Source organism: Erythrolamprus reginae, chromosome 1 (genome assembly GCF_031021105.1).
Source record: "Erythrolamprus reginae isolate rEryReg1 chromosome 1, rEryReg1.hap1, whole genome shotgun sequence".
Classification (NCBI taxonomy): domain Eukaryota; kingdom Metazoa; phylum Chordata; class Lepidosauria; order Squamata; family Dipsadidae; genus Erythrolamprus; species Erythrolamprus reginae.
Window position 1 is genome coordinate 284,027,666 of NC_091950.1, and position 60,948 is coordinate 284,088,613.

Below are 60,948 nucleotides of genomic sequence, written 5' to 3' on the forward strand. Positions count from 1 at the left end.
ATAACCCTGTTTATATTCCTTTATTTAATATTAATATCAAAATGCAATCATAATATTTTAAGTTAATTTATATGTAAGTTATTGTGAAATTAATAAATTATTTTTATGGTACTGGTATGCATGGTTTTATGTTTTCTGCAAAATCTCTCCTCACTTGTCTTTCTGAAATCAATAATTTAGTTATGCCAAGAATTAAACCGTAGTAATATATTAATTCATAAAATGAAAAATGGCCAGGTTAAATAAGAACGAGAGTTTTAAAAAATGGGTTGAGAGGTTTTATATTGGGATTTAATAGTGGGTTGTTTTAATAGAATAGTGATATTTATTTATTTAGCAAATCTTCTCAGAACTCTCAGCCTTGTGGTTATTAGAGTTACAATAGTAACATGTGAAAAGGAGAAACACAAATTTCCATGTTTTAGACATATTACAAATATATTTGACTAACGATCACAATTGAGCCCAAACTTTTTGTTAAGCAAGGGAATACCTTACCAATAGATGTAAAATCTTAGCCTTAGAAAATTCATATGCATGAAAGAATAGCAGATACACGTTTAAAGGGTTTGAGTTTAGAGAATACATTTATATCACAGTATATTTTATGAAAGATTTACAATAGATTTTGAGGTAGAATGTTAACTCATTGTGAAATGAATTTTGTCCCATTTTATGAGATTTCTTGCTACAGTTGTTAAATGAATGACTGCAGTTGTTAAATTAGTAATGGGGCTGTTCAATATTAATAATAAAGTAATAAAACTAATAAAACTATTATTAAAAAAAGGCTGTTCAGTGAATCTGGTTTCCCCGTTCACTTAGCTTGTGAGGAGGTTGCAAAAGATGATCATATAACCCTAGGAGACTGCAACCATCGTAAGTACATGCCAGTTGCCAAGTAACCAAATTTTTATCGATGGGGATGCTGCAACAGTCTTAAGTGTGAAAAACCAGTCACTTTTTCAGTGCCGTTGTCACTTTGAACAGTCACCAAATGAATGGTTGTAAGTTGAAGACTACCTGTAAACTCTACGAACTGCCCTTTAATTAGTCTGATTTTTAATCTTAACCTGTTAAACTTAAATGTTCAATCCTGCAAGCTCCTAAAATAAATCCACTTCAATTCAAACATGAGCATAGGACTTTAGACCAAATTAGCAACTTTTACATTCAATGATGCTTAATTTTCTCCAGTGCTGTGGAAATTTTTAATGATGTCATCTTTATTCGTCTGTACAGTATTAGTTCCACATGATAACATTTCAGAGGGAGCGCATTGGATTGCATGGGTATTTCCTTTGCATAGACATGCATAAACATATACAGTAGGTCTATTCGACAAGAGCTGGGCAGTGTTTCTGACGAGAAGGGAAAACAGTGTTTGAGGAGCGTGTGAGGTCATGAACTTAGCATCTGCATCTGTTTTTCAGAGCAGATGCAGCTTTTCCCACAATCATTGTGACTGCCCTCCACAGGTGAAATATGACCCTGGAAGAGAGATACTGCAAGCAAATGCTATACAGCAATGATGCCAAGCCTTTTTTGGTACGCATGCGGGGGCCATGCTTATGCATGCCTGCACCCATAATTCCATGCACACCGCACGCATGTCCGCCAGTTTTTCACTCTCCCAAGCTTCAGAGCCTTTCTATGAGCCTGGGGAGGGCGAAAATGGCCTTCCCCACCCCTTTGGAGGCTGAAAATAGACTATTTCCTGATTCCCAGTGGGCCCATAAATGAACTGCCCGCTGCGCACCAGACCTGAGCTTGGGTGCCCACCCAAATGGCTTTGTGTGCCACTTATTCCATAGGTTCACCATCACGGCTATAGAGAGACACACCTTTCAGAACTTCTATTTTGCCTTCAAATCTGAGATGTTGCAAAATGTAGTATTGTTTCCTTCCTTTAGCGGTGAGATTAATGGATAAATAAATACATTCTACCTGAAAGTAAATATCACTATTCCAAGATATCAATTAGTTTTATTTTTATACTTAGCATACCAAAAAGGGAAATAAAACATATACTACACATAAGAGAAATCAGTCAGGCCAGTTTTAACATATCAGGCTGTGGTCATGCAGAGTAATATTGATCAATCTTTCTACTATACTTATAGGCAGTTTCTTAAAAGTCAGCAGTGGATGTTGTACATATAATTGATCCAGGAATGACATATAGGTAGTCCTCAACTTACAATAGTTCATTTAATGACCGAAGTTACAACAACAGTGGAAAAAAAGTGATTTATGACCATTTGTCACATGACCATTGCGGCATTCTCAGGTCATGTGATCAAAATTCAGACACTTGGCAACTGATCCTTTTTATGTCAGTTGTAATGTCCCATGATCATGTAATCGCCTTTTGTAGCCTTCTGACAAGGAAAGTCAACCAGAAAGCCGGATTCAATGTGTTATTAACTGCAGTTTTGTGTTATTCACTATAACAACTGAGGCAAGAAAAATCATAAAATGAGGCAAAACTCACTCAACAAATATCTTGCTTAGCAACAGAACATTTGGGCTTAATTCTGATGAATTAAGGACTGCCTATACTGGGCTCACCTTGTATTTCCAATATTAAACAATAATCTTTTTTTCTTGATAATTCTGCTGGTCATTATAGGGATACAGTCAACTTTTGTTCAAATGTATATGCACATATTTAAATGTCACTGTCTGTATATCATCATTTACTGTCTGCTGCCCTGCTCCTGCCATTTTTTGCTAACAACAAAGACTGAATCTCAGCATAAAAAAAATAATTTTAGCTATTGATCCTTTGCAGCAAAAATAAAGAAATCCCTTCTCAGTTTACTCCATCCTAAAATGACAAAATAATGGGTAAAATATATTTGAGAAGGTTTTTTCAATACTCACGTAGGAAGAAAAATCTGTTCGGGTTCCAAGCTGGGGGAAAAGTGCTAGAAATAAAATGGAGGCTGATTGGAAAGAAGGACTCTTGTTTATTGATGAACAGAACCAACAATAGTTCTGGGACAGCTGACAAAATGGGATTGCAATAGGTGGGCTTTTATGCATTCTTGGGTTTTTGTGTTTGAAATACTCCAGAGGGTTGTGCTATCTAGTGAGCTATTCTAGTGGTGGTGGGTTAATTCTATTATGGCCCAAATATCATATCCTGTTCTTAATCCCATCAACTGGATTCAAAGGTATTTTGTTTGTTTGTTAGCCCAGTCTTTCTTAATGGCCCAGTTTTTCTTAATGGACACAAACATCAATCTCTAAAGACTTCAGACATCTACTGGAGATTGCAGTGGGGGGGGGGGTTTGCTTTCTGTCTTTGTTAGGATTTTTTTTCTCCATTTTTCTTTGAGGAAATATAATATTCTGTCTCTTTTAATATTCCCTAAAATATTTCATTCTCTTGTGGGTGAACTTCTTACACTCGTCACTATGACAATATGCAACGTTTATACAATAGCCCAAATTTTGATTTATGAAGATTTCTCTGTGTTTATTAAATTAAAATCTATTAACCAGACACAAGGACAGTTTCCCCCCATCAATCAACACAGACTGGAAACCTTTGCATTTCATTTGGAAACCTAGAACCCAAAGTATGGAGGAAGAATGGAGAGGCATTTAAAGCAAGATGCTTGAAGTCTAGTGTTTCCACAGTCTGTGTTGATTTGGGAGCTATGTCATCTGTTGGTATTGATCCACTGTGCTTTATTAAGTCAAGAGTCAATGCAGCCGTCTACCAGGAGATTTTGGAGCACTTCATGCTTCCTTCTGCAGCCGAGCTTTATGGGGATGCTAACTTCAATTTTCCAGCAGGACATGGCACCTGGTCACATTGCCAAAAGCACCAAAACCTGGTTCAATGACCATAGGATTACCATGCTTGATTGGCCAACAAACTCGCCTGAGCTAAACCCCATAGAGAATCTATGGGGCATTGGCAAGAGAAAGATGAGAGGCATGAGACCGAACAATGCAGAAGAGCTGAATGTCGCTATTGAAGCATCCTGGTCTTCCATAACACCTCAGCAATGCCACAGGCTGATAGCGTCCATGCCACGCCACATTGAGGCAGTAATTGCTGCAAAAGGGGCCCAAACCAAGTTGTGAGTACCTCTGCATGCTTATACTTTTCAGAGATCTGATATTGTTCTAGATACAATCCTTGTTTTATTGATTGCATGTAATAGATGCTTGGAACAAACTTCCAGCAGACATGGTTGGTAAATCCACAGTAACTGAATTTAAACATGCCTGGGATAAACATATCTATCCTAAGATAAAATACAGGAAGTAGTATAAGGGCAATCTAGATGGACCATGAGGTCTTTTTCTGCCGTCAATCTTCTATGTTTCTATAATATTCTAATTTTCTGAGATGGAGGATTTGGGATTTTCATGAGCTGTACCCCATAATCATCACAATTATGACAAACCATGGCTTGAACTATCTTGCCTTGCATGTCTCTCTCATATATTACATTTTACCTTTCAAGTTGCATTACTGAAATAAATGAACTTTTGCACGATATTCTAATTTTTCAATTTGTACTACCGTATGATTTACGGTATGTTGATTGCTTGTTTGATATCCATGATTTCCAGTAAGTGCTGCATCTATGTTTTATGACAAATGTATTTTTACAATGACTATGCTAATGATCTATCACTATTGTTGTACATACCCTGAGACCTTATGCACAGGGATACAAATTGCATGTGTGTCTAATTACACTTGGCCAATAAAGAATTCTAACTATACAGTAATTCACTACTTATTATTTTAATTATTTCCTTCTGTTTAATTACTTCGTTCCATTCAGGATGGGCTACGCAATTAAGGAACCCCAAAGCCTGAAATATACACATTTGTAGGTTTTTTTAAAAAAATGAGTTTGACTTCTTGCAAACACATTCTCCCTGCTCCCTTCAAAACCAGCCACAGACAAGTGATAGGCTCCTATGGGTATGGTCAGGTACGCAGAACCTATAGAAAAATTTGGAATTTTTTTCTTTTTTCCAATTCTGGGCACTGGGTGTTTTTCCTATCGCAGTAAATGAGGTTGAATGTGTATACTTTTAGAATAGCTGTGTGCAGGTGTGTGTGAACAGTTTATATAGTAGACAATGTATATTTTTGTGTGCTTGTTGTAATATATATGTATACATATGGCATAGATACATAGAATTAAATAGTATATTTTGGATGTTCAGTAATAGTAAAGAAAGAAATTGTATCTCTTTGAGGCAAGGAGAGGAGAGGCATCCTAACCCTAACTTGAGTTATGTCAAGTTGGCCACGTTTAAGCCAGTCACATGACCTTTACGCCACCCCGTCACATGATCATAAAACCAGTCACCTGGCCGGCAAGCCACACTACAAAATAAGCCAGGCTCAGGTAGTAAAAACTTTTGCAGCCCTTCACTGCCAGACCCTTCAAGAAAGCAGAAGGGTGCAGGTCGGTCGGTTGGTCGGTCTGTCTATCTGTCTGTCTGTCTAACCTACCTACCTACCTACCTACCTATATCTATCTCCATCCATCCATCCACCCACCCATCTGTCAAACATGTATAGGATAGTAGTAGTTTGCATAAACGTAAGTAAAAACTAATGATAAAAGAAGAGGGTAGGACAGGGACGGTAGACACAACGGTGCGCTTATGCACCATTTTTGTTCCTTCGTATAACCACTTTCCTTCGTAACAGCGAACGCCGCCGATACTTCTTCCCCCCACGTCAATCAAAACTACCAAACTTAAAAGCGCGAGCCCTATAGGGCGGGTGGTGCGCAAGGCCGTTTGCCCCCCAGGAAACAGCTCGCGCTTGCTCTACCGGCGCGCGCCTGCGCACTCTCCCCACCCCGCCTCTCCACCCGGGACGGCTTTTCACAGCAGGCCGAACCCGGAAGCGCTTTAAAGCTCACTCGGTCTTGTGTTTCCCTCCCTGCTCTGTCCCGGGAAGAAGCGGAGGATCGTGTCGGCCTCCCGCCTCTGATCGCTGCGGGAAGATGCTGAACGTGCCTGCTCAGTCTTTTCCTGCCCCCGACTCACAGCAGCGGGTGGCCCTGGCGGGACGCAGCAAGGTACGGGGCTGGGTGGCAGCGGCGGCTTTGGAGTCTCTCCTACCTGGCGGGGCTGCTCTGTCTCGCGTCCCACGAGAGACTCGGGGTTGTGTGGGTATCGGGTGGATTTGCGGAGAAACGACATGGGGAAAGAGGGCTGTTTGCATTGGAAATCACCAGGTGGCGCGATTTGTAGCGGGGGGAGGGGGACGACGCACCTGTTTTAATTTCTGCCTATCATGGAGAAATAATCCAACGGGGGAAAAAGTTTTATATATACAAATCTAATAAATTATTATTATTATGAAATTTATATACTGTACTCATATTGGCTTCTTAATGGTGTGTCCTTTTTGTGGGTCACAGAGATCTAAAATATCCCCCTTGCTTAATCAGTCATTTGCAAAACAGAAAGAAGTTCCTGTATTTAGACTTATTTTGGAACACATTTTAAAATAGAATAGAATTCTTTATTGACCAAGTGTGATTGGACACACAAGGAATTTGTCTTTGGTGCCTATGCTCTCAGTGGACCTTAAAGAAATAGATAGATTTGTCAAGAATTATGGGGTACAACACTTAATGATTGTCATAAGGGTCAAATAAGCAATGAGGAAATAATCAATATTAATAAAAATCTTAAGGATTACTGTGTATGTTGGTGTTCTGCAAATCCTGATTTACAAAAATAATATCTAGTTGTCTTTCTTAGATGCTTTCTAATTTTCCCCCCACGTGCCTAGATTTGATATTCAGGGATCAAATTAAAAGTGAGGTGGAGGAAGAGGAAAAGCAGATTTTGGAAGTGCTGGAGAAGTAATATGATTATGTGCCATCATTTTTTGGGGGGAATGTTAGAAGATGAGCTTTAAAGATGCTCCTTATTAATATGGACTATGGATTTTGTGATTGTGAAACCGGGAAGCCAAGTGGTGGATCTGATTTGCCTGTAAACGTCTGGCAAGTGGAATAGCTGAGAACATAAAGGTTGTAAGTAGTTTGATAACTCTAGCAATTTTTCAGCTGCTTCCATTGCCCAGAAACTAATGGAGGAGCTCATGTGGCACCTAGTCAGGATGCAGTTGTGATAGAGATGCCCACATTGCATAAAGATCATGAAATGTGTGAAGCCACTTCTGGGAAAATAGAGTCAAATAACCATTTCCTTTTTTTTAACATTGAGCCTTTAATATTTCTGGGCCTACTCTTTCTTACTCAATTTTTGCTCCTTGTGTAATATCTTGAAAAATTGAATTGATGTTGCAATTTACTGTGTGTGTTAATTACTAGATGAATATCTGTGCTGTGAGCTTTGCAACATTGCAGTAAATTCACAGTTGCTTTCTATGGAAACTTGAGGTAGTGTATGTAGTGCTTCCTCTGCTTTGATTAAATAATTTCCAGTGTTGTTAGAAAAAAATAGATTGTCATATATAGATAAATGATATGGAATGTATACTTTATAAACAACTACTTAATTAAGGATAATCAGAATTGCAGAAAAAACAATTGCTGCCAATCTGCCTTCCATTGAGGACCTGTATACTGCACGAGTCAAAAAGAGGGCGGGTAAAATATTTACTGACCCCTCGCATCCTGGACACAAATTGTTTCAACTCCTACCCTCAAAACGTAGCTACAGAGTACTGCACACCAAGACGTCATCACTCTACTAAACAAATAATTCCCTCAAAACTGTCAGACTTTCTACTAAATCTGCACTTCTATTCTACTAGTTTTTCTCATAATTCCTATCACCCATTTCCTCCCATGTTGACTGTATGACTGTAACTTGTTGCGTATATCCTAAGATTTTTATTAATATTGCTTCTTCATTGCTTATTTGATCCCTATGACAATCATTAAGTGTTGTATCACATGATTCTTGACAAATGTATATTTTATTTTATGTACGTTGAGAGCATATGCACCAAGACAAATTCCTTGTGTGTCCAATCACACTTGGCCAATAAAAATTCTATTCTATTCTATTAATCTTTCCACCATAATAACCTAGATCAGTGTTTCCCAGCCTTGGCAACTTGAAGATATTTGGACTTCAACTCCCAGAATTCCCCACCCAGCGAATGAATGCTGGCTGGGAATTCTGGGAGTTGAAGTCCAAATATCTTCCAAGTTGACAAGGTTGGGAAACACTGACCTAGATGTCCTTCTGAAGTCTACTCTGTGCTTTTGTATATAGATTTGGATTCATTATGTACAATTGGGTGACAAATTAGAAGGAAGGAGAAATTGTATTTACTGTATAAATATAGAGTGGAAAGATCTGGACTGATATTTATAAAATAATTGTGAATCACAAAGGAATATCTGGTGTGCTTATCAGCAGTGAAATGGCCACAATGGAAACATGGCACCATGTTCTTTAGAGTGGAAGTAGCTGTGAAAATCTGGCAACAGATCATTACTCGTGGTGACATTTAGTGCCAGTGGATTTTTTTTTTAAAAAGCTGCCTGGTCTGTCACATGTTGTCCAAGTATGCTATGTCTATTTTATTCATTTTGTTAATGTTCTTTATTTTCCTCTTTTCTGTTTTTAGGTACCTTTGAAATCAGGTCGAAGTCTTATGGACTGGATACGGTTAACCAAAAGTGGAAAAGATCTAACTGGTCTAAAAGGAAGATTATTAGAAGTTACTGAAGAAGAGCTTATGAAACATAACAAAAGAGATGACTGTTGGATATGTATTAGAGGTGGGTTGTTCTGTTACCAATTCTAATACAGTTTGTTTTTCTACTGTATCTTGCTAACTAATAATAGGGGCATGTTACTAAAAAATAATAATATTAGGAATAGAAGCTTTTTAAACAGGTATAATGAGCTGATAGACTTTAACTTGGATTAAGAGCTCAATCTCTCTGAGATTGCATTCTGGGGAATGTAGTAGGCGATTACACTCTGGGTAATGTAGTCCATGATATGGACATCTGTGTGTTCTTATTGGCCATTGAGCTATACTTCTGCTACTGGGCAATTGTGCCATGCAGACCAGCAGTCACTTTAAGTTTAACAAAGGATCATGCAGCAGCCAGAAAATGATGGAAAATAAATCTCTTTTCACCTACATGTAATGGAACAGATTATGAATATCCTGAAGAATCTCGTCTTGAATATGTAAGTCTATGATATGAAGATACCAGACAATAAACGTAATCTGCATGATTTCCCATTTGCATGGAGTTTTTATCTATCTGAGAAAAGCAACTCTGCTTGGACCAGAATATACAATATCTTGTGTTTTATGCATAGCTAATAAAACATCCTAGCATTTGCTGCAGAATCCTCTTAAATATTCTTTGCAAGACTTAGTTCTGTGTTTAGAAGTATTCACAAGATCTACTTTGTAGGGTTGTGCGTACTTTTCCAATGATTTCTTAAAAGATTTAAGCCTTTGTGAGTGTGGAGCCCCAAACAACTCAATTTGGGACAGATCTGTGCTAGCCTGTCCACACAATAATGTTGCTTTGAGAATTGTATTTTTAATAAATTTATTTTTTTAAAGAAACTGATTTTTCAAGCTCTTGCGGAAGCTTGAAAAAAGGGAACCGCTTTAATGAAAAAAGAGATGTGGTCATGGACATCCTGTTTTTTTTACTAACCATAGGGTTTTTTTTTGCTCCTTTGGAATTCCTTGTCTGAGAAACTGAATTTAGTATATGTATTGTTGGTTTTGACGCTTCAGTTCTTACCTTTTTGGCTGGCTGGCTTGAATCATATATCATTTAATGCCCTATAAAATATAAAACATAAATGTAATGGGATAAATGATAGGATCATTTAGATTTGTGCAGAATATGCAATCAAAATGATCTCTGAATTACTGGATCATTTGCACCACTGATAACAGTATAATTAAGATACACAAACAAGGCTACACCTAGTGTATTGCCATGATGAAAAAACTGTTGCTGAAGCTGTATGATGAAGTACTGTATCATAGATAGATATCAACATACACTGAACATTTTTTTTCACCTGATGCAGTTGCTTCGTATAACTCGGTGGTAGCAATCCGTGCAAATATAACCTGTGCTAAAGTAGTTAATTGTACTGTACATCTTTAAGTAAAAAAACCTCACTGTCTTCGCATTAACTCACTTAATTTAAACTGCACTGTGTTTGAGGAGATTTCCTTTAATTTTGTCCATTTTTGACTACCTCAAGGATGGTTTTTAACGTGTAGTCAAGAAACTTTTAATTATATTCCTGCTAATATTAGTGAAGCGTAGTGTTGCCTCAGCTGGCTGATTCCTGTTTTGCTTTCCAAACAACAAATTCACTCAAGCTGTTCTCTGTGTGGGGTCACCCCAGATAGCACTTGTGACTTCGAAACAGCATTACTTAATAAAACGGAATATGTAGCACTGGCTGTGTCTGTAGTGTACCAGCACTTGCTTCTCGCCCTCACTGTAACATTAACGCTGTTGCGTGTAATTTAGCAAAAACAATTAATGCTACTTCTTTAGCTGTTTCAGCAATTAACAATGAGCTGAAAGATTTGAGAAAACCTATTTTACAAAACCATGCTGCTATTGATTATTTGCTTTTGCATCAACATTTAGGTTGTGAAAGTTTTGATGGAATGTGTGGCTTCAATCTTTCAGATGAGTCACAAACTATCCAGCCCCAATTCAATATTTTAAACAATTTGACCTTTGATTTGAAAATAATAATAATAATAATAATAATAATAATAATAATTATTATTATTATTATTATTATTATTATTAATTAGATTTGTATGCCGCCCCTCTCCGGACACTCGGGGTGGCTCACAACAGCAATAACAGCACAAATCCAATAGTTAAAAACGATTTAAAACCCTTAATTTAAAAACAATCATACATCTCAAACAAACCATACATAAAACGGAAACGACCCAGGGGAATCAATTTCCCCATGCCCGATGGGAGAGGTGGGTTTTAAGGAGTTTGCAAAAGGCAAGGAGAGTGGGGTCAATCCTAATCTCCGGGGGGGGGAGTTGATTCCAGAGGGTTGGGGCCGCCACAGAGAAGGCTCTTCCCCTGGGTCCCACCAGATGACATTGTTTGGTCGACGGGACCCAGAGAAGGCCAACTCTGTGGGACCTAACTGGTGGCTGGGATTCGTGCAGCAGAAGGCGGTCTTGATACTTTAGAATCTTGGTGGGAAAGCCTTGGGGCTTGCTTATCCACAGATTTATTGGGAAGTGTCCTATGTTTTTTAGTCATTATTTGTGTTATTTTGTTAGGTGAGTGCTTCTTTGTTCAGTGTCTTTCTTCCCTTTTCAACACATGTGTCACAGCTTTTCACCCCAAATCCCCTCCCACATTGCTTCAGGGTCAGGTTTATGCCCTGTACAAGCATTTGCAGGAATATTTTTCTCCTGATTGTTAACCCCTCTTATGACAATGTATTATCAAACAAAATTAAAAAGATTGAGATGGAGGCCACGTGAAGGTTGGGTGCGGCAAACTGCCTAACTCTAATGGGTCTCCCATGCCTACATGATCTCACCCAGTTCACATAGCCAGGATGATTTAGGACATTATCCGGAATGCAATCACTCTGCTAAACAAATAATTCCCTCAACACTGTCAAACTATTTGTTTAAGTCTGCACTATTATTACTACTAGTTTTTTCTCATCATTTCTATCACCCATTTCCTCCAACTTATGACTGTAGGACTGTAACTTGTTGCTTGCATCCTTAAGATTTTTATTAATATTGATTGTTTCTTCATTGCTTATTTGACCCCTATGACCATCATTAATTGTTGTACCTCATGATTCTTGACAAATCTATATTTTTCTTTTATGTATACTGAGAACATATGCACCAAAGACAAATTCCTTGTGGTGTCCAATCACACTTGGCCAATAAAAAAGAATAATTCTGTTGTACGTGATCTCATCTAGGTTATATCAACAGGATGCTTTTAAGGATTGATGGGAAGAATTCACCAATAAAAAATGCTGTTACTTTTTTCCACCTTTTGCTGCTTGGAAATCTGTATAAAAAGCAATAAACATTGCAAAGTCAGTCAGACTTCTTAGCATCCGGCAATGACTGCTCTCTAACTCCATCAATCAGTAAACTATGTTTTGATCTTTAACCAACATAAAATAAAAATGTATTAAAACTATTATTCTATCTATCTATTTACCAGTTTCTCCCTCTCCCTATCCATCCAGCCATCCAGCCATCCAGCCATCCTCTATCTATCGTACCTAATCACACACGCAAGCTATTTCATGGTTGTGAAATAGTTTTTATACACTCATTATGAAATTACTATAGAACTGAAAGCTATAAAAATGTAAAGCTTTATGATTAAAATTATAAAATTCAAATTAAATTATATCAAGTATATTTATTATAAAACAGGCAGTCCTCTCTTTTAGGAATTATTGTTTCATTCCTCTTTGGTAGAGAAATGTCTGCATATGGTTATCAAGTGAACATGCTTCATTCATTCATTCATTCATTCATTCATTCATTCATTCATTCAAGTTTTTATGCCGTTCTTCATATAGGTGACAACTTGGTTTTTCTTGAACAGGCAGGGACATAAGATACATTAATACACTCTGATCCTTTGTGATGAAGGAGGTGATAAAATTCATTTGTTAGCACAGAAAAGTAAATAAAGTTGACCTTGGAGATAATATATAATGTTAATGTAAACCATTTTATATGCAATATAAATATTTTGCACTAGATGGCATGCCTAGTACGAATAACAAAAAATGCAAAACTATATAACCATAATCTATAATATTTATGTCATTCTAGGAAATGGGAATATTTTGCCAATTTATCTTCCACCATTGATTTCTGACTCAGTTCATTAGGAGATGATTCTATTTTTTTCTTTCTTTCATGTGCTGTATTACATTGTTCCATTTTACTGTGTACTTTACGCAGAACCCAGCGATCACTTACAAATGAAGCATGGCTTAATGTTTTGACAACTCTTTTTAGAATGAGCATTTCTTTATGCCATTCAATTCAGCTAACACAACCAACAAAATATAACCAGCTTTTTGTTTCAGTCTATGTTCAAAATAAACATGACATTTTATACCACCTTTACTTTATACCTCCTCATTTAACTGGCATTTTTAAATCATTGTTTACTTTCTAGGGCTTGTATATAACGTAACGCCGTATATGGAATATCACCCTGGTGGAGAAGATGAGTTAATGAAAGCTGCAGGAACTGATGGCACAGATTTATTTGATCAGGTAGCAACAGAGTGTAGTTGGTGTTCAATTTCTAAAAATGTTGTGCTGCACACTAAGGAGTCTTGTTCCAGGAAGAAAAAACCTGCTCTTTTGTAATGTATCTCATTAAAACATTGCATTTTAAGAGATAATAGTTTATTATATAAACTCAAAGCATTACAAAGGAGATGGTCTATCTATCTGCCTGCCTGCCTGCCTGCCTGCCTCCTTCCCTCCCTCCCTCCCTCCCTCCTTCCTTCCTTCCTTCTCACCTCTCTCTTTTTCTCTCTCTCTCTCCCTCCCTCCCTCCCTTTCTCCAGATGTACAGATACATAAATAAATTTGCCTTACCTAGAAATTCATCTCAGATTAAAGTGAACTTTGTGAACTGAAGTTCTCTTTAAAAATATAAAATAAGATGCACAACCTAGTTATGGTTATTTTTGAATTACATATTTAGAGTTCACCTGTGGAGGGATGTCATTATTCCTCTCCTCACCAATTCCTGCTATGTAATTATTGTGTAGAATAGGAAATGTTATATATAGCTCAAAAATTACAGGTAGTCCTCAACTTATAATTGATTGTTTACCGATTGTTCAAAATTACAGCATACCCTTGAAAAGCTATCTATGATCCAGTTTCAAAGTTAAGACTGCCATAAGCCATCCTTCCCATTCTCAGTCACATGATCACATTTTGGGTGCTTGGCATTCCATTTGTAGCATCCTGCACTCATGTATCTGCAATTTTTGATGTATGTGTGGTTTTTTTTTGGGGGGGGGGGCAGTTTCTGGCAAAACATAACCAATGGGTATACAGTAATGGATTTGCTTAACAACCATGGTGTCACTTAACAACTCTGCAAAAAATAAAAGTTGTAAACTTAGGTCTGGTCGTGTGGTGACTCGCTTAATGACCACAATGACCGTAATTCTGGGCTCAATTACAATTTTAAGTTGAAGACTGCCTGTATATTTGTTTTTGTTCACTTAGCAACTTGTTTATTAGTGTTGCTTAATTTATGGGATTTAGAACATTTTCATGGTTATTTAAAAGTATGTTATTATCAAGTACAGTATGTTAGATGTCAAATATAAGCAAATATTTTTCCTTGCAGGTTCATCGCTGGGTCAATTACGAATCAATGCTGAAAGAATGCTTGGTTGGAAGAATAGCCTTGAAGCCTGCAGCTTCTATAAAAGGTATACAGTACACTCCTATTCCATAAGATGTGCTCAGTTTCAGTGACCTTAGTCAAAAATTATTGCCGTGGTCTTGTATAACATGTCTCAACAGCAGTAGCACCTGGCTGACTTTATCTGGGCTTAGAAACTAAGTTTGCTATTAGGGAGCTTTAAATATATAGAATAGATGGTAAATGGAAACAATATTCTGGAAATAGACAGTGGTAAGCCTTCTTCTGTGCTGTTGCCAGGAAAATAGTTTAGATTTTTTTATGGAGTTATTAGGAGATGAACTTGAGGGTGTTTTTATCCTTGGACTATATAGAGGTTATCAGGATGCCTATCTCTATGACAAAGATTGAAGGTGTTAACTTTAAATACGAGACTCAATGTCAATGAACTCTCAAAGATGTTATTTAGAAGTGTGTGATTTCTACTTTATAGTGGATTTAAAGAAAAATACTGGCCAGCAATATATAGTAATTTGTGTTCAAAGTATTGTTGCTATTAACCACAGGGTAATCAAAGAATTGGCATAAAATTGCCAGTGCTTCATTGAGAAAAATACGGCTACGAAATAATTATGTGTACATTAACCTCAATTTCTGCAACGTATTACTATTTTGCTGTATTTCATATTTCAATATTCCTAAGAAAGCTATTCAGAATATTTCATGTTTGTAAACTGATTTGTTTCCGATACTCAATTTGTGTATTTTGCATTCCACTAGGATATTTACATTTTTAATTAGAGAACACTAAATAAAAATCGAACATGTATTTTAAAACAGAAAACAATAATAAAAGGGCAATTAAACATGTCAGAGATTTTTAAAAGTTTGGGTTTTTTTGGCTGTTTAGAATGGAGAACGGTGGTGGATGTTGTTAGGGATAAAATGCTATGGTATGACCATAACCTTTGGAAAAATATCTATTTCTTCAGTCATAATTTATCTTTACACAAAATATTATACATGGGTTCGTGTATATGAACTTGATTATTCCTAGGGAGAATATAGAAAGCCAACAAATCGCCATGTCTGTGACTTTTTATGCAGTAGCTGTGAAATGACCTTTTGCTAGATCATTACTACTACATGATGTACATTATGCTGATAAAGAACTGAGTTGTGGCTACATTACCTCGATTGGTTGGTATAGGTTGTTCTGTCGGGCTCTCTGGTAGAATCCTCCCAAAAATTCACAGGTACAAATTTCAGACACACACACGTTTGAAAATTCAAAACAATGTTCTTTATAATGAAAATTCACTTAAATTCACTTTTGGTATAGCAAAGAGCACTCGTCTCCAACCAAACTGGTAATTGGTACAAGTCCCTTATCAGTTCTGTGATACTTAGCTTGCAGCTGTGAGGCAATTCACAGTCCTTCTTCTTTCACAAAGTGAAATACACTTTCCTCTGGTTTAGTTTCAGAGCGGGGGAAAATAAAAAGCACATAAAAAGTCAAAGTCAGTAAAGCAGTCACGAAACACATAGATCAGATAATCCTCCACAATGGCCAAACCCACAGGCTGCTATTTATAGCAGCCTCACTAATTACCACAGCCCCACCCAACCACAGGTGGCCTCATTTTCTTTGATAATAATATCTCAGTTGTTGCTGCCTATGCATCGCTCTCCGCATGCGTGGCTGTATCATTAACTCTTGTTCTGAATCCAAGGAGGAGCTAGATAATTGATCTCCTTCTGAGCTGTCTGGAACACTCTCCTCCTCCCTGTCACTCATGTCTTCTTGGTCAGAAGAGCCTTCATCATCAGATTCCACCGGAGGGCAAAACAGGCCTGCAGCATGTGGATGTCTCCCCCACATCCACAGTCCTTGGGGCAGGAGCTGGGCCAGAGCTAACCACAACATAGGTTAGCAAAGAAAAACAAAAGAAAGACTGCCCAATGCAGATACGTATGGGCACTTGGTTCCAAGGTACTTTGTGAATCAATATCAACTTACTTAGTAATCCTATATAGTTCCATAGACCTGAAGCATACATTCATGTGTGGTGCGACCGAATCCATGCTTTACTAACAGCTGACTTCAAATTAATTCCTTAACCCCTGATTTTGTTAAAGAGTGGATGGTTCTGAAATATTTCTTCCTGCAGATGTGTATGTTCAACCTGGAGCATTTGAACTCCACAGAAGAGGATTTTGCTGGCTTAGAAATATTTAATGTTTCATAATTACATAGCATCTTGAAATTTCACAATGTGAAATTATGAACATTTTCCACCACCCCAGACCCAGTAATCAGAAAAACATGTGTTTGAAGTTGATACTTATCCTGTGATCATATTGTTGACATCTTTGTCTTCTTCTTTAAAACTGATTATATAATCGATTTAGAGAAATTTCTTGAACACTGGTTTTTGCTGTTGCTGGGTAGCTTATGCTCTCTGGACAATGCAGAATCGATATTTGACCTAGCAGAATAATGACTTAATTGCATCAGAATCATGATTGAGTGTTGGTAAACATTAACAACAGCACAAACAGCTTATAAAACAAGCCAATTTTTCCCAATTTTTAGATGATTAAAAATAAGATTCAGGACTAGGTTTCCTAGACAATTAATTGAGTTGTGAGTGATTATAGTTGTTGTGGGGGTGGGTGGGTGGGTTTGCAGTTGTTGGCTGCTTTTCCTTTTAATTGTTTCACTCTACATCTGGTCCTTTTTCCAAAGCAGTGTGTGCAGGACATAATCTGTTCCTTTGGATGATAGTAATATCATTAGGAGGAATTATAGTGCATTCCATGCTAGTCAGCTGCACACTAGTGTCAAAATTTAACAGTGTTTTAAAAGGTGTGTTTTATGTTGAGAGTTCATAGCTTCTGACACTCATGGATTGTAACGAGGTTTGTAGAGTGTCTATTAGTTTTTCTTAGTTTTTTAATAATATTTTTCTTTATTTACTTATTGGTACAGTAATAGAAAGTATTTTTTTAAAAGCTGCAGTTTAATAATAATAATAATAATAATAATAATAAATCTAATAAGTAAGTTTAAATAAAATAGAGTGTTTTGGTGACATAACACTTTTATTACTTTACAGTTCCCTCTGATATAAAAAAATTGCATTTCATTTTATTCAAGAGATGGAAGAACTCTATGAAAACCAACATCATCAGCGTAGATATGGTTGAACATTTTGATTCTAGTTTTGCATATTTTATTTATTTATTTATTTGATTTTTATGCCGCCCTTCTCCTTAGACTCAGGGCGGCTTACAACATGTTAGCAATAGCACTTTTTTAACAGAGCCAGCATATTGCCCCCACAATCAGGGTCCTCATTTTACCCACCTCGGAAGGATGGAAGGCTGAGTCAATCTTGAGCCAGTGATGAGATTTGAACTGCTGACCTGCAGATCTACAGTCAGCTTCAGTGTCCTGCAGTACAGCACTCTACCTGCTGGGCCACCCCGGCTCATTTTGGGAGGAGATATTAAAAGAGTTAAATTAGTGTGATTAGAGTATTTGTTTGAAGATAATTCAAATAACAAGGCTTTGTAATGCTGCAATCCCTCTCAGAGCCACTGATTTTCTATATCCGTGAGGGTGAACCTATGGCATGTGTCCCACAGGTGGCACGTAAAGCCATATCTCTCCAGTACGGGAGGCATTGCATGTGCACGCTGGGCAGCTGATTTTCAGTTGGCCATGTCCCCACTCCCAGAAGTTTCCACGTGGCCTGTTTTGAGGTAAGAAAAAGGCTCGCGTGGAGGCTCTGGGAGGGCATTTTTGGACTCCGAGGGCCTCTGAGGGATGGGGGAGGCTGTTTTTGCCATCCCCAGCCTCCAGAAAGCCTCTGGAGGCTGAAGAAGGTGAAAACAGGCCCTGGAGGCTGAAGATAGTGAAAACAGGCTCCATCCCACCAATAGTTGAGAAATGGGCCATTTCCAGCCTCCAGAGGATCTCTGGTGAGAGGGGAAGGCTGTTTTGCCCTCCACAGGCCCCTAGAAAGCCTCTGGACCATGGGGAGAGCAAAAAACGGGCCTTCCAGACTAGAAGTCATGAAATGGGCTTTTTCTGTTCTCCGGAGGGCCTCCAGGAGGTGGGGAAGTCAGTTTTTTGCCTCTCCGGGGTTCCTAGAAATCCCCTGGAGCCTGGGGAGGGCAAAAAACAGGTCTAGCGGGCCCATCATGTCATCAAAAGAGGGGGGAGCACTGGAGGGGGGCAAATGTGCATGGACCGGGGGGGCATATTTAATTAGTGTGTGGGCACGTATGTACGCAACCCCCACCCCCTGCGCTTGCCCAACTTTTGGTACACAACAGCAAAAAGGTTACCCATCCCTGTTTTACATGTTGAGAAGTCCGTATGTTTTGATTTCATCTTCTCTGAAAGGGGCTCATGTCATGGCTCATTTTTGCACCTCTGTTCTATTGATACTTCTTGTGATATTACCACAGTGCGACAAACTGTCTACGAGCAATCATCTTAGACAGTGTTTCCGCACCTTCATAGATACCATCTAAGGGCTTAGAGTAAATCATTTTCCATTACTGAAACATAAAACGTTTGTGCAGTTTGGCTATTCATGATTTTGTATCTTCCAGTAAATGTGTGCTTGTCGGTTGCTAAATGACATCCTACACATTAGAGCGTAATACTTTTAATGGATACAAACACTACTCACATTTCATGCACTTAAAATTATTGCAGTTGTAAAAGAAATATCTCCATGTAGTTGGAAGTAGCTTCCTCTTCAGTTTAGTGCTTACATTTATTAGAGCTGATATTTTGCATGGTTAATGCATTATTTAAGTCTTGGTTATTTTTTCTTGAATAAAGCTTTTGGCTTTTTTTTGCCCAAATTTGCACACCAAGTATCATGAGAGGTTTTCTCTTTTGTGGTCACTACAGTGTTTTTTTGCATACTTTACAGAAATTTGTCGCCCTGTAATTGAAGAAAACAGGACCTTGAATGGTAAGTGTGATAATATCCACCATTTCCCCCCCATACAATATAGAAAAGGAAAACATGTATTCATCTATGGAGCAGCAAAATCTTGCACTACACTGGATTTCCTACTGAAATTTCACACCATTTGTCTCCAGTTCACTATTGTAATCGTTTCTACCAACTGGGCCGCAATATTCCATAGGTGTGGCAATGAATAACAAAAGGGGCTCAAATTACATTTAAAAGCCTCAGACAACTTGAGAAAGGAAGGAAGGAAGGGAGGGAGGGAGAGAGAGAAAGAGAGAGAAAAAAGAAAGAAAGACAGAAAGAAAGAAAGCCTCATGCTTCATAGTAAATAAATGCTTTGCATTGGTAGTCGGGTTTATTTTACCCCTTTTTTCTTATAGTTTATGCCATGTCTAAAAATAATAGTGTTGGGAAAAAGAGAAGAGAATAAGAATGTACTGTTCTGATTTGGGTTTTTTTGGCCTTTTTACAGAAAGTCTGATTTTCTCTTGTTTTTTACTTCCAACTCTTATACTACCTTACTTGAATATTATATAGCAGAGTTTATTTAAAGCACAGCTTTCTCCTCCTCCAACCTGTCCTAAAAATGGGAGAACACTAATACATAGTGTTTATGAATTTATACATGCTTATTTATGAATTTGAGAGTGTGGTTGAATGCAATTGTGCCCAAAATTTCTGTTGTTAAGTGAGACATTTAAGAGAATTTTGCATCGTTTTAGGGCTGTTCCTGCCACAGTTGTTAAGTGAATCACTGCGATTGATAAGTTAGCAATACAGTTAAGTGAATGTGGCTTCTCCTTTGCTTGTCCAGAGGTCGCAAAATTGGGTCACGTAGCCCCAAGGCACAGCAGTAGTGATAAATACGGACCAGTTGCCAAGCATTTGAATTTGGATCACATGATCATGGGAATGTTGCATAGGTCGTAACTGAAAAGCAGTCATAAGTCACATTTGTCAGGGCCATTGTCACTTTGAACAGTCACTAAATGAACTGTTGGAAGTTGAGGGTTACCTGTAGAAGAACCTTCTAGTTTGGGCTTTCTTTGGAATTCTAGTTGGCTTGGTGATGAATTGATACTAGATCTTTCTCAGTTAAGAGTATATCTGGTAAACAGAAAACCTTTTTTGTCTCTCTTTATAATTTATAATCCTGCTTTGTGGTGAAGTTGAGAAGATAAAACAAGGATCACTTCGCTCCTGAGAGGGAAAAACATTTCTTGAGCAAACTGAAGAACACCACAGAGTGTTAGATTTGGAAGTATTCTAGCCTTTCCTAGTCAGGAATACTTTCAAATCTAAGGCTCTGTGGTGTTCTTCGGTGCTTCACTTCTGAAGCACTTTCCCATCAATTAAAGCCTTCTAAAAAACAACTGAATTTATAAAAAAAAAATCACTGCATTATATGAAACAGTATTTTTGAGAGATGAAAATAGGTATTTTAGATCAGAAAATTGTAGCACTGAATCCCTTAATTATTGATTCACACAAAACAAGGATGACTCAGCTTGAAATATATATAACAGAATGAGAAACTTGGGGTTTTTTTAAAAAAAAAATAGACATTCAGGAGAATATTACAGGGCCCAATTTATAGAAATTTAGGGTTTTTAAACATTCCTTATAATACTGAGCAAAATGGGCTTATGGAGAAATAGAAGTCTTTTTTTAACTAAAGCAGGAACAAATATAAGCCAGAAATTGAAAGTGAGAGTAAGATAGGCTGCATCTATATTTATTTATTTATTTATTTATTTATTTATTTATTTATTTATTGGATTTGTATGCCGCCCCTCTCCGGAGACTCGGGGCGGCTAACAGCAACAATAAAGCAGTGTACAATAGTAGTCTGATGTTAGAAACAATTAAAAACCCATTAATATAAAAAACCAAACATACATACATACATACCATGCATACCATACATACCATGCAAATTTGATACCTAAATCAATAAAATAAATAAAAAAGAACTTATTGTACAGACATTTATTTCTATTCAGTATAAACTCCCAGTCCTATATTGTGAGATTTTTGAGATTTATAATATGGGTTTATATATATTCATCTAACTGGGGTCTTAGCAAGTGGAACTTTAGAAAGAAATATTTTTAAAAAGATGATTATAGCTGCCTACACAGACAGTTTAGAAGCAGACGTTATTCAGTAAAATTCATTTAGGAACAAAACAAAGATGGAGCAATTTATTTTTCTTTCTCCAATGATTCTTGTGGCTTATGAAGTTGGACAGAGGCTTATTAGTTTAGAATCATTTAAAGAAAAGAAGCTATAGTCAGTAATGGGTTCCAGCTGGTACAGGCCACTCTATAGAATGGTAGCGAGCTTCATACACAGCTCCATGTGACCGGCAGGCGGGTGGCCACACCTGGGCGAAATTTGGCTTCTGCGCATATGCATGAAGCCAAATCTTACACAAGGATGCTCGCACGTGTGAGATTTTGCCAATTTTTGGTGGTTTTTTTGCTTCCGCACATGCGCAGAATCAAAGAAATCACCAAAAATTGGCAAAACCTCACATGCGCATCCTCACACAAGATTTGACTTCCTGCACATGCGTAGAAGCTGAATCTTGCACCAACATGTGCACACCCCTCTGCCAAATGCGCCCGCACCAGTAAGTGGTAGTGCCATTGACTGGGAACCCTTGCCTGGCAATAGTGTTGAACTATTTAGTATTTTTCTAGAGAGCCACTCTGGCTTCGTGTAGGTGAGGAGTAAATCACTACAGTACAATTTTTGGAATTTTGTGTTTGGTTTTTTTTTCTACTTTCCTTTTTTCATTGTATTTTCCTTTGGTTTTAAAAATCATCTTTTAGTTTTTTTTTTTTTTTTGTTATTGTTTATGCTTCATTTTCAGTTATTTTAAACATTTATTACAAGTAATGTAATTGTTTTTGCCCTTGGCTTATGACTTTAATAACTGCTTAATGTGCATTTTTGACATATTTTATTTCTTTTCTGCAATGCAAAATGTCTTAGATGTCCTTCTAAGAGGAAACAGATGTTCTCTAAATTAGGCAATTTAATACCTAGCATTGTATTTATTTTACAAGAAACTCATTCTTTCCCAAGAGAAAGATCTTTTACGTAAGACATATATTCATATTGATAGAAATTCAAAATTTAATCAGGCATCAGCATTTCTAAGGAAACCAAGAATAAGTGGTTTCAAATAATTTTTTAAAAAATTATTTATTAAATAGTTTATAACTTTATTTACTTGTTTATATTGATTTATCATAGACCATCCAATTGTTTTACAAAGTATTGTTAAATATCTTTTAATTAGATTAGATAATTAGTGACTGGAAATTCAAAGCATGTTTTAAATCCTTTGCTAAACCATTACCTCTGTTCTAGCTAAATTATATTCCTGAGCATGGAAAGGACTGCGTTCATGCATATCAAAGTTTAATTTGATGATTCTGTGCATGGAAAAGAAGTGCACTGAATCAGAGAAACAAAGCTCAGATCCCAAGTTTTGTTTCTTTGGTCTATTGCTCTTTCTTCCATGTGCAGAAGAGAATAGCACTGGGCCAGAGAGGAAGGAAATTTTGGATTCCTTCCAAAGGAAGGAATCTAATACGAAGGAGTTTCCTTCCTCTCTGCGTACTAGTCTTTCTATCATTCAGTAATATTTCTGGCTAGAAACCTAGCAAACACAATGTTTCTGAACTGGAGAAAGGTTGGAAAGAAACTTGGATAATATGGGATGCAAGCTCCTTTTCTCCAGGGCAGTGCTGGAGTTCTCTTCTGTGCATGGAGGTGAGGAGGGGAAAAACGCCAGTGTTGGGCTGAAGCAAAAAGCTTGCATCCTGACATCCAGACTTCCTTTCTGTAGCGCAGTGCTATAATTTCGTTCTGTGCATGGAGAGTGGGTGGAAACCTCCATGCTGGACTGGAGGAAAAAATTCTTGGATCTTCATGATAGCAATAGCATTCAGAGCTATATACCCCTCCACAGTGCTTTATAGCCCACTCTAAGTGGTTTACAGAGAATAAGCCTATTGCCCCCAACAATCTGGGTCCTCATTTTACTGACCTTGGAAGGATGGAAGGCTGAGTCATCTTTGAGCCTACTGAGATTCGACCTGCCAAACTGCTGGCAGCTGGTGATCAGCAGAAGTAGCTTGCACTACTGCACTCTAGGCACTGCACCACCGAGGCTCTTATAATCCAGGTTTTATTTCTCTAACCCACTGCAGGAATCATTTCCTCCTATGCACAGAATGGAGGCAAATCCTTTACCAGGCAACAGCATTTTGAAAATTTCCCTGCAGGCTTCCCCATTGACTTTCTGGGAAAGCCAGCAGAGAAATTCTTCATTATGCCAAAATAACAATAACAACAAGAACAGTGTGATGCTTCGGAGACATTGTAAGAAGGGGAGAAATGGTTTATGTTAGTATCCTATAAAGAAGTTGTTTCATTATTACAATGTACAATATTTGGTTCTAGTAAAAATAATTCATTAAAATTTGTTAATAATAACAATACTAACATTAATAACATGTCAAAAGCAAGGTAAACTGTTACCTTTATCATCTTTCATCTACATAATAGTTTAAACTTAGGTTTGTTTGTTTGTTTGTCTGTTTGTAATCTTCCTTTTGATGAAGTGGTGCATCATAGGGCATCAGTTTTTGAACCAAGCTACCTCAAATAAACGCAGTGGCTCAGTGGCTAAGACACTGAGCTTGTCAATCATAAAGTTTGGCGGTTCGAATCCCAAGCGCCATGTAACAGAGTAAGCTCCCATGTCTTGTCCCAGCTTCTGCCAACGTAGCAGTTCGAAAGCATGTAAAATGCAAGTAGAACAATAGGGACCACATTGTTGGGAAGGTAACAGCATTCCATGCCTTCGGAATTCAGTCATGGAATTCCACGGAATTGTCATCAAACTGTTCTGTGTCTTCGGCTTAGAAACGGAGATGAGCACCACCCCCTAGAGTCAGGAATGACTAGCATGTATGTGCGAAGGAAACCTTTACCTCAAATGGTCTTCAAGAATGTATTCAAAATCCCATTCTCTCATTCATTACATGTGTTGGCTTGAATTTGGAAAAGTTGTGACCACTTCAATGAGCTATGTTGCTGTGGTTGGCCACAGTCACATGATTGTTATTTCCCCAAGTCAGTGGGGAAGCTGTTATCAATCCCATCGATAATCTTCTTTAAAAATTTTATAATTGTTTTTCTGCTTTGTTATTTCTTATCCAGGGTTGTTGCTTTAGACCAGCTGTTTCAACAACACATTTGTGTTCAATAGAATTTGATAATTTTTCTTTGGTGCCAATTTATGGTTCTTTGGATTTTTATAATCTAGATCTGATAGTCTTATTAAAAAGAAAAATATGTAAACGTTGTTTAAGACACGGAGAAGCCTTTAAGAATAAATCTTTATTTGACACACACAATCCAATGCACCATGATAATGTTGGCTCACCACCACCACCATTAAAGTCAGGCAAAACTAAATAGATTTATGTAAGGAAATCCAAGATGTTGAAATAATTTTAAAAGTTATATTTAGTTGATTATCATAGAATCATTACCAAGTACTGTGTCTTTTTGTGTGTATTGGAACTACTGCTCTTTTTACCCCTCCACTCAAGTGAGTTTGTGCAAGCACAAATAAGTGCTGTTGTATACAGTGATCCCCTGAGTTTCGCGATCTCGATCTTTGCGAAATGCTATATCGCGATTTTTTCACCCGATGACGTCACTCCCTTCCTTTCTCATCTTTCTTTCTCTCTCTCTTTCTCTATCTTGCTTCTTCCTCTCTCACACTCTCTTCCTCCCTCTCTCATCTCTTTCTTTCCTTCTCTCTCTTTCTCTATCTCTCCCCCTCTTGCTCTCGAGCGGCGGGCGGCACCCAGGGAAGGTTCCTTCGGCCGCCCAGCAGCTGATCTGCTCGGCAGCGCAGTAGCAGCGAGGAGCCGAAGATGGGGTTTCCCCTTTGCGTGGGCAACGGGGAAACCCCATCTTCGGCTCCTCGCTGCTACTGCGCTGCCGAGCAGATCAGCTGCTGGGCGGCCGAAGGAACCTTCCCTGGGTCTTCAACTCCCAGAGTGGCGGACAAGCGGCGGCCGGACAAGCGGCAGACAAGCAGGTGGACAAGAAAAGCGGCGGCCGGACAAGCGGACAAGCGGCGGACAAGCTGAAAAGCGGCGGACAAGCGGCGGACAAGCTGAAAAGCGGCGGACAAGCGGGCAGGCAGGCGGCTCCTCAGCTGCTGGGTCTTCCCAGGTGCGGAAGTAAAAACACCATCTGCGCATGCGCGGCCATGGAAAAAGGGGCGTGCATGCGCAGATGGTGTTTTTACTTCCGCACCACTACATCCCGAAAAATCGATTATTGCGAGGGGTCTTGGAACGGAACCCTTGCGATAATCGGGGGATCACTGTATAGTCAAAGCTGCTTTTTAAGGATGTGTAAGTTCTTTTAAGGGTCAGGGTTAGTGAGAATTGCTTGTCAACCTTGTAAGTGATTTCTTCTGACGTTTCTGAATATGCATCTGCTGTACATATTTAAAGTTTTATTTACAAATTGACAGCATACAACAGCATACAACAGCATACAACATAATTGATATACAAGTATTCATGTTTCATCTGATATAAAAAGAAATTACATGCCAAGGTTTTTCCGTTTCATGTGGCTTTTAAAAAAGTGACCTGCAAGGCAATATTTTCCTCATTTCTGTAGTTCTGGATATTTTTGTGCCTGAAAAGGACAAGACATTTTAATGGGCCATCATAATAAATTTAAATAATAGTTTAGTATAAAATGGTCTGCTTCTTATGCTAGGATTGCGTAACCAAATATTTATCTTAAACAGACAAATTTGAAACTGGACCTTTTGAATTATTTCTAGTAGCCATCTCCATCAGCTTTTATGATCATTCAAACGAAATAATGTCACAAAATTAATGGTATTTTTCATCTAGTCCTTTGTTCATGAAAATCAGGAACATTTTCTTCTCATTGTTTTTCCTGATGTCCTGAGAAGTACCGTAGATCAGGCTGATAAATCCTAATGCTAGAATAATGTTAACCATTGTGCATTACTATACTTCTTATATTTTGCAGGTGTACGTCCGGAAAAAAAAGTTTTGGATGACTATTCCAAAGAAATAGTTCCCAGGTATTGTCATATTTCAGCATTAATTGGGATTGTATTTAAGGAAGGACTGAATGAAAATATATTTGAAATATATTATATAAATCATATAATAATTGAAATAAATCAGTCAGTATTGTAGAGACTAATTTTTTTACATTTTAACATAACACTCATGCCCTCATCACCTCAAGGTTCGACTACTGTAATGCTCTCTACATGGGGCTACCTTTGAAAAGTGTTCGGAAACTTCAGATCGTGCAGAATGCAGCTGCGAGAGCAGTCATGGGCATCCCTAGGTATGCCCATGTTACTCCAACACTCCGCAGTCTGCATTGGTTGCCGATCAATTTTTGGTTATGGCCTTTAAAGCCCTTCATGGCATTGGACCAGAATATCTCTGAGACTGCCTTCTGCCGCACGAATCCCAGCGACTGATTAGGTCCCACAGAGTTGGCCTTCTCCGGGTCCCGTTGACTAAACAATGTCGTTTGGCGGGCCCCAGGGGAAGAGCCTTCTCTGTGGCGGCCCCGACTCTCTGGAACCAGCTCCCCCCAGAGATTAGAACTGCCCCCACCCTCCTTGCCTTTCGTAAACTCCTTAAAACCCACCTTTGTCGTCAGACATGGGGGAACTGAAATATCTCCCCTGGGCCTATACAATTTATTAATGGTATGCTTGTATGTATGTCTGCTTAATAATGGGTTTTTTAAAATATCTTAAATTATAAATTATTAGATTTGTCATGAACTGTTTTTATTGTGTTGTGAGCCGCCCCGAGTCTACGGAAAGGGGCGGCATACAAATCTAATAAATAAACAATTAACTAACTAACTAACTAACTAACTAACTAACTAACTAACTAAGTAACCAACCTTGTTCTCAAAGTCTGATCTGCTAGTGCTTGGGTGGGAGATTGCCCAGGGCTATAGAATAGATTAAGAGATCAGAAGAAAACAAAGCATCAAGAATCTATTTTGCATTTTGTCAAGAAAGCTGCATGAGTATTTCCCTGAAGTCTCTTGAAGGATATTTTTTTAAATTAGAAAAATAGAGTTTGAATGTTAGTAGGTGGCTCAGGATGGCAAAAATTATTATTATTTGCTAGAACATTGGTCACTAACTGTCCGGGGAACACTGGTGGTCTGCGAGAAAATTTTGGTGCCCTGCACAATAATTATTTGCATTTTTTATATTGCACTAAGTACTATTTATCTTTTTTAAAAAAATCATGTTAATGGCCATCGGATTGAAAATTGTGAATTTAGTGGTCCCTGAGGTCTGAAAGTTTGGTGACCCATGTGCTAGAACACAGAAGCTTTCCACTGCTTTATGGTTATACTGTACCTCAAAAAATGAATAAATATTTGGTTCTTCTGTCCAGAGTTGTTTGGAAGCCAATGGGTCAAAGCCAGTATGCCAGATAAATCAATCTAAGGATAAAAACTGAGCAATGGTAGCCCATTGTTTTAGATGCTGCAGAATAATTATGATACTAATAGCATGTTCAAGGTTTACTGGTCAGTTTTAATGACACCAGTATTTCTTCTAGCACTTAGCTGTTTCAGACAATCAACTGAATATGGATGGTTTCAAGCTATTGTCTAGGTCTGGGATTAAGTCTCACAATTGGCTCTGATGCAAGTAACATTTTAGAGTTTGGTTCTCTGAGACAAAGTGTGAATCAGTTGTATTGATTCAGAATTATCAAGACAAATCTACTAGTTGCGACAAGTCACATAATAAGAGTGAAGGTTCATTCTGTGAGCTTGTGGGTTGATTTCTGAATGTTTCATTGCCAGTAACATCTTTAGGGGATGTCAGTGTTGTTCTTTTTATAAGAGCTTCAGGTGTAGGTATGTCATGCGGGGGTCTTGTGATGGGTCAGCTGTGAGTCATCAGTAAGTCTTGTGCTGGGTCTGGTGATAAAGGAGATTACATCAGGTCAGAGTCATTGGTGGGGGAGTTGTGTGAGTTGGCTAAAGATCGGTGCTGATGGGCTGTGTGATTGATTTGGATTCTGAGGGGGTTGTAGGTCAATGTGTATGTTGATGAAATTGCTTGTGGAGTACTAGGCTTTGATGAACTCATGAGTATCGCAGGTGGTAGTGGGGCCAATGATTTTTGTGTGGTTTCAATTGAACCGGTGTCGTTTGGTGTTGGTGTGGGTAGACATTAAGGATTTGGAATCATGGTATTTGACTGTCAGCTGTTGGTCGATGTTACTTTGCCTGGAATTGAAATGTTTGGAAGCCAACCCACAAGCTCAGAGAACAAACTTTCACCCTCATCCTACACCCGAGCTAAAGATATTCGCCACTATTGCAAAGTCACATAATGTTGATTTGGGAGAGAATTAATTCTCTACCTATTGAACTTTATTTTTAGCTCCCTAAATGGATAGTAAAATGTAATAGCAGTATCAATATCCTATTTGTTTATCAGAATTCTTGTGATGTTTTCCTTCAGTTTAAGGAAGCCTAAAATTATTCCTATGACAATCCCATAATTAAATAATATTTAATATAATACGCATGAAGAAAAATCCCTGCGGAGGCACATATTTTTGTTTAAACACAAATTTGCAATTTTTCCAATTTATTTCAGTTATGACTGGTTCCAGACAGAAGATTCAGTCACTGTGGTAATATACACTAAACAAAAGGTAAATAAATTCATTTGCTAGAAAAGATTTGCAATATTGTAATCCTGTCTTTTTTCAGTATAGGCTTCACCTTTGTTTCTTTTCTAGCTGTTATTTTAAAATGTTTAAATGTATCTTACTTAATTTCTTGAGAATTCTTTCTATCTAGCCACACACACACACACACACACACACACACTCATCCACCCACCCACCCATCCATCCATTTACCTATCTACATCTATCTATCTATCTATCTATCTATCTATCTATCTATCTATCTATCTATCTATCTATCTATCTATCTACCTATGTACCTACCTACCTACCTACCTACCTATCCATTCATCCACCCACCCATCCATCCATCTACCTATCTACATCTATCTATCTATCTATCTATCTATCTATCTATCTATCTATCTATCTATCTATCTATCTATCTATCTACGTACCTACCTACCTACCTACCTACCTATCCATTCATCCACCCACCCACCCACCTATCTACCTATCTACCTACCTACCTATCCATTCATCCATCCACCCATCCATCCATCTACCTATCTACATCTATCTATCTACCTACCTACCTACCTACCTACCTACCTACCTACCTACCTACCTATCTATCTACCTACCTACCTACCTACCTATCCATTCATCCACCCACCCACCCACCCACCCATCCATCCATCCATCCACCTACCTACCTACCTACCTACCTATCTACCTACCTACCTATCCATTCATCCACCCACCCATCCATCCATCTACCTATCTACATCTATCTACCTACCTACCTACCTATCTATCTATCTATCTATCTATCTATCTATCTATATATCTATATATCTACCTACGTACCTACCTACCTACCTATCCATTCATCCACCTACCCACCCACCCATCCATCTACCTACCTACCTACCTACCTACCCACCTACCTACCTACCCACCTACCTACCTACCTACCTATCCATTCATCCACCCATCCATCCATCTATCTATCTACATCTATCTACATCTATCTACATCTATCTACATCTATCTACATCTATCTACATCTATCTACATCTATCTATCTATCTATCTATCTATCTATCTATCTATCTATCTATCTATCTATCTATCTATCTATCTATCAACCACCTATCTTGCTCAGACATGTATTTTTGCTGTCTCATGTGTTCAAAGTTTTCTTCTACACCATTATAGAAGTCTAACCCTTCTCCTACTACAGTAAAAATCACCTTTCTGTGATTTTAAATTATCTTCTGAATCTAAACCTAAATGGTTAAATGAACCAACTTGCCTCATCTTCCCTTACTTCTTGATGCTTCTTATTACTTTGTAAAATACCATTGATTGTGTCTAGTGGTAATAATATACAACATTGTTGTAACAACTGTCTGTACCCTATCCCAATTTTCCATCCCTTTGAAAGGATATGAATTCTGAATCCGTGATAGCAGATGTTCAAGAACGTATATTAAGAGGAGAAATAATTGTGAAACATTTCTCCTACCTTATACATATTGGTAAGCTCATGATTGACGTATTAATTTAGTTCACACTTTATCAATAAATACATGGATTAGACTGCATTAACATAATAATACACGTTTGGCTGATGCCAATATTATGTGCATTTGTCAGCTTTTGTATATGGTGAAAGCTGCATTTATATCATGTGGATCCAATCATGTGAAATACGCTACACCATGTGATAGAAGAAAAAGTGTTTATTCTTGGAGCTTTTTTTCTTTGCACTTGTTCCTGCTTTTGAGCAAGATGTTTAAAAAGCATCTAAACCAAGTGAAAAGTGAGATTGTTACAAAATTTCAGATTTCTCAATACTGAATTTCAGTAACTGGGATCAAATGGAAAAGGCATTAGGCACATCTAATGAATAGAAATCTAGGAAGCATCAAAATACTAAGATGTATTGTTTGCGGTAGGTCAGAAATGTCTTCTATAAGAAGCAGAAATTCTCTGAATATTATGTTCAAGGGTTTCAAGTCTATCTTAAAGAAACCATGGATTTAATTAGGAATACAGCATATCTGATTTACTACTGGGTTATCCATTCCTTTTCCCAGGAAAATTAAAGTTTCAGATATGCTCACGTATTGCTCAAGTTCAGTGATTTGATGCTACATGAAAACCTCTGGTTTGCATATATTTTATCAAAGCTCTTTATTGCACATGAGTGGTTGCTCCAAATTTGTTTTTTCCAGGTTAGTGCAAGCCTGTTTTACATGCAAAAACAGTTTTGGAACTATTACATACCGTGGGAAGAGAGGAAAAGACCACAAATCTAAGGCTCTTTCATGTAGTAATGGAATTGTGCCAAATAGCTCATTGTGTAAGTTTTCATCGTACAGACTTCCATAAACTAAATTTACACCATGATCCATGTTTAAGCAGTTTCACATTTTCTTTTTATCTTAGTGCTTAACAGACTTTATAACTAATAATCTTATGTAAATTAAAGACTTTCTTTAACCAAATTATATGGATCTGTTTCAGAACTGAGTTACGAAGTTTATGAAGATATAATAGGTAAGTAAGTCCATTACTTTGTAGTTCAAACATGTCATCCCCCCCTTATCTTATTAACATACCTTAGGAGCTGATGTAATATGAATACTCAATTTTTTTAAAAATAATACTGTGTTCAGTTCTGGAGACCTCACCTACAAAAAGATATTGACAAAATTGAACGGGTCCAAAGACGGGCTACTAGAATGGTGGAAGGTCTTAAGCATAAAACGTATCAGGAAAGACTTAATGAACTCAATCTGTATAGTTTGGAGGACAGAAGGAAAAGGGGGGACATGATCAAAACATTTAAATATGTTAAAGGGTTAAATAAGGTCCAGGAGGGAAGTGTTTTTAATAGGAAAGTGAACACAAGAACAAGGGGACACAATCTGAAGTTAGTTGGGGGAAAGATCAAAAGCAACGTGAGAAAATATTATTTCACTGAAAGAGTAGTAGATCCTTGGAACAAAATACAAGGGCAGACTAAATGGATCATGAGGTCTTTTTCTGCCACCAGTCTTCTATGTTTCTCTGTTAATTAGAGAGTAGAAAGAGCAAAAAAAAAAAAAAAATAGAAGGAAAGCCGGAACAAAGGATTTATTGAAAACTTTCAAAGAATAAAACTAAATAAGGAATTTGCAAAATGTTAAAGCATAAATAAATTTCACTATTCTTACAAATATACTGGAGTAGATATAATTGTACAACAGTTCCACATTCCATAACTAGTTCTAGAATCAGATGAGAGGTGTTTTTTCCCAATCTTTTTCCTTTAGTTTAAAAGATCACAAAAATAGTGCCAGAATACAGTAGTCCCTCGCTATACCGCGCTTCACCTACTGCGGCTTCACGTCATCGCGGGTTTCTGAGGAAGCCGATCGGCAGATTTAAACAGCCCGCCGAACTCGATCGGCAGGTTTTTCAAACAAAATAAATATCTAAAATTGTAAATACTGTATTTAAATATTGTATCTAAAATAAATACTTTGTGGGGAGGGTTTATAAACACTTAAAACAATGAAAACTTACCAAACAATTACAATATAAATACTTAAATAAGTACTATCAGTCGATAAATTCCCTATCGCGGATTTCACCTATCGCGGCCAGGTCTGGAACGTAACACCAGCGATAGGTGAGCGACTACTGTACACAAGAATAACAGTATCATCAGGCATTGACGATGTTGCCTACTTTGATAATGAAAAGTCTGCAAGAAAAGCTCAGAGAGCACCAAGGACCAACAGTAACAAAATCTAATCTAAGCTAAACCAACTGGATGACCCTCAATCAGTCATTTTCTCTAGGCTATAAAAAGGAGGCAAAGGAAAAACATTTCTGAAAAACCTTGCAAGGATTAGTCTAGGTCAGGGGTAGGCAAAGTTGGCTCTTCTATGACTTCTGGACTTCCACTCCCAGAATTCCTGAGGTAGCATGATTGGCTCAGGAATTCTGGGAGTTGAAGTCCACAAGTCATAGAAGAGCCAACTTTGCCTTCCTCTGGTCTGGGTAATCACCAGGAGTCAACATGTACTCAAAGGTGCGCACATCTCCCAATTCATTTAGTGACCATCCAGCATTACAACATCACTGAAAAAAGTAACTTGTGGCCATTTTTCACACTTACGGCCGTTACAGCATCCCGAAGGCCAGGTGAACAAAGTTCAGGCAACTGACTGGCATTTATGACTTTTGTAAGTATCTGGGATCATGTAAATCAGCGTTTCCCAACCGGTGTGCCGTGGCACACTAGTGTGCCGCGAGACACAGGCAGGTGTGCCGCCAAGCTCCCCGCCCGATCTGTCCCCTCTCCTCCGCCGCCGCCCCCTGCCTTGGGGTGCGACTTCTCTCGCGGCGGCGGCTGCAGCTTCAGCTCCTCGGGACGAAAGCGCTCCCAGCCCTCTCTCGCAGCCCCCTGGCTGGGAGTGCTTTCGCTGCGAGAGAGGGCTTTCTCCATTCGTTTCGGGAATGCACGCCCCGCCCCTCTCTCGCGCGCGCCGCTCCCCTTTTCTCTCAGCCCTCCCTGGCTTCGCTTCTCAATCCCTCCCTCCTTCCATCTTTCCTTCCCCTCAGCCGTTCTGTCTGGGGGTCTCCTGCTCTTCCCTTCCCCGCCTCCCAGGCTTTGCCTTTGCCACCCCCACCCTTTTTTGGTTGACAAGGAGTCCTTTGCCGCATCCCGCAGTTCGTACTCGGCTCGAGGCCGCTTTCCCTGGCTGCGCTCGGAAACGACAGGGCGCTGCTCTTTCTCTCTCTCACTCTCTCCCGTGAGGCAGGGGAAGGGGAAAAAAAAGCAAAAAAACCCCTTCTTGCAGCGTGCCCGCGCTCGTCCTTTCAGCAGCGAGGGAGGGAAGTCAGAGGGCGAGGGAGCGAGCGAGCGCTCTTGTCCTCGGTGCCCTCTGCAACCTGCCTTTCTTCTTCTTTGCCCCCGCTGAGGGACGGAGAGAAAGATAGAAAGGAAAGAGGGAGGGAGAGATAGAAAGGAAAGAGGGAGGGAGAGATAGGAAGAAAAGAGATAGAAAGGAAAGAGGGAGGGAGGAAAGAGGGAGGGAGAGATAGAAAGGAAAGAGGGAGGGAGAGATAGAAAGGAAATAGGGAGGGAGACAGAGAGAGAGAGATAGGGAGACATAGCAAGAGAGAGAGAAAAAAAGAAAGAGATAGCAAGAGAGAGAGAAAGAGATAGCAAGAGAGAGAGAGAGAGAGACAAAGAGATAGCAAGAGACACAGAGAGAGAGAGAGAGAGAGAGACATAGCAAGAGAGACAGAAAGAGAGCGAAAGAGAGAGAATGAAAGAGAGATAGCAAGAGAGGCAGAGAGAGAGCAAGGGAGAGAGAAAGACATAGAGGGAAGGAAGGAGGGAGAGAGAAAGAGAGCAAAAAAGAGAGGAAGAAAGAAAGAAAGAGGGATGGAGAGAGAGAAAGAAGGGAAGGAAGGAAGAGAGAGAAAGAGGGAGGGAGAAATAGAGTGAAATTGAGGAAGAGATTTTTTTTTGTCCAAACTTTTCTTTAGGCCCCCCCCCGTCCCCCCCCCCCCCGTCCCCCCGTTCAGTGTTCCCCAGGATTTTGAAAATATGAATAATGTGCCGCGGCTCAAAAAAGGTTGGGAAACACTGATGTAAATGACCACATTTTTACGATCTTCTGAAAAGCAAATTCAATGGGGAAAATCCAGATTCACTTAACAACCTTGTTACTAACTTAACAACTGCAGTGATCCACTTAACAACTGTGGCAAGATGGGCCAAACTCACTTAACAAATACTTCACTTAAGTAACAGAAGTGTGGTCAGTTGTGGTTGTGAGTTGAGGGCTACCTACCACATGTACCCCTTTAAGAAACTGAATGAAATTGCCCTCCAACAGCATCTGATAGATAGCAATGTGTAAACATTCCATTACCTGTGCAAAACGTTGTAGGTGTATTGCTATAGAACAATACTATGTATATTTTTAGTACAGATTTCTGAAAAAGTGGGGAAAATGGAACTTGTCTTGAAGAAGAAAGAAAATTTGTCCTGGAAAAAAATTGGGCAGCCTCTAAAGAAACATAATTCTTTCGTCAAATGTACAGATAGAGGTAATACATTTTATCATTCTGCTCAAGAGTTCATTTCTGCACACATCCTCTTAATTTTAGGGTCTAACAGAAATTCCTGTTCCCATTCCATATATCAGTGAAGAAATATAGAGCTGACCTTCAGGAAAGGTGGAGCAAGGCATTAAGGTGGGACACGCAGAAAAGATTACATAGTCCTGAGAAAGAGGAGTCCATGAGAAAAAACATAAAACAATCCCACCTTAAGTGTGTTTAGCATTGGATGGGACAGAATAAGCTTTGGGCAGCCTTTTCAGATTCTATTACTGAATCTTAGCTACAATTAAGATCATAGTTGGTTTTGACCTAGCCTCTCTCTGCGTGATCTGAATTGATACCTACAAAGGACATTCCAATTTTAGGAGATGCTTTTTGGTGGACTTGTACGTAACCGTGTATGCTGTGTAGCTCAGAACTTCATCTGTATGAGCAACTGCAGGCAGTTTAGATAATAGCAGATCCCATTAATAAGCAAGATGTCTGTCAAATTTGTGATTTTGCTTTGGCTGGAAGCAGAATGATAAGAGTTAGGGAATAGAGAGTGTCTTTAATATTGATGAACGCTCTAACCTCTGAAGATATAAGGAGGTGCCTCTAAAACAAAATGAATAGTGATAGTCCCCTGATTGTGCTTGGATTGCTGTCTATCTTCTGTTCACCCTTTTGTTGAAGCATTGATTGATTATCATTAGCCTGATACACATATTTCCCAATAAATTTTCAGGAGAGTCTGGATGAAAAAGTAATGTAAATTAGGATTAGACTATTGTGGGTCTCACTGTGACACTTTTATTTATTGATTTATTGATTTATTGATTTATTGAATTTGATTGATTGATTGATTGATATGCCGCCCCTCTCCGAAAACTCGGGGCGGCTAACAGCAATCAATTTTGTTCGCTACTCGGATAAAAAGTGGCTTCTATCTGCTACACCGACATAGCATCAATTTGTAATGATGTATCTTTGCATCATCGTGTCTGTGGTTGATTTGTTTTACACTGTAAGACTTGAATATGCAGACCACACTTTTTGGCTTAGAAATGTACTTTGAATCTATATCTCAAGAAATTAAATATATTGGCATTATTAAAACTTTTGATAAGCAGAATACAACACTTGTTTGAGGCACAGCATTACAGTGACTTAGATTCTGTTTTTGTGTTTCTAAGGTTTGTATTACAGGAAATGCAAGCTATTGTCAAAGACAAATGTCACCCATGATACCAGACTGTTCTGTGTAGAATTACCACTAGGAACCCATCTACAAGTGCCAGTGGGACACCATCTTTACCTCAAACAAACTATTACAGGTAATGGGGTTAAAATCTTACCTCGCTTTTAGAAGTTTTTCGCTGTTGTGAACCGCTCCGAGTCTTCGGAGAGGAGCGGTATACAAATCTAATAAATAATACAAATGTAATAAATAATAATTTTTTGGTCTTAATTCTGATTTTCAAGGAATGCACAAGTAATCCATTCTTTTTCTAAGGGAAAAACATATATCTTATACATTGCATCATACAGTAGCGTTTATTTGCTCGTCTATTTGATGATAATGCAGTATTATAAGATATTTTCTGCAATCCAGTGATTTTGACACATTTAATATACAGTATTTTGGGGGGTATAAGACGCACCTTTCCCCCCCTCCCCAAAAGAGGGTGAAAATGTTGGTGTGTCTCATACACTGAATACAGCCATTTTTGGCCTCCAGAAGCCCCACCCCCATGTCTCATTTTTGCACACACAAAAAATGGGCCCATTTTTCGCAAAAACAGGGCGTGCAGAGAGTGATCCTGAGGGCCAGGAAGGACAAAAAACATTTTCTTACTTACTTACCTCTTTGAAATCTTATTCACTGGTGTATCTTATAGTCTGAAAAATACGGTAAATATATTTCAAATACTTGGTGTTGATCTTTGGCATGGCATAAATGGGTCTCCTATGGGGCCGCACTACTGACACTCCTTGACCAAAAGTAGTAACATGGATTGGCTAGGACAGCGATGGCGAACCTATGGCACAGGTGACACATGGAGCCATATCTGCTGGCACCCGAGCCATTGCCCTAGGTCAGCTCCAGTGTGCATGTGTGTGCCGGGCAGCTGATTTTTAGCTCGCACAGAGGCTCTGGGAGGGTGTTTTTGGCTTCCAGAGAGCCTCCAGAGGGGATGGGGGGAAGACATTTTTAACGTCCCCCAGCTACAGGGAAGACTCTGGAGCCTAGAGAGGGTGAAACACAAGCCTACTGGATCCACCAGAAGTTGGGAAAAGGCCGCTTGTCTCCCCCAGAGGGCATCCGGGGGACAGAGGATGCTGTTTTCACCCTCCCCAGGCATTGAATTATGAGTGTGGGCACTTGTGCATGCATGAAAACACACACGCTCACATGTTTGGCACCAGAGAAAAAAAAAGGTCACCATCACTGGGCTAGGAAGAGTAGAGACAAATGATGTACAAAGCAGGTTGACAGTAAATGTGATAGAAGAAATATTGAAATGAAACAAAATAATATAACATTTAAGAGATAGTTTATAGCATGATCCTTCATTATTCATGAATGCCATATTTAATACATGTTTTTCATTATTAACCTAGATATTAATAATGTTCATTCTTAATATTTATACCTTCTTTCTCTAAAGCTGATATTAATAATAATGCTTATTATTATGGAATATTTTTTTGCACTGTCTTTCTTTAGGTACAGAGATAGTCAAGCCTTACACACCAGTATTACCTTGCTTGGTATCACCATTCAAAATCCCCTCTTCCAACGATAAGGCACAAATATTTTTTATGATTAAAATTTATCCCGGGGGACTTTTTACACCGGTGCTTGACACTTTGCAAATAGGTAAGACACATGTTTTTCTTCCTGTCTCAGAACATTTCAAAAAATCTATTATTTTTTTTCTTTTAAAAAAAAAAAATATTTTCAAAATATATGATGCATTTTTTAAAAGAATAGTATTGTGTAGACTGCAAATTGCCCAATTTCATTTGTTCCATTATTTTCTGTAGAATATCTGCAATGATGCTAACTTGTATCTCTCATAGGGAACAGAATTATGATTTTTGAATCCTCTAACATTTATTTCTCCATTTTTTAACAGGAGACTATATTTCTTTGAGTAATCATGAAGGTATTTTAAAAAAATCACAACTGGAAGATGTAGAAGATTTGTTTTTATTGGCAGGAGGCACAGGATTCACACCAATGGTTAAACTGCTCAATTATGCTTTGAGTCATAGTGCTACCCTCAGGTATCTTTCTGTTCTAAGACCTACCATAAAAGTTTCCTGTTCACTTGAGGATCCAAAGCCTTTTCTTTTTATTGCTTCAAATAAAGTACAGTGGTACCTCTACTTACGAACTTAATTCGTTCTGTGACCAGGTTCTTAAGTAGAAAAGTTTGTAAGAAGAAGTGATTTTTCCCATAGGAATCAATGTAAAAGCAAATAATGCATGTGATTGGGGAAACCACAGGGAGGGTGGAGGCCCTGTTTCCTCTCAGGAGATTCCTAGAGAGGCTTCTCCCCGCCTTTTCTGGCCTTGTTTCCTCCCAGGAGATTTCTAGAGAGGCCCCACGGAGGCTTCTCCCTGCCTTTTCCGGCACTGTTTCCTCCCAGGAGATTCCTAGAGAGGTCCCGCAGAGGCTTCTCCATGCCTTTTCCGGCCCTGTTTCCTCCCAGGAGATTCCTAGAGAGGCCCCATGGAGGCTTCTCCTTGCCTTTTCCGGCACTGTTTCCTCTCAGGAGATTCCTATACAGGCCCCACAGGGGCTTCTCCCCGCCTTTTCCGGCCCTGTTTCCTCCCAGGAGATTCCTAGAGAGGCCCCACGGAGACTTCTCTCTGCCTTTTCCGGTTACAGTTTTGGAGGCTCAGGTTTGGTTCTTTAGAAGAGGCAAAAAAAAAATCTTGAACACCCGGTTCTTATCTAGAAACGTTCATCAGTAGAGGTGTTTGTAGGTAGAGGTACCACTGTATCATATTTTTTGGAGTATAGGACCACCCATTTCTCCCCCCCCCCCGCAAAGAGCCTGAAAATTTGGGTGCATCTTATACTCTGAATATAGCTTTGTTGAAGCTTTTTTTCCCAGCAGTAATGAGGTGCTAACGATTGTCCCAGCTCTTCCGGCTTGCAGTCTTTTTTCATTGCTGCTCCCTTAGAAGAAAGTTTTTTAAAGCCTTACCCAGGGAATAAAATAATGTGCTGATGCTGACCAGACTAAGGAGGTTAGCCAGATGAATACCTGGTAGGCAGATTTCTCCCCCTATTTTCCTCCCACAAAACTAAGGTGCATCTTATACTCCGAAAAATACGATATACTATTCATATAACTGATGAGTGACCAACTTCGTAATAATGATTACCAGAATATACTTTTACATGCCAGTTGTTTGATCTGTAGATATTCCTCCTGTTTCCCAAGCTCATTGGCACATATCATTACCAACAGCATTAGATGCCTCCCTCATTCCATCAACAAGATCTTTTAAATTCCTTGTAAAGACAAAATTCTTTACACAGTGTACAAAGTGTAACTTCATTACGACCACTGACGATTTGCTCCTCTTCGGCGTTGCCAGTGTGCCCTTCGAGGCTGTCGTGGGGGTGTGCGTGTCCGACGGGAGTGCGTGCACCCACTAGCATGAGATTCAGCTGTGCATGCGCAGCAAGTGAAATCTTGTGTGTGGACGCTCACGCAAGCGAAATTTTGGCGATTTTCGCCAATATTTTTGCTTATGCACATGCAAAAGAGCAAAAAAAAATAATGAAAATTTCCCAAATCTTGCTCGCATGAGTGTCCACATACACTTGCTGTGCATGCACAGAAGCCAAATCTCACATGGGGGCGCCCTTGCATGCATCGGGTTCACACAGCTGAGTGCGCATCCCGGATTTCCCTTCCAGGACAGCGCACTGGATAGCGTAACCTGGAACCCATAACTGATTACGACCTATTCGGTTTTTATTTTATTATTTGTATGCCTGAACCAAGTTGGCACCATGTTTAACCACTGCATGCAATAAATAGTGAGCGGCACAGTATAACAAAGACTGTATCTAGGAATGCACATACGGGTAATACCAGATGCAGAGCCACTGGAAAGTGACTAGGCAAGGCATTTTCCTAATAAAGTGGCAACTTCTCACACAACTTATTTTATGGTTATAAAACTTGACAAACTAGTCCCTTGGCATGGATGTCCTTGGCAGAAGTCAACATACCTTTTTGTTGTCTTCACAGGGAGCATTGCCTGTAAATATTTCCCTTTAATAAATCTTGTGCTGATCATGTTGGCTTTCACCTACTTTTTATGTGTATAAAAAGTAATCTAATACATATAACAATCTATTTTATCCAGCAGTGCCCCCTTGAGGGCATCTGGGGAAAATGCCCTTCCTTCCTTCCTTCCTTCCTTCCTTCCTTCCTTCCTTCCTTCCTTCCTTCCTTCCTCCCTCCCTCCCTCCCTCCCTCCCTCCCTCCCTCCCTCCCTCCCTATTAGTGACACAGTGATTGTAGTCTTGAGAAATTATTTTTGTATCTATACCATCTCTAATGTTTTTTGGCTAGAATAGCAACCTTCCTAGCATAGCTGAAAATCACATCATAAACATCATAAAAGCATGTTAGCCCTTGGCCCGGATACCTCTCTTTAAGGCAATCAAATTGCTGAAATAAAAACATGAAATGACTTTCATCTAATTTCATTGCCTTTCTTGACTCCTTATAGCTCTGGACTAAACCTGGTCTCCACTTTCTTAAATACAGACTTCCCATATTTAATAATATTGGAGGAATAATGAAAAAGTGATGCCTACTTCTATTTTTAAAAGGCTAGAATATATAGTTGCAAACCCCATGAAATGAGAAAACAGCTGGGAAGGATTAATTTGTCCTCCCTTGAAGAAAGAGAACAAAGAGAGGTGGGGAAGATTGTCCCAGTGGATAGATGGGACATCCTTTTCCTCAGTAAGATGTTCTCCCAAAGTACCATTTACAGTGATCCCTCGATTTTCGCGGGGGTTGCGATCCCAGACTGCCCGCGAAAGTCGAATTTCTGCAAAGTAGAGATGCGGAAGTAAAAACACCATTTTTGGCTATGGACAGCCAAAAACTACCCCCGCGCACCCTTTTCCAAGGCTGCGCAAGGAGCCGGACTTGAAGTTGGGGGCGGGGAGCGACGAAAGTGCGGAGGCCGGCAAAGATTGTTTTGAATGTTGGCCACCTCCGTCCCCCTCGCCGCTACCCCCTGCCCGCCCGATCCGCCCCTCTCACCGGCTTTCTTAGGGCACGGGTCCTCCTGCAGCAGCGCTGGTGGCTACGGCTTCTCGTCCTCCTCATTTGGCCGCTCGCCGCTCTGAGCGCTTTGAGAATGCCTGCCCCGCCCCTCTCGCAGTCCCTTAGCTGAGAGCGCTTTTGTCCCAGCTGTCAGCGAGGGGGCTGCAGGAGAGGGCAGGCGTTCTCACAGAGAGAGAGCAACAGACAGAGCGAGATAGAAAGAGAGAGAGTGAGAGAGAGAGAGAGAGCAAGAGGGGGGAGAGTGGAAGGTAGAGAGAGAGAGAAATGATAGAAAAAAGGGGAGGAAAAAAAAATGAGAAAATGATTGAAGCAGAGAATGACAGGAAAGAGAGAAAGAGAGAGAAGTGACTCTTGGTGATGATGTATGACGTCATCGGGTGGGAAAAACCGTGGTATAGAAAAAAAGCCGTGGAGTATTTTTTAATTAATTTTTTTTAAAACCGTGGTACAGCCGTTTCGCGAAGTTTGAACCCATGAAAATCGAGGGATCATTGTATACGGGATGCTGTATTGTTCAAGTGGGCAGAAGCGCTGTGAGCTAAGAAAGGGCAAACAGAAAGCTGGAACCATCACACTGTACTATTTTTTGTGTTTCAGAGACCTGCTACTAGAGTTGAATAAGTGGATTAGCTAAAGGCATTCTGGGAATTCTTACTGAGGTGTTCAGGGTTATGTTTTTCAAAGAATACTATTTGTTTTTAAAAGCTGAACATTAAATATTAAAATATCCTCTTAAGGGCAGTAAAAATGATGTTCTTCAACAAAACGGAAGATGATATACTTTGGAAAAGTCAGCTGGAGCAATTAGCCCTTGAGGACACGAGGTAATTAATAATTTCCAAAAACTGATGTATTCAATGAGTTTATTTTTTAATCCTGATACATTGAAGCCCTGTCTGCTGTTCACGATGTAAGAATGTTGAGCTTACAAATGTAAGCCTGACATTTAACCAGGGGCTTCTTTTGGGGAAGAATCTGTGGAGTTGGAAGGGGACCAGTCAGGCTGCCAAATCTGAGCTCCTGCCCCAATCACAAATCCAATTAAAGAATCCATGTTAAATGGCCATCCACACAGTGAATGGAAGGTTCTGTCTCTCTTGGTATTTTGTTCTACCATCAAACTTTATTTTTCCATGCCCTGGCCTCTAAAATAATGGAAACACAATAGTAAATATTATTTTTTAATTATTCCTGAACTTTGTGACCACATTTTATGCCCTTTTGATATTTCTAACAATACAATATTTTTATTCATTTATTAAATTTGTTTGCTGCCCATCTCGCCACAAGCTGTATTATATATATGCTGATACATATATAAGCATTGATACAATACAACACGTAAGCTAATAGCTATGGTGTTCTGGGATTGTTTATATATATTCTGATCTAAATAAGTGAATTGGCAATGTTGGATAAGGGTAAGGCCAATAAGACCGGATGACACCCTCTCATGTATGCAAAAGTAACAAGTTATACTTTTATGCTCTTAAGAACTGAATGTCTATATAAAACGTAAAAGTAGAACCTCCTACTTGAGAGCAAATTTAATTATTTCCACGTCTAAAAATAGACAGCTAGAATATTTGAAAATGATTTAGTACTTCATATAAACAGTTGTCCTAGCACATTATTTTAATAATCAACTTTTCAAGGGGCATCCAGACCCTTAGTGACCTGTCATTCACTCTGATTGGCTCAAGGAAGAGAATACATTTCTATGGAGATTCTCAATCATCCAGAAATCCCAAAAGTGCTTTTTCAAGAGGCAGCTGGACTTCCTTGTTTTTCTTTAAAGACGTTTCGCTTCTCACTCAAGAAGCTTCTTTTCCTCTTGAAAAAGCAACTTTGGAACAAGGAGGAGAATAGGATGTAATTTCCTCCTGTTCATTGGTCCTTTTGATGTCCCTAAAATCTACTTCAGATTATAGACTCTTCTAGAACAATGTAACAATGTGAGGAGAAAAACTATTTGCCTTTAGGTAGTGATCTCAGCCCCTCGGGCCGATGGAAGGTCAACTCTGGATCCAACTTGTTGCATTATTGTGCCAGAGTATAAAGCAGAAGTATCCAGGATAAGTATGCTGACTCATTTTCTCACTGGAAATACAGACAGTCCTTACTTACAAAGTTGCTCTAAGTGCTTATGATCTTACTTCAGCATTTCTTTGGTTTTACGGACCTGTGAAGGACCAGATTATCTCAGGGACCGCCTTCTGCTGCACGAATCCCAGCGACCAGTTAGGTCCCACAGAGTGGGTCTTCTCCGGGTCCTGTCAACTAAACAATGCCGCTTGGTGGGACCCAGGGGAAGAGCCTTCTCTGTGGCGGCCCCGGCCCTCTGGAACCAGCTCCCCCCAGAGATTAGAATTGCCCCCACCCTCCTTGCCTTTCGTAAGCTACTTAAAACCCACCTCTGCCACCAGGCATGGGAGAATTGAGATACCCTTTCCCCCTAGGCCTTTACAATTTTATGCATGGTATGTCTCTATGTATGTTTGGTTTTTTATTATAATGGGTTTTAATTGTTTTTAGTATTGGATTATTGTTATACGCTGTCTTATTATTGCTGTTAGCTGCCCCGAGTCTCCAGAGAGGGGTGGCATACAAATCAAATAAATAGATAGGTAGATAGGTAGATAGATAGATAGATAGATAGATAATAAATAATAAATAATATAAATAAATAAATAATAAATAAATAAATAAATCATTAATAAATAGGACTGGTAGTACTTTTTCATCGCCATCTTAATTGTTGATGGCCACTGTGCAAGGCAGTTGCTAACAGAGAACTACCTTTTTGTTCTGCATGAATTGGTATTTACATGAGGATGACGGAATGCATCCGAATTTCTAAGCATTTGAAATGTGCATTTTAAACATTGGTGTCTTTAATTACTGTTTCTCAGGTTTGACATTCAGTTTGTTCTCTCCGAGCCAAACAAAGAATGGCCAGGCAAACAAGGAAGAATCTCCCTCTCTCTACTTTTTGAATTTTTGAAAAGGAGTAAACAGGATTCTAAAATATTTACATGCATTTGTGGTCCATTGCCATTTATGGAACAAGGATTGCAGTAAGTGAAATGGGAGCAGGATATAAATATTCTTCAACTGCATATTTTGTACATTGCTTATTTTAAATACTTGAAACATTCACTCTCATGCTTTACGTGAAATGGTTTCAGCATAAGTAGGGAAGAGTTATTGAAACGGATGTCCATGTGCCGCCTCTATGTTGATTGAGGCAGGCGGGATTCCCTTGAGTACCATTTGTTGGGGGTCAGGGGAAAGGAAGGGTCTTGCCTTCTCTTTCTGTTCAAGATCCCCATGGACAATTGGTGGGCCACTGTGTGACACAGAATGCTGGACTCAATGGGCTTTGTGCCTGATTCAGCATGGCTCTTCTTATGTTCTTATGTGTACATTAAATAAATGGACAAATTTGTGTCACAATTTGCTTAAGCTCCTGTTTGAATCTTTGTGGGTTCAATTACATTTGTGCATATTTTAACTCAGGTTATTTAAGCAGTTAACCTCCATACCGGTGTACATATGAGCATATGATTTTTGCTAATTGCTATTGCTTAAGCCCTGGCTCATTGGACAAACCATCTTTTGCAACTCAGAACCCTTAGTTTGACTGTCCAGACTGATTTACATTTACATTTATCACCATGAATCAGTAATTAAGTCTAATATTTAAGGGATCTATTTAGAAGCAATTTTCAATAACACTTGGCACCACTAAATTAATATAGGACTCAAAATACTGTTCTAGTGAAGTGTTTTTTAAAGAACTACATTTGTAGTTCCCATTGAACTTTGATTTAGTTTTCAATCATGGAACAAGTCAAATAAAAACTTTAAACAAAAATAATCTAGTAAATGTGACAAATGAATGTCCTCTTCTTCATTCCATACATTAAGAATTGACATGCCTTTTAATAATCTTACAGCTTGTGAGGAAATAAAACTGACTTTTACATTCTTTTTTCACACGAACCAGATTGGGATTAACTTTTCATTTAATACATTTTGTTTCAGATTTTTGCAAACTCTTGGACATTTGGGTAATGATGTACATTGTTTTACCACATAACGAAAAGAGAACATTGAAACTCCTGTACATGTGTATTTCATCATCATATTTATTATTTTCATTTGAAGTTGAGCAAGAAAATATGCATGAATAATGCTCATTTTAATATAAGTACTTGAATTCCGTATTCTCAGTCAAGAAATAATTTTATATTTTGCTTATTTGTAATTATATTTATCTTTGCTACAATGTGAACTGAAATATTTTAGATAATTTTAGGTCATTTTATATGCATTGAGCAGAATGAACTCTAACCTCCGTCCAGTAAGGTTTAGTAGCATTCCTTTGCACTGATAAGCACCAGATACCTTTTCTTAAGTTATAATTTTGTTACTGTAAAACACCCTACTGGCAATATATTAGAAAAGTGCATATAAAATGGTTAACTCAGGAAAAAAAATGATTACAATATAATCCTATTAATATGTGTTACAAATGTTAGCTTTGTGTTCTTACTCACAATACATAAATTTTATATAATGAATTACTTTTTGTGTTAAGAGTAATAAATCAAGGAAATGTTACATTAAAAGGAAAGTATTGTATTATTTTAGGATTCTGTATTGACTTTAAGAGAGTAAGAATTTCTTGACATCCCATATTCTGGAAGGATGGCTTCCTGAAGATAGGTAGTCTTCAAAAGACAGTCTTCCAGATAAAAATGGAGGAACTTATTTTTAAATTGTTTACTCTTGAAATCTTGATCAGGAAACTATTATTGTTAGTTTGCTTGTTTGTTTGTTAGATTTATATCCCCCTTTCCTCTAGAAGCTTAAGGCAATATCTACAATGTTTCCCTCTTCTATTTTTCTACAACCACCACTCTGCAAATGACTGAAATTGGATACTACTAACCTACAATATCTTGCTTCTATTTTAGCATTTTGACGACATTGGCCTTCTTTTCTGAAATACATTTACGATTGTTTTGTATCAAAGTATGGAAAAATGTATAACAGGGTCAAGAAAATATCAATTCTAATGCTGTAATTAAAAAAATTGGAAATATCTAGTAATAAAACTTAGCAACAGTAAGATGGGCAAATTTAGGCCTGTACCACAATGATTCTGTAGCTGTATTTCTCAAAAGGAACCAGTTTGTACTGAATTCCAATTCAAGGTTCTTCCTTCCACTTAAGATCCCACTTTATCTACATTGTTTCCCTCCTCTCTGGAGGGAGAAACCTGGGATATGTTTCAAGTTGTTTTTCCTTTCTTGACTGAAAATAGGAAGAAAATCCAAAGGTGTTTTTTTTTTCTAGATTGTACTACATTTTCTAAATTATACATTTGGTCTTTTTTCTATTGTCAGAGAAAATATATTAATATGAAAAGGGTCTCACAAGATTAAGGGTCCTGAACAAATTACAAAATAATTGGCTTCGTATATAGATGATCAAAGTCCAATTGTATTGTCACCGTTCAGTGTGAGGTTAACTCCAGCTGTAACATCACAGACCGGGATTTCCCAAACTTTGAGGTCCCTTGGAGAGGTGCAAACAGAATCCAGAGGAAGTGTGAAGCACTTTTTAGCTGCATTGTTACAATAAATTCAGCTTTGTCAAAGTTCAGTGTATTGTTTTCATTTTTCATTTGTAATCATTTTGGAGTTTGGATTTCTAGATGATTTGTTACCATTAGGTTTACACTCAAGCAGATCTGGGAATTTTATGACTCTTGGGCCACATCTGGCTCTGTTTGGAACCCATATCGCATCTCAGACATTAACACTCTTGAAAATGTCCAAAGATACTTCAGAAGAGCCCTTCACTCCTCCACTCGAAATAGAATACCCTACGAGACTAGACTTTCAATCCTGGGCCTAGAAAGTCTAGAACTAAGACGCCTTAAACAAGATCTAAGTATTGCCCACAAGATCATATGCTGCAACGTCCTGCCTGTCGGCGACTACTTCAGCTTCAGCCACAACAACACAAGAGCACACAGCAGATTTAAACTTAATATTAACCGCTTCAAACTTGACTGTAAAAAATATGACTTCAGTAACCGAGTTGTCGAAACGTGGAACTCATTACCGGACTCCATAGTGTCATCTCCAAACCCCCAACAATTTACCTTTAGATTATCTACGGTTGACCTATCCAGATTCCTAAGAGGTCAGTAAGGGGCGAGTTCAAGTGCACTAGAGTGCCTTCCGTCCCCTGTCCTATTGCTCTCCTATATCTCCTATGCCTTTCTTCTATTCTTATATCTCTTCTTCTATTCTTTCATTGATATGTTCTATTACTATACCTTCTTTTCTATTATTTCTTAGATATATTTTACTATGAGTATCTCCTCTATAACCTTCATCATGTATTTTACTATGTGTATATTGATATACAGTGATCCCTCGATTTGCGCGTTCTCGATTAGCGCGAAACGCTGCAACGCGGTTTTTCAAAAAATATCAAATTAAAAAATAAGTCCGCGTTTTTTTCCTACACCACGGTTTTTCCCGCCCGATGACGTCATACTGATTGCTGATTGGCCAAAATCTCGACCAATCGTTGCAAACGCAAAAAAAAGCTTTGCAACTGTTGGAACTTGTTCAGACTTGTTGGAAGATGCCTCCTAAACGTTGCACACGGAGTGGAGGCGGCGACGCTAAAAAGACCAGGAGGATACTCACAATTAAAGAGAAAATTGACATTTTGGACATGCTGAAAGGGGGACGCTCTTATGCAGATGTTGGTCGGCAGTATGGGATCAACGAATCGAGTGTGCGAAGGAAGGAGGGAAGGAAGGAGGGAGAGAAGGGAAGGAGGGAGGGAAGGAGGGAGGGTTGCCATTGCCATTGCCGCCAGCGCTGCCCTGTGGGTAGCGGCGAGGAGCCCGGAAAAATCACCATTGCATTGCCAGCCTCCGAACTTGCGTCGCTCCACCTTCTGCGCATGTGCGGCCATGGAACAAAGGGCGCGCATGCGCAGATGGTGTTTTTACTTCCGCATCCAGTATAACGCGGAAATCGGTTAGCGCGGGAGGTCTTGGAACGTAACCCCCGCGCTAACCGAGGGATCACTGTATACCCACTAAAACCCTCATTGTGTATTGGACAAAATAAATAAATAAATTGGAAGTAAGATAAAATATAAATATACATGCAGCAGTGGGCAGAAGATGAAGCTGTGTGTGCTATTTAGTCAGCTGGTGAGAGAATTTTTTTCTGCATCTGCGGCACAAGAGCAGCAGCTGGGTTAAAGTGAGGCCATGATCCTACGTCCCTGAGTATATGGGCGCTGGTAGCAGAATTAATTTCAGGACATATTTTCAGCCCTCCACAATTGTTTTTGCTTTTGAAAATTAATTGCCCACCCCTTCGGGGCGGCTCACAACAATAACAAAGACAATGTAAGAACAAATCTAATAATTTAAAAAACACTAAAAAACCCATTATTAAAAGCAAGCATACACACAAACATACCATGTATAAACTGTATAGGTCCGGGGGAGATGCCTCAGTTTCCCCATGCCTGACAGCAGAGATGGGTCTTAAGAACTTTACGAAAGGCAAGGAGAGTGAGGGCAGTTCTGATCTCCGGGGAGAGCTGGTTCCAGAGGGTCGGGGCCGCCACAGAGAAGGCTCTTCTCCTGGATCTCGCCAAACGACATTGTTTAGTCGACGGGACCCGGAGAAGGCCAACTCTGTGGGACCTTATTGGTCGCTGGGATTCATGCGGCAGAAGACGGTCCCGGAGATACATTATAATATATTATACTTTGTATAAATTAAAATACAAAGAAGGAAAGAAAATAAGAAATTAAGGGAGGGAAAAGGAACGTGTATATGTGTGTGAGATACAAGTGGGAAGAGAAAAAAAGGGGTCAAAACGGTCCCTACAACATCTGTGCCTCACTCTTATCATTGATAGAAAATGGTAATAGTTAAACACATTAATAATCTGACTTGAGAGAGACCAAGACATCTTTTAAGAAACGTCACAGTTTGCTCCAGAGGGGGGAAAAAGTCACAGTCAAACAAGATGTCCACACAAAAATGTAATAGAAAATTAATGAAAAAAAAGTTGTGTGTTTTCAAGGAGACGTTGATTGCAAAAAAGATTAGTAATATCTTTAAAATTTGTGTAGCCTTGTTAACTCCGCTTATCTAAAAAGGGAATTCTTTGACCTTATTTTTGAGAAAACTAATTGGATACAAAGGTTTCCGATACAAAGAATGGGACATCCAGGGATGGTGGTAAAATTTTACTAATTCTCAGCAATGTATGTATGTATGTATGTATGTATGTATTCATTCATTCATTCATTCATTCATTCATTCATTCCATTCATTCTATTCATTCCATTTATTCATCCATTTTTATGTATGTATGTATGTATGTATGTATGTATGTATGTATGTATGTATATATGTATTTATATAATAGCTGCCCTTCTGACGGACTCAGGTGGCTTATAAAAATAAATAAATAAATAAATAAATACTGATATTTATTATATAAAATAAATATAAATTATACTGATATTAAAGCAAATGCAAAAAAAATCATGTTATTACTTGACAATTAAAATAGCAATGCTGTGGGCACCAATGAATAGGACATTTTTGATTGCAATATTATCAGTTTAGAAAATGCAGCTAACTTTAATAGAAAATATATTTAAGGCACTTTTTATACATCATAATTGTTGAATTTAACTCACACGGTATTCTGATAACACACAAAAGCTGTAGAATGACTTTAGATTAGTTCATGAACTTTAAGTGTGGTTACCAAAATAGCCCTTTACATTCAGGATTGGGTACCTGATTCTGAAAATTAGGAACAAGATGAAAACAATAGCTTTATGCTTGTGCCTTGCTGGTAGAAATCTTGCATTCCCCCTACTACCCCAACATCAACATATATTATCACTGCATCATTGCCAACATAGATCGTTTTTTCCCCGTTGGAGAGTATAAGCGCAAACTTGATCTGGAGTCTCTTGTTGTCATAGTAACATAGACAAGTGGAGCAAACCACTGGAAAATTACCTGCCTCTTCTGGAATTAAAACGGATGTGGATACAATTTCTCCTTCAGTGGTATAGGAAAATCAATGTGAGACCACTACTTAGGAAAAAAGATGTATAACACAGTATTGTGCAGTGCAGGGGGAATAAGCTTGCACGTACTATTTTTTTAATTCATATAATTTTCAAGATTGCATTTCCTTTTCCCTCCATCTTAAATAGTAGTATTTTAAAGTGATGTCTTGCAACTGCAGAAGGGTATTGAAATCTGCAAAATTCCATGAGACATTTAAAAGAATAGAAAATTGGATTTGGATCAGTTCTGGGTGCCTCATTATATACTAACCATGTTAGCCAAAGCAACAATATATACTGTATTATACTGGAACTATCACTGAAAGTTTCTGTAACTCCCTCCTTATTTATTCAGTTTATATGCTGAATACATACTGCTCAAAAAAATAAAGGGAACACTCAAATAACACATCCTAGATCTGAATGAATGAAATATTCTCATTGAATACTTTGTTCTGTACAAAGTTGAATGTGCACAACAGCATGTGAAATTGATTGTCAATCAGTGTTGCTTCCTAAGTGGATAGTTCGATTTCACGGAAGTTTGATTTACTTGGAGTTATATTGTGTTGTTTAAGTGTCCCCTTTATTTTTTTTGAGCAGTGTATATTGAGGGAAGGATGGCTGGAAAAGTGTGGTTTTAAAACTGGAGGAAGTAAGATCTGTAATCTGTACTACGTTGACCCTTCACATCCTGGACATAAATTGTTTCAATGCCTACCCTCAAGACGATGCTATAGAACACTGCACACCAAGACAACTAGACACAAGAACAGTTTCCCCCCCAAAATGCCATCACTCTGCTAGACAAATAATTCCCTCACCAATGTCAAACTTCACTAAGGCTGCATTACTAGTAGTTGTCTTATCATTCCAATCACCCATCTCCCACTTATGACTGTATGACTGTAACTGGTTGCTTATATCCTTATTTATTTATATTATATTGATTGTTTCCTGATTGCTTATTTGACCCCAGTGGCAATTATTAAGTGTTCTACTTCATGATTCTTGACAAATGTATCTTTTATGTACACTGAGAGCACATGCACCAATGACAAATTCCTTGTGTGTCCAATCACACTTGGCCAATAAAGAATTCTATTCTATTCTATTGATGACACTACTGATAGCAGGGAATGCAAATGACCCACAAGCTCCAATAATTAAAATCAAACATTGGTGGAAAAAAGATTTAAGATTAAATGTAAAGAAGCCCAAAAATAATGACAATAAATATGACCACCAGCCTTTGAAATGAAGCTACTGAAGTGACAGATAGCTTCTGCCTGCTAGGATTGGCAGGCAAGAAATCAAGTCATAAACTGGCACAAAATGCTGTGATGTGTCTCTACCCACAAAGTTTAGAATTGCCTGAACAATGTTTATTTCTGTGACCCCAAAAACAGGACTTTGAAAAAGTATGATAGAGAATCAGGCTTTTTTTTTACTGGGGTTGGTAAAGACTCCAGAAACTGATAAGGAAAAAAAAATCACAGAATAAAAGCAATCCAGAATTCTCCCTCGAGGCAACCCCCCCCCCCCCAGGCTCAAAGTATTATAATAATATAAATAATATAATATAATATATAATAATACAATATACTGCTCAAAAAAATAAAGGGAATACTCAACACATCCTAAATCTGAATGAATGAAATATTCTCATTGAACATTTCATTAGCACAACTATTCCATTTGCACAACAGCATGTGAAATTGATTGCCGATCAGTATTGCTTCCTAAGTGGACAGTTTGATTTCACACAAGTTTGATTTACTTGGAGTTATATTCTGTTGTTTAAGTGTATAATTAAGATAACATAACATAATATAACATATAATTATTATTATTTATTCGATTTGTATGCCGCCCCTCTCCGAAGACTAGTGTAGTGTAGTACTGTATAGTAGAGTACAGTACAGTACAGTATAGTATAGTATAGTATAGTATAGTATAATTTAATGTACTGTATTTCTATGCCACCCGGCTCCTGAAGGACTCTGGGTGGCTTACATCAGGATATAAAAATACTTTAAAAACATCGTAAAGATTTAAAAAACCAGTTAAAATATCTTTTGGGCACATGATGAGAAACAAGGAAAAAGAAAAGGCCGAGCAGCAGCAAAGTGGATGGACTCTATCCATCATTTCATTCTCTGAATTGCCAAGTCTAAGGCTGATTGATTGCTGGACCTCCCTTCCCAACTTTGACTGATTCTTCTGTTGCTTGGCCACCGGATCTAGGCTGCAATATCCGGACCTCCGCTAGAGGGCAGCTTGAGCAAAGCCGCACGCCGGCGTTTGCTGCGCCGACGGAAGGCGCCAAAGGCTGCAGCCGCCTTCTTTCCAAGAAAGTCAGGCTGAGGAGGGAGCCGGTGTTGATTCTCTGCGGCGCGGCGAGCGTCTTATGAATGAAAGCCCGTCTGGCGAGTGGGCGGCCGACGGCGGAAAAGATCGCCTGGCGGAGTGGAGGGAAAAGGAGGGAAAACGTGGGAGGGTAAGTAAGTGTGGTCTTCCCTTACGCGTCAAAGGAGCCGAGAGAATAGCGAGGGAGAAACTGATTGCAATAAGCGTAAATTCGGTGGGGGAACGTGAGAAGGCGGCCAGAGGCTCAGGTCCTGTCACGTCAGCGAACTTGTGATCTCTTGAAGATGCGACCTTTGAGGGGGTGGCAGCGTCGTTTGGACACTTCCACCTTCCTTCCCCGCCACCCCGCCCGCTTCGGCTGATGGCTGGCAGATCGCCAAATAATGTTGTTTACACCTTTATTAAAGGGGCTTTTAAAAGGCTCCCTGAGAGGGTTAGACGTCGCCCTGGTTATGGAAGGCGGGCGGCAGGGCAGCGTTATTGGTCTGTTTTAGGCGAACGTTTTGCATGTGGACCGTTATGCGGGGTGGCTTTGTGGGAATTATTTCCGTATTGGAATAAATGCTCAGTTTGGGAATTCTGGAGACGTAAACGAGTAAATGTGAATGTGCCAACACTGGAAGTTTTAAAAGAAGGTATTGGATAATCAATTTGTCTTAAGTGGTATAGGGTCTCCTGCCTAAGCAGAGGGTTGGATTAGAAGATTTCCAAGGTCCCTTCCAACTCTGTTATTCTATTCTATTCTATTCTATTCTATTCTAGTCTAGTCTAGTCTAGTCTATTATTTCTATTTCTATTCTAATTCTACTCTATTTTATTCCTATTCCTATTATTTCTTATTCTATCCTACCCTACCCTATCCTATTATTTCTACTCTACTCTACTCTACCCTAACCTACCCTATTATTTCTAATTCTACTCTACTCTATATTTATTTATTATTTAGATTTGTAAGCCGCCCCTCTCCGCGGACTCTTCTCTACTCTACTCTACTCTACTCTACTCTACCCTACTCTATTATTTCTAATTCTATTCTACTCTATCCTACCCTACCATAACCTACCCTAATCTACCCTACCCTATCCTATTATTTCTATTTCTAATTCTATTCTATTCTATCTAATTTTATTCTATTCCTATTCCTATTATTTTTATTTCTATTTCTATTCTATTTCTAATTCTATTCCATTCTATTTCTGTTATTTCTATTTCTGTTTCTATTTCTATTATTTATATTCTATCTCTCCTGAAGTTGATCTTATTTACCCACTCGGGCAGTGTGTTAGGGAAGGGATGACATCTCCCTGCCACTTGATTTATCAGCTAAAGTTGCTGTCGAATGAATTATGACATGCATTTGTTTTAGAATATTTTCCCATTCTTCCGATTCTTCAAACAGGTTCTCATAGATGCGTAACAAAAAAGCAAAAAAAAAGGTATTAAAACTAAGGCATACAGCTTGAAAAAGTACAAAATGCCCACTACCAGATAAAATGGGGATGATAATAGCAAAAAGCAAATTTAGGAAATTAGTTGGAGATTAAAAAGCAACAGACCATACTTAAAAACAAACAAACAAACAAAACCTCAAGCAATTGAAACGGTCTTAGCTTTGCACCAGGAATCTTTTCTGGGATCTGCCACATCTTGTGCTCTTTTTAGAGTGAAGTGGACTTAGAGAAGAACTCTGAAGATCCTAACAGGTAGGCTGGTATATGGAGAACAACCCCCCCCCCCAAAACCCCAAACCCATCCTTTCAAGGATTTGAAGCTGTTGACGGGATTGTACTGTGTGGTACTCAGGAGCAGGTTGGATAGACAGGGCTCTTGTTTTTATTTTTTATTTTTTGTTATTGGTTTATAATATAAAATACAAAAATACAAACACAGATAGTAGGAAAAATAAGGGAGGACAAAAAGAAGGGAGAAGTGTAGAGAAGAAGGGGTGGGGAGAAGAAAAAAAGACATCGATTCCCTCTGGTGCCGTAGAATAAGGCAGTAAGATCAAACCTCAACTTTTTACTTTTACATAATAGTATAAACTAATCATAACAACAATAATCTAATCAGTAAAACCCAAAATCAAAGTTGCATTTCCCCCCACTTCATACACATAATCCAGAAGCGGTTTCCAAGTAGAAACAAATGTACTAATTCTTAAAAGTTGACAATAATAGATGCATAAAGGAAGAGGGAAAATATCCAAGATCTGGTAAAAGATATGCTGTTGTAGCAATTAGTATAATGTACTTTGTGTTGCACAGCTCTTTGTCCATCCTTTGCGGCTTTCTTTTTGGACAGCATTTTCCTTGTTCCCTTTCATGTTTTGCCCTAAACCAAGAGTGAATAATCCCAAGGGTCTTGCTTCATGCACTTTGCTAAAGCATAAATCATAATAGCCAGACAAACTATATTACAGCATGATGTGGGAACTCGGCAAGAGTTCAAAAAGCCACATCACTTTTAAAGAAGTTGAAAGACAAAAGGATTTGGAGCCATTTTCAGAAAATTCAACCAGTTCTAGTTATCGTCCCAACAATTTTCTTGGCATAATACTATTTGTTTTTAGTTCCTTCAAGAGAAGATAGAACAGATCAAGTGAAAACATTGAAGATATCTTCAAAAGGATTCTGGAAAATATACAACAACATAGTTGTATGCTGTGCAATCATTTATTAAAATGAACAGCTGTATAAATGAGACTAATAAATAAATAGTTTTCCTCCTCTTTTCTAGTTTATCTGAACTCAGATGGTCAGAGTACAAAATCTGGGATTCAGTAAAATTTCAAGAAATTGTAAAATCCATCTAGAAGTTGTAACACTTTAATTTGGTGTCAAATTATGTTGGTTTCTTAGAGAGAGAAAAATTGGAAAGTCACAAAACAGGTAATCCTAGGAGCAAACCAAAATGTCAAAGAAAAGTCCTGGAGAGAAGGAGAAAATGGAAGGCCTGAAAAATGCTTACCAGATGTGTCTAGACTACAAATCCTATGATTCTAAGGAGTGATGCAGTTTAGGTCGTGTTTGAACAGCTTTATTGAATTATTTGTTGCTAGGCCCTAAACAAATTTCTTATGGCCTCAAGCAGTGTTAAAAATTATGTCCTGTTCTTTTCAGCCTCTTAAATTTGGAGAAAATTGAGGAAAAATGCTTTTTAAAACCTTCATTTTCTTTTTTTCTCTCCTAGATGTTTCCATATAATGAGTTTATTCTGCAATGTTTGTTCCTTGACTGTTTTATTGCTATTCTTCAGGGTTAAGGAAGCTTCTTCCTCGGGGCCTATTCAACTCGTATTACCAGAATGTTTTTTCCCCTTACAGTGGCCTTTCAAATAACACAAGAGATCTTCACATTGACGTATCAATATATTGCTCTTGTAACCAATATTTTCAGTTCAGTTTCATTTCCCCCCTTCTGCTCAGTATTTGTGATGCCATTCTCAATGATATAATACAGTACAGCAGGGATGGTGAACCTTTTTTGGCTAGTTTGCCAAAAGGATGCGCGTAGGTGCTAACATGTGCATACGTGCCCACAGCCATGCTCTCCCCCTGTGCATGTTCACAACCCCCCTGCTGCCCCCTGTGCATATGCAAAACCCCCCGCTGCCTCCCCCATGCATGTGCATAGGCTTCACTAAAGCCTCTGGACTCCCGAAGCTTGGGGATGGCGAAAAACAGCCAAAGAGGCCAAACGGAAGTTCGAAAACTTCTGTTTTTCCGAACTTCAAAATCTCCATCTGTCAATTGCAAAAGGCCGCTTTACTGGGATCGGCACACATAATTCGCCACTACATCACGCAGTCCTAGGTGCTTGGGAAGCGCCCGGCTGATGATCAAATACGAAATCCAGCATAGTGATCTCGTTTGCTCTGTTGTATTGACATATTGGGCCATTTTTTTGTACTCAGGAGGATTCAGGGAAACCTCCGGAGGGTGAAAACGGCCTTCCCCAAGGCCTAAAATCAGCTGGAAAGTATGCCGGAGCTGACATAGGCAACATCTTGTGTGCCCTCCGATATGGTTCCATGTGCCACCATAGGTTTGCCATCATGGCAGTATGGTTTCCTAGTTTAATTCTTCCTTAGATAGGTGGCATAGCCTAATTCAGCCATGACATTTGGGAATCGGGATAGTGTGAAACATAAATAATTTAACTAGAGGAGAATAGTGGAAATGAATGTGAGAGGTGCCTTCTTGTCTTCCAGAAGGAGCTAAACCTGAGTGTTTTATGTCAGCCAAATCTTACATTAGCAACCCCAGAATGGCAAATTATTTATTTGCAGAATAAAGTGAAAGCCTGAAATCAACGTTTGATACTGACCATTGCTAGTTTTATGCTTTATTCTGACATTGCTGTGACAGTGTAGCAGTAGGAATTGGGTAGGTAGAATTGGAATAATAATAATAATAATAATAATAATAATAATAATAATAATAATAATAATAATAATGCTAGATTTATACCATAGACAAGGCAAAGGACAGCTCAATGAAAGTTCCCAAAAAACATCTCTTTAGCTACAACCCTCTCCATTTAAGTGGATGGCACACTTTCCACATGTTGGGGATCCTCGCATGACTTCAACCCAAATTCATAAATACTTTAATGGTCTGAACCCTGAGAGATTTGGTAACCTTATTTATTGTTCAAAATAATTAATTTAAGAGACAGGCTTCTCAGCCGATTAAACAAAAGTGGCACCATGTGAACACCTTGTAGAGAACATAGAGAACAGGAAGATGGAATTAATCTTGTTTGGGAGATGTTTCCAGTTCTGGTCATTATCCTGTAGTGCTACCAACCCAGCATCCCACAGAATGTGAATCTGATTGTGCATTATTGTATGTGAAAAGGAGTAAAAAAAACCACACACACCAGAACTGGACGCTATAAGAGTTTTAAATATGGCTTTAAATTAATTTAGCTGGAATTTAGAGGGAAGATGAAAATATTAGGTCTGGTCTAAATAAAATGTCCCATCATCTTCACAGAATAAATTGGAGAATCTTTCTCCTCACTTAGGAGATTCTTACTATCTATTCTAGAGCTTGTATTTCTTTTATTTTTGAAGATTTGTTGTTTTGGATTTTACACTATGGATACAGAACAATACTAAATGCAAAAAGGAAATGGTTATGTTTTGTGGAAGGGGCAGCCTAGAACCTTAGATAAAAATAATAATGCTTCTAGATATAAATTTAGGAAATAAAATCAGAAAGATCGGGTGATGCAAGGCTACAGAGAACTTTAAAGGCCAGCTTAGCAGTGTTGACAATAATGCCATGATGCTAATTCATTTCATTTAGTTGTTTTAAAAACATTTATATCCCACCTGTCCTTCCATACAGGTTTCCAAGGCAACATGTACTTAAGCAATAAGTGGATGGAGCCTTTCCCCTCAGTGTAGGTTTATCAAAAGAATGATTGCAGGTCAGAATATTCCTAGCGTGGGCAGGAAAAATCATACGTTAATGTCCAGGTTTTCATCAAAAACTCAACAAATGTATTTCCAATCAGATGGGATGTAATAGCTTTATATTCTCTGACAGAGCCAGCTGTGGCTGAAAAGCACTGGGGGATGAAACGCTGGTTCTTGAATTGATTCAGCAAGGGTCAATATGAGGTCAAGAACCAACTTTCTATATTGTTTCATGCCTCTGTTGTTGGCTGAAACAAATTAAGAATCGGAGATTATTACCCCGTGGTGTCCGTCAAACTTTCTATAGAATCCAAACCTCATATATGAACTGAATAAACAAATTCTCACAGCCAATCCACACTCAGTAAAAGACCTTGGAATACTAATATCAAATGACCTAAGTGCTAAAGCCCACTGCAACAATATCGCCAAAAAGGCTTCTAGAGTTGTTAACCTGATCCTACGTAGCTTCTGCTCCGGCAATCTCACACTACTGACAAGAGCCTACAAAACTTATGCCAGACCCATTCTCGAATACAGCTCATCTGTCTGGAACCCATACCACATCTCGGACATCAACACCCTCGAAAACGTCCAAAGATATTTCACCAGAAGAGCCCTTCACTCCTCCACTCGAAACAGAATACCCTACGAAAATAGACTAACTATCCTGGGTCTAGAAAGTTTAGAACTACGGCGCCTAAAACACGATTTAAGTATTGCCCACAAGAACATATGCTGCAACGTCCTTCCGGTCAACGACTACTTTAGCTTCAACCACAACAACACAAGAGCACGCAACAGATTTAAACTTAATATTAACCACTCTAAACTTGACTGTAAAAAACATGACTTTAACAATCGAGTTGTCGAAGCGTGGAACTCTTTACCGGACTCAATAGTGTCAACCCCCAACATTTCTCCCTTAGGCTATTCACGATTGACCTCTCCAAGTTCCTAAGAGGCCAGTAAGGGGCGTACACAAGTGCACTGGTGTGCCTAACGTCCCCTGTCCAATTGTCTTTCCTTTATGTCATATATCATACATATTTTCTTCGTCTCATATACTTTCTCTTCTATATTACATATTATCTTTATATATACTACCCAATGTCTATTCTCTTCCATATGTATTGTGTATTGGACAAAGAATAAATAAATAAAATAAATTAAAAAAAGTCAAATATGTTTTTGGCCAACAATCCCAATTTGCAGGCAAAGCAGTCTTCCTTGAGCTGTTGCCCTGCAGAATTTCCAAACTGGGATTGTTTTTGAGAATTATAATCTAATATATCTGGAGTAAATCAAATTGAGGAAGGCTGCCCTGTAACTTCAGGGGGTAGGTGCTGAACCAGCAAATTTGTGGAGAAGAAACTTGTTCTATGCTTCAGCAGCTTTTTTGTCACCCAGAGAAAGAAACTAAACCTATCATAAGTCTTTAAGTGTCAAAGAAAGAAGCTGATACTCACAGATTTAAAAAATAACAGGCAGCAGCCTCTGCCAAGTAGGCACTGCGAAGCAAGGTCCAAATCTCAGCTGAGCAATCTTAAAGGGAAATCAAGATTAGCACCTTGGAGAGCTCCATGTGAAGCTCAGTTTGCTATATCATTTATATATATATATATATATATATATATATATATATATATATATATATATATATATATATAAATGTACACAGATTAAAGAAGCCGTTACAACATAATTACACTCCACAAATCAGAATATTAAAACTGAGAACAAAATACAATTCAAAGGAAATAAAAAGAGTTGTAAGTTCAAAACAAATGCGTCAAGATCAATGCGTTTTATGATAGAGGGAAGGAAATCTGTGGCCAAAGTCTGCATTTTAATAAACATATTCATCTGCGGTCTGTTAGTTGCAGCTTTTTCAACTTTTTAAATATGAAGTATGAAATAAAATTCCATGTTCTCCCGTGCCATTCATTTATTGATGAAACAGTTGCCTTCTTTCAATAAGCTATTGTATTTTATTTTGTCAGCTGCAAATGAACAATGAGTAGAAATACTATATTTCTACTTTAGGGAATTATAGTAATATACAGTTAGCCGTATTATTGAATAGTTAATCCAGATTAGCTACATTTCTAGACAGCCCCATAAATCTGTAAGGCAAACTTTAAGGAATAATCATATATGGAATTATACATTTAACTTAATTATATATCACTTAGGATGTCTGAGAATTTTGTTCCTGAGAAAACTGTCTAGACATCTATTCTGAACTTAATTTCTATATAGACACCTAAAATGTTTTCATAATGTTGCATTTCTAGGAACTGGATACCTACTCGATGGGTAAATTTGGAGAGGATAGAATA

General features: G+C 38.5%; 2 protein-coding genes across 3 annotated transcripts in view; both read left to right on the forward strand.

Annotated features, from left to right (window-relative positions):
* RIPPLY2 (ripply transcriptional repressor 2) overlaps nucleotides 1–111 on the forward strand; it is an 11,675-nt gene extending 11,564 nt beyond the window's left edge. Inside the window, exon 4 of the mRNA XM_070739083.1 lies at nucleotides 1–111. This exon is cut by the window's left edge and continues 181 nt beyond it. The gene's annotated coding sequence lies outside the window, so the exon portion shown is untranslated.
* A 5,666-nt stretch (nucleotides 112–5,777) lies between these two features.
* On the forward strand, nucleotides 5,778–47,329 carry CYB5R4 (cytochrome b5 reductase 4). Of its 2 annotated transcripts, XM_070733147.1 has the most exons (16): nucleotides 5,778–6,074; nucleotides 8,615–8,768; nucleotides 13,203–13,303; nucleotides 14,403–14,487; nucleotides 19,376–19,417; nucleotides 26,534–26,588; nucleotides 29,172–29,229; nucleotides 30,656–30,749; nucleotides 31,741–31,773; nucleotides 35,206–35,328; nucleotides 36,519–36,659; nucleotides 38,054–38,206; nucleotides 38,466–38,616; nucleotides 42,399–42,485; nucleotides 44,574–44,738; nucleotides 45,709–47,329. In XM_070733147.1, the coding sequence occupies exons 1-16, from the start codon at nucleotides 6,000–6,002 to the stop codon at nucleotides 45,761–45,763; spliced, it is 1,572 nt and encodes a 523-aa protein (XP_070589248.1). In that variant the 5' UTR covers nucleotides 5,778–5,999; the 3' UTR covers nucleotides 45,764–47,329. The 2 variants fall into 2 exon arrangements, with proteins under 2 accessions (XP_070589248.1, XP_070589249.1); XM_070733148.1 differs by lacking the exon at nucleotides 19,376–19,417 and having other exon boundaries at nucleotides 5,891–6,074.
* The last annotated feature ends 13,619 nt before the right edge of the window (nucleotides 47,330–60,948 follow it).

Bases quoted from the DNA above. Each gene is read 5' to 3' on its own strand.
- CYB5R4 (XM_070733147.1), top strand. From the start codon at position 6,000: ATGCTGAACGTGCCTGCTCAGTCTTTTCCTGCCCCCGACTCACAGCAG. The intron at 8,769-13,202 runs GTGGGTTGTTCT...TTTACTTTCTAG, and splicing joins CTGTTGGATATGTATTAGAG to GGCTTGTATATAACGTAACG. The intron at 36,660-38,053 runs GTAATGGGGTTA...GTCTTTCTTTAG, and splicing joins CCTCAAACAAACTATTACAG to GTACAGAGATAGTCAAGCCT.